General features: G+C 42.3%; 3 non-coding genes across 3 annotated transcripts; 2 read left to right on the top strand and 1 right to left on the bottom strand.

Annotated features, from left to right (window-relative positions):
* Positions 1-18,441: 18,441 nt before the first annotated feature.
* LOC119944873 lies at positions 18,442-18,579 on the top strand. Its single transcript, XR_005456017.1, has one exon. It is a non-coding gene; the product is annotated as a small nucleolar RNA SNORA7 (small nucleolar RNA).
* Positions 18,580-56,616: 38,037 nt separating this feature from the next.
* Positions 56,617-56,754, bottom strand: LOC119944909. Its single transcript, XR_005456050.1, has one exon. It is a non-coding gene; the product is annotated as a small nucleolar RNA SNORA7 (small nucleolar RNA).
* Positions 56,755-68,887: 12,133 nt separating this feature from the next.
* Positions 68,888-69,025, top strand: LOC119944826. The gene has a single exon (XR_005455974.1). It is a non-coding gene; the product is annotated as a small nucleolar RNA SNORA7 (small nucleolar RNA).
* The last annotated feature ends 3,064 nt before the right edge of the window (positions 69,026-72,089 follow it).

Genomic DNA, 72,089 nt, shown 5'->3' with positions numbered 1-72,089 from the left:
TGAAGTGGAGAGAGACAGGAGGTTGGGAGATCAGAAAGGAGGCTGGTGGATAAGATGAGAGATTGTACCAACAAGGTAGCGGTTCCCTCGTCTGTGAAATGGGATTAAATACCTATTTTTCCTCCCTCTTTGTGTCAGCCAATGATATTTATTGAGTGCTTACTGTGTGCAGAGCACTGTACTAAATCCTTGGGAGAGTGCAATACAACAATACACTGGCACATTACCTGCCCATAATGAGTAAGTTCTCATAGAGAACAGGAAATGTGTCCAATCTGGTTGTAGTGTATTTACTCCAGCACCTAGCATAGTGCTTGGCACATAGCAAACACTGCCCTGGTTATGATTATGAGGAATTGCCCAATCCTCGCTTTGTTAGATTGGGCGGGGTCATATCGCATTCTTCTTCTGGATGTTCCCCCAGTGACTTCTACAGAGTTCTGCAACAATAGGAGTGCGGTGAATGTTGTTAATACTCTAATATAGAGACTTTCTGCCACCTTTTTAATGCAATTACCATAAAAATCCCCCAAAATTCAATTATTCATTTAGCAAGTAGTATTAGAGAATCAGAGGCAACAGAGAATTGCCCATTGTTGGGTAGGGATTGTCTCTATTTGTGGCCAAATTGTACTTTCCAAGTGCTTAGTACAGAGCTCTGCAAACAGTAAGCGCTCAATAAATATGACTGAATGAATGCACCAATTGTTGTATGGAGAAGCAGCATGGCCTAGTGGATAGAGCCCAGGCTTGGGAGTCGGAAGGACCTGGGTTCTAGTCCCGGTTCCTCTGCTTGCCTGCTGTGTGACCATGGACAAGTCACTTCACTTCTCTGTGCCTCAGTTTCCTCATGCTCAATACCTTTTTGTTCTTCCTCTTAGCCTATGACCTCCATATAGGCAGCCTACCCTCGTGGAAAGAGCACAGGCGTGGGAGTCAGAAGGAACTGGATTCTAGTCCAGGCAATGCCATTTTTCTGCTGTGTGACCTTGGGAAGTCACTTCACTTCTGTTCCTCAGTTATGTAATCTGGAAAATAGGGATTAGCCCCTTGTGGGACAGGGATTGTGTCCAACTTGAATACCTTGTACTTTCTCCAGGGCTTCGAACGGTGCCTGCCACATCTAATGATAATAATAATAATAATGATAATGGCATTTATTAAGCACTTACTATGTGCAAAGCACTGTTCTAAGCGCTGGACATAGTAAGCACTTAACAAATACCATAAAAAACCCAACTATAGCCTTGTTCCTTTGACTGTATGTTTTCGAAAGGTGGCCTAGTGGAAAGAATCTGGACCCGGGAGTCGAAAGACCTGGGTTCTAATTCTGGCTCTGCTCCTAGTCTGCCATATGACCTTGGGCAAATCACTTTACTTTCAGTTCCCTCACCTGCAAAATGAGCGTTCAGCACCTGTTTTCCCTTCTACTTGGACTGTGAGCCCCATGATTAACTTGTATCTACCCCAGCACTGAGGAGAGTGCTTGGTACACAGTAAGCACTTAACAAATACAATAATAATAATGATAATTATAGTGCTTATTATTATCATCATTATTGTCATTATTCCTTATTCAATAGTACTCTAATCCACAGGCAGGGGAAATTCTCCAGTCAGCGACAATCCAGCATTTCTATTTCAGTGAATTTTAGCTGCAGGACTCAGGTTAATTGTTGATTTAGTATGTTGTACACGCAGCAACCTGTCCCCGAGGATAATAAGCCATTTTAAATTAATCAAGCAAATAAATGGTTTGGAAACATGTCATCACAAAAATGCTGAATATATTTAAAAATAGATTTAGGCTCTTTTTTATCTGCTCTGTAGCCATATGAAACAGTACTATTTTCTTTTTGTCACATCAAAATCGTACCAGTTTTCATCAAAAATGTTGTAAATTGGTAAATTGGTCCTAAAAACTGTGGGTTAGGGGAGGTGGAGTTCTTTTATAAGGCTCTGGATCTTTGGGCTTCAAAAGGAGTGAAAGAACATCGAATAATTTTTTTATGCTAGTTGTTAAGAGTTTATTATGTGCCCGACACTGAACTAAGCACTTGGATAGATATGAGATAGTCAGGCTAGTTACAGTACATGTCCCACATGGAGCTCGTAGTTTTCATCTCCATTTTACTGACGTGGTAACTGAGGCACAGAGAAGTGAAGTGACTTGCCGAGGGTCACACAGAAGACTAGTGGCAGAGACAAGATTAGAACATTTTGGGGGCTGGGATCAAATAAAATGATTCTGTCATACTCTCCCAAGCGTCACGTTCACCGCTCTGACCACAATACGCACACCATCGATGAATCAATGACAAGAAGCAGTGTGCTTAGTAGATGGAGCGCGGTCTTGGGAGTCAGAGGTCATGGGTTCAAATCCCGGCCCTGCCAACTGTCAGCTGTGTGACTTTGGGCAAGTCACCTCACTTCTCTGGGCCTCAGTAACCTCTTCTGTAAAATGGGGATTAAGACTCTGAGCCCCAGGGGACCGCCTGATCACCTTGTAACCTCCCCAGCGCTTAGTACAGTGCTCTGCACACAGTAAGCGCTCAATAAATACAATTGATGATGAGAACCCAGGTCCTTCTGACTCCCAAGCCCGTGCTCTATCTACTAAGCACACTGCTTCTTGTCTTTGATTCATCGATGGTGTGCGTATTGTGGTCAGAGCGGCGAACGTGACGCTTGGGAGAGTATGACAGAATCATTTTATTTGATCCCAGCCCCCAAAATGCTAATTAAAGCTCCCATTCCTAAATACAATCGAAAATTGTGAAAAAAACTTGATTGTGAAAAAGGATTTTACCTTAAATGTTCGATCGTTTTGTCAAAACAAGGCTTACACTCTCTTGAAAGCGGCATTCTGTTCATTTCATTTTTCTCGTGTTTCCAGTTTCAAGCCTGGAGCCCCTTCCTCCCAGGACCTGAAATTCTTGTCTGACAGTTAGGTTCGCACTCTGAGAAAACATGAATGCTTTCTGACTCCTTGGAGACCATTTAGTGCTCTGCAGCCTCATATGTGCGATCTCTTCTTTAGACTTATTGTCAGCTCAGAGCATAGTTGCTGACTCCACTAAGCGATTTGTAATCATCCGCTGGTCTTCTTCTATATTTGCCTCAGGGCACCTTCAACTGATCAGTGTCTCAAAGACTTTTGATGATGCTTGTAACCTTTCGAGTTGGGAAAACTTCCCGGTAGTAATATTCAGCTGCGGTGTTTGTACTATGTGCCGAACAATGGGGTGGCTAATCAGATTGGACACAGACCCTGTCTTACACAGGACTTACTATCTAAAAGGGAGGGAGGGCAGGTATTTCATGCCCATTTTACAGCTGAGGAAAGTGAGGTACAGAAGAGATAAGCGACTTGCCTCAGGTCACATGAGACTAAGCCCCACTCTTCCTCATCTCCCACTCCCTTCTTCATCACCCTGACTTCCTCCCTTTGCTGTTCCCCCCTGCCAGCCCCACGACACTTATGTACATATCTGTCACTTTATTTATTTGTATTGATGTCTGTTTCCCCTTCTCTAGGCTATAAGCTCACTGTGGGCAGGGAATGTCACTGTTGTCTTTTTTGAAGGCATTTATTATGTGCAAAGCACTCTTCTAAATGCTGGAGGGGGATGCGAGGTGATCAGGTTGTCCCACGTGGGGCTCACAGTCTTAATCCCCATTTTACAGATGAGGTAACTGAGAATCAGAGAAGTGAAGTGACTTGCCCAAGGTCACACAGCTGACCATTGGCAGAGCTGGGATTTGAACCCATGACCTCTGACTCCTAATCCTGGGCTTTTTCCACTGAGCCATGATGCTTCTCTTTTTTGTTGTAATGTACTTTCCCAGGTGCTCTTCACACAGTAAGTGCTCAATAAATACAACTGATCAAATGAATAACTGAAATGGGGGACCTGGGATTAGAATCCAAGCCTCCTGCCTGTCAGGTACTGTGTTCTTTCTACTAGGTCACGTGTTCTTCCACACTGGTAGCATAGACACTTGATCGCCAGTCTCTTCATAATAATAATAATTATTATTTGTAATAGTAGTTAAGCGCTTACTGTGTGCCAGGTACTGTACTAAATGCTGGGGTGGATACAAGCAAATCAATTTGGATGCAGTCCCTGTCCCACATGGTGCTCACAGTCTTAATCCCCATTTTCTAGATGAGATTACTGAGGCACAGAGAAGTGAACTGACTTGTTCAAGGTCACACAGCAGACAGTTGGTAGACCTGGGATTAGATCTCAGGACCTTCTTACTCCTGGGCCTCTGCTCTATCCACTAGGCCATGCTACTTCATGACACTCTACAACTACACTCTACACTCTACAACTACTACAACAGAGAAGTAGCGTGGCTCAGTGGAAAGAGCACGGGCTTTGGAGTCAGAGGTCATGGGTTCAAATTCCGGCTCCGCCGTTTGTCAGCTGTGTGACTTTGGGCAAGTCACTTAACTTCTCTGGGCCTCAGTTCCCTCATCTGTAAATGGGGATTAAGACTGTGAGCCCCCCGTGGGACAACCTGATCACCTTGTATCCTCCCCAGAGCTTAGAACTGTGCTTTGCACATAGTAAGTGCTTAATAATGCCATCATTATTATTATCATTAACTAGGACCTTCAATTCCCTTCACCTTGCCACCTTAGATGTTTGGATTTACACAAAGCTTTCATGCATTTCTTTAATATCAAGACCGAATATAGGCTGATATGCTAAGGATAACAGATTTCAGCTTCGAGAGGCCAAATTCCTAAATCCTGAAAGTCCATCTGAGTTGCCTGGGGCTTCTCCTCTGGCTGATCCTCAGCCCAGATGGTGATCGTAAATTCTGCATCAAAAACCCAATTATATTCCTAACTGACTCACCCTGAAGATTTCAGCGGGATCAGATGAAAGGTGTTGATAAGAAAAAACCGGGGAATAGTTCCTTTTCTGGCAGTGTAATAACAGGGCTGGGACATTCAGGGGAAGAAGGGATCACATAATATAGCATCAAACACAGCAGGAAGTGGAGAACCACAGTTTAGACTAGACATCAAAAGTGGTCCGGATCACAACCGTTTATGTCAAGATACTTAAAAAATAAATTTATGGGCATTTGTTGCAATTTAAATAAAATAACATTTACACAAATGGTGGAAGGATCAAAGGTCACGTCGTTATTTAAAGAGCTGAAGCGAACCAGTGAAACAGTAATCATCATCAAGCTAAACTGGGCAAAATGCCATTTATTTGCCAGGGGAGATGGAGCAGAGGCAGAAATCAATATACCAGCCTACATCTTCTCCCCCTCTATACTGTGTCACTGTGGGCAGGGAATTGCTGTTCTATTGTTACTCTCCCAAGCACTTAGTACAGTGCTTTGCACACAGTAAACATTCAATAAATGCGATTGACTGACCCTCTGACCTTCTCTGTTCCCATCCAGGATGCAGAATGCCCACGAGGAGAAGTTGGTAGCCAACCTTGCTTTATCGTAGACACCGAGAGCGGGTGTTTCTGGCTAGGCCTGCCTAGCCAGATAGCCGAGGGTTCTGTCTCTAGATTGGTCCTGGACTTCCGTTCATAAAATCACAGACAGGAAAAACTGGTAATGTCCATAGACCTCTCAAACAAATTACCAGGTTGGGAAATATAAGGATAGTTGTGGAAATTGTTAAGTGTTTATTCTGTGGTAAGCTCTGGGATTGAAATAAAATAAATAATAATAATAATAATGGCATTTATTAAGCACTTACTATGTGCAAAACACTGTTCTAAGCACTGGGAAGGTTACAAGGTGATCAGGTTGTCCCACGAGGGGCTCACAGTCAACCCCCATTTTACAGATGAGGGAACTGAGGCACAGAGAAGTTAAGTGACTTGCCCAAAGTCACACAGCTGACTGGTGGTGGAGCTGGGATTTGAACCCATGACCTCTGACTCCAAAGCCCAGGCTCTTTCCACTGAGCCACGGTGCTTCTCATGAGATGATCACATTAGACACTGTTCCTGTTCCACAAGATTATAAGCACCCTGAGGGCAGGTATTGTGTCTATCTGCTGTTTTGTACTATGTGCTAAGCGCTGGGGTGGAAACAAGGTAATCGGGTAAGACATAGTTCCTGTTCCACAAGACTGAATGCTGCTTGAGGGCAGGGAGTCCCATTGCCCATGAATTGATGGGGTTGTATCAAGCAGCACGATTTAGTGGAAAGAGCACAGGCTTGGGAGTTAGAGGTCATAGGTTCTAATTCCGGCTCCACCACTTGTCAGCTGTGTGACTTTGGGCAAGTCACTTAACTTCTCTGTGCCTCAGTTACCTCATCTGTAAAATGGGATTAAGACTGTGTGACCCACGTGGGACAACCTGATCACCTTGTATCTACCCCAGTGCTTAGAACAGTGTCTTCTAGACTGTGAGCCCACTCTTCTAGACTGTGAGCCCACTGTTGGGTAGGGACTGTCTCTATATGTTGCCAAATTGTACTTCCCAAGCACTTAGTACAGTGCTTTGCACACAGTAGGCACTCAATAAATACGATTGATTGATTGCTGGGCACATAGCAAGCACTTAAGAAATACCATCATTATTATTATTAATCAATCAATCAATCATATTTATTGAGTGCTTACTGTGTGCAGAGCACTATACTAAGCGCTTGGGAAGTACAAGTTGGCAACATATAGAGATGGTCCCTACCCAACAGTGGGCTCACGTCTAGAAGGGGGAGACAGAGAACAAAACATATTAACAAAATAAAATAAATAGAATAAATATGTACAAATAAAATAGAGAGTAAATAAATAAATAGATAAATAAATATTATAATAATCATTATTAAAGGAGAGAGAGAACAGGTTTTTTAGCCTCACTTTACAGATGAGGAAACTGAGGCACAGAGGAGTTAAGATCACAGAGCAGGCAAGTGACCGAACTGGCACTAGAATAATGATTATAATGGCAGTATTCGTTAAGCATTTACTATGTTCCAGGCACTGTGCTAAGCACTGGAGAGGGATACAAGCTAATTCATTCGTTCATTCAATCGTATTTATTGAGCTCTTACTGTGCGCCGAGAACTGTACTAAGCGCTTGGGAAGTACAAGTCGGCAACATACAAAGTCCCTACTCAAGCTGGACACAGTCCATGTCTGAAATAGGGCTCATAGTCTTAATCATCATTTTACAGATGAGGTAACTGAGGCCCACAGAAGTCTAAGACCACATAGCCGACAAGCGGCAGAGCTGGGTTTAGAACCCAGGTCCTCCTGACTCCGGCCTGAGCTCTATCCACTAGGCCATGCTGCTTCACGCTGCTCTCTAAAAGGCTAGAGGGTGTCCCGGAGGGAGTCAAGTCAATCAAGTATTAATTGAGCACTTACTGTGTCCAGAGCACAAGTATAGAAACATTGTAACATAGCAGAGTTAATAGGCACGTTCCCTGTCCACAATGACCTTACAATCTAGTGGGGGACGGAGACATTAATATAAATAAATAAATTATGAATATGGACATAAGTGCTCTGGGGCTGGGGAACAGGTGAATAAAGGGTCTAAATCCAAGTGCAAAGATGATACCGACTGGAGTGGAAGATGAGAAAATGAGGATTTAGTCAGGGGAGGCTTCTTGGAGGAGCCAAAGCCAAAGGAGCCAAAGTTTATGCCAAAGTTCATAATATGAGGAAATGTTATCTTTAGGATATTGCAGCGTGGCTCAGTGGAAAGAGCACGGGCTTAGGAATCAGGGGTCACGGATTCAAATCCTGGCTCTGCCACTTGTCAGCTGTGTGTCTTTCAAGTCACAACTTCTCTGTGCCTCAGTTACCTCGTCTGTAAAATGGGGATTAAGATTGTGAGCCTCACATGGGACAACCTGATCACCTTGTTTCCTCCCCAGCGCTTAGAACAGTGCTTTGCACATAGTAAGCGCTTAACAAATACCAAAATTATTATTATTATTATTATTATTACAGATGTGTTTTTAACAAGATGGGGAAAGTGATTGCCATGTTCCCAGGTTTGGAGAAAAAGAGGGAAGACAAAAACCTCTCTTCATTTTTCATTCAGTCGATCGTATTTATTGAGCGCTTACCGTGTGCAGAGCACTGTACTAAGCTCTTGGAAAGTACAATTCAGCAACAGAGACAATCCCTGCCCACAGTGGGCTCACAATTTAGAAGTGGGGAGACCGACATCAAAACAAGTAAACAGGCATTTCTGGTTTTGGACCAGTGAATTTGGCTTTCTCCAGTTCATAGAAGCAGGCTCCACATGAGAAGGCATACCTTCACAACCAGTTGGACTGACTGAGGTATTTGTTTAGCACTTACTATATGCCAAAACCCCTACTAAGCACTGAGGTAGAAGCAAGATAACCAAGTCGTACGTAGTGTGGGTGGGAAGGTAGAAAAGACAATTTTATCAATTCTGAGATGGCACCTACTTGTACTACAGACTGGAAATCCTTTTTTTGGAAGGCAGCCCCACCAGAAATGCCTTGTTTTGATGTCGGTCTCCCCACTTCTAAACTGTGAGCCCGTTGTGGGCAGGGATTGTCTCTGTTGCTGAATTGTACTTTCCAAGAGCTTAGTACAGTGCTTTGCACACAATAAGTGCTCAATAAATACAACTGACTGAATGAAAAATGAAGAGAGGTTTTCGTCTTCCCTCTTTTTCTCCAAATCTGGGAACATGGCAATCACTTTCCCCACCTTCTTAAAACCACATCTCCTCCAAGAAGCCTTCCCTGACTAAATCCTCATTTTCTCTTCTTCCACTCTAGTCGGTATCATTGTCAAATGAAGGAAGATATGATTAAAGTGAAGTTGTCCCGTGCTACACGGGACAGCCTTCAGAGAATTCATGGTCACACCTCTCACCACCATGCAATCCGAATCGAGAATGAAGGCTCCTCTCGTCAGCATTAGCCCTTTTAATGAATCAAGTCAATCAGTGGTATTTACTGAATGCTTACTGTGTGCAGAGCACTGTACTAAATGCTTAGGAGAGAAAATTACAACAGAGTTTGTAGGCATGTTCCCTGTCCACAAGGAGTTTACAGTCTAGAGGGGAAGACAGACATTCAAAGAAACAGATTTTTATATAAGTGCTGTGTGGATGGGGATAGGATGAATATCAAAGGATTGAAGGGTACGGATTCAAAGTGCACAGGAGTTGCAGAAAGGAGAGAGGAAGTAGGAGAAATGAGGTCTTTTGGGGGGAAGGCCTCTTAGAGATGTGTTAGTGTGCCAATACCTTTTGAAGAAAGACACTCAATGAGACAGCCAGATTTCATCCAAGTTTAAGAAGCGCTAAAACACATGAGATGTCGATGTGGCTGATTTTATGCCCAGCTTGTCAACTTGAGAAGAAATTAATATTAATTAGTGTGGTATTAATTAAACACTTAATATGTGCCAAGCACCCTACTTAGAAGTGGGGCGGATGCAAGAAAATCAGAAGAAAATCAGGTCTGCCATAGGCTCACAGTCTAAGTTAGGAGGGAGAACAGGTATTCATTCATTCATTCATTCATTCAGTCGTATTTATTGAGCGCATACTGTGTGCAGAGCACTGGACTAAGCGTTTGGGAAGTACAAGTTGGCAACATATAGAGACGGTCCCTACCCAACAGCAGGCTCACAGTCTAGAAGGGGGGAGACAGACAACAAAACAAAACACATTAACAAAATAAAATAAATAGAATAAATATGTACAAGTAAAATAAATAGAGTAATAAATACGTACAAACATATATACATATATACAGGTAAGAGAGAGTCAAGAAGAGGTCCACCCATTCCATTCCTAGCTTGGCCAGTGGCTAGCGAGTGGAAGGAAATCTGCCACAAGTCAAAATCCACCCATGCATGCTGGGCAACAGCAGCATGGGAGAGAGTTGAGGGTGGAGATTTGAGTTTATGGCAAAGAAAGCAGCAATGGTAAAACACTTTCAGATTTTTACCAAGAAAACTCTCTATCTAGATCCACTACCAGACCGGTTGTAGATGAAGAGCATGGTGTTCTGGGAGAGATGTGTCCGTGGGGTCGGAAAAGACTCGTTGGCCTAAGACCAGACAACTCCTTAATCTTGGACCAGATGTCCTGTGGTTTCTCCTTTCTCTCTCCTGCGGTTTCTCTTTTCTTCTTTATTCATGACACAGTCCTATTTATCTTTGGCATAAGGTCATTTTCTTAGAGGACGTATTGGCCCTGTATTCTCTCTGCAAGTTTTATCATCAGCATCCCTTTCTGCAATCTTTGGCACATCACTAAAAAGAACTCTCTTCCCTGACTCATCTCTATTAGCATCTATTTTAAGAAGCCAGTTCTAATTGGGAAAAGAGATTTTCTTTATGGGGAATTAAAAAGAAATATCAGACTGCATTCCCAGACTACACCATCTAGTTTCCTGCAAAGGATAACTCTTTTCGGAAGGCAGATCTTTTTTCCTTCCAGACCAATTTCACTGGAATTATTTTGTAGTAGTAAGGAAATGAAGGACCCGGGGATACTTTAGGTAGAAAAAATCAACAGGCTATAATGTCATTTTGTCACAATTATTCACGGGCTATACAGCACAAGGCCACAAGCAATGCTATCTGTGTCAGACCAACCATGCTGCTAGCTCGGGATTCTTTTCTTCTACAGTGGCAAAATGGCACTTAGTATAGTGCCTTGCACATATTTCTCCTGGAAAAGCAGTTTGATAATAATAATAATAATAATAATAATAATAATGGCATTTATTAAGCACTTACTATGTGCAAAGCACTGTTCTAAGCCCTGGGGACGTAACAAGGTGATCAGGGTGTCCCACAGGGGGCTTACAGTCTTCATCCCCCTTTCACAGATGAGGTAACTGAGGCATAGAGAAGTGAAGTGACTTGCCCAAAGCCACACAGATGACAACTGGCAGAGCAGGGATTAGAACCCACAACCTCTGACTCCCAAGCACGTGTTCTTTCCACTAAACCATGCATTGTACTAAGCACTTGGGAGAGTACATGACAACAGAATTGGCTGGCACGCTCCCTGCCCGCAAAGAGTTTCCACTCTAGAGACAGCTGCTCTCCAAGAGTTCTTCTCTTCATAACAGCCTACGTTTTTTCTACAAAACTCTAGCTGCTTAAAAGTCCTAAATTTCTGTTGGTCATCCTGGGTAGCTGTAAAAAAAAACCGAACAAATATCCTGACTGTTAGCTCGTTGTGGGCAGGGAATGTGTGTCTACTAACTCTATTACGTTGTAATCTCCCAAACACTTAGTACAGTAAGTGTTCAATGAATGCGACTGACTGATTGACTGGCTAAACTAGTCAAACTACTTTGTGCTGGCCCTTGTCACTCCTAATCATTCTAGATGCTTGGATTTCCATCTTTAGGCTGGAGCATGCCTAAACCCCAGAGCATTCTGGAAAACTCAGTATGGATGCTCCAGATTGCTTGGGAAGGTTAAGGGGGAGTTTACTCTTCATGTTTCCCTGACCTTCTCCTCCCCAATTACTTCACATATAATGAGAGAAAGGAGGAAAAGGCTGGCTCCATGTCAAAATGAATAGTCTCTTGGCAAAAGACATTTGAAAGCCCCTCACATCAAATAAAAAGTCCCTGTCCTAATTGGGTACTTTTATAAAACTGGGTTGAGTCTCCTGAAATCATTACTTTGCCCATCAATTAACAAACACGAGCTTGGTAAAAATTCATCTGAGACACTACTGACTTCTAAACACTCCTCAACTGAAAGACAGTGAACATTTCCAGACAGGCTAAAAGGTTAATGCAAAGTTTTCTGCCCACAGAAGTCAGTCAGTAAATACCACTGTTGATTGATTCTTTTTAGCAGACATTAAGAGTATTAGTTCTCTGTATAAAAATGAAAATATATTCGGGCAGATTTTCTTTTTCTATAGACTTTGGAACTGACAGAGTATTATGCTGCATAGGTCTCAAAGAATGAAAAGGTATTGTTAGAAATTAATATTTCTACTGGAAGACTCCTATTGGACATAAAACAATTGAAACATTACCTAAACCTCTTCCCCAAGCTGATATTGTGAGGACATGGCCTGGACATTAAGGATAATGGTTTTGGACTCTTGTACCACAATCTTCCCCTTTAAGTAAATCCTCTCTGGAAATCTCTGACCAATCCCTGCCTCCCCAATCAGTCATTCTTAGCATCCACTGGAAGATCGGCCCATTTACTCCACTTATTTATTCACTGTTTGCATACTTTGAGGTTACCAGTTTGAGTTTTTGTTTATTCCCATTGCATATTTGTATCTGTGCCTACCATTCATTCCTTCAATCATATTTATTATTTACTGTATGCAAAACACTGTACTAAGCTCGTGGGAGAGTACAATATAATAATAATAATAATAATAATAATGGCATTTGTTAAGTGCTCACTACGTGCAAAGCACTGTTTTAAGCGCTGGGGAGGATACAAGGTGATCAGGTTGTCCCATGTGGGGCTCACAGTCTTAATCTCCAAACAGACACATATAACAACAAACAGACACATTCATTCATTCATTCATTCAATCGTATTTATTGAGCGCTTACTGTGTGCAGAGCACTGTACTAAGCGCTTGGGAAGTACAAGTTGGCAACATAGAGAGATGGTCCCTACCCAACAGTGAGCTCACAGTCTAGAGGTTGAAACAGACATTAATATAAAGACATAATAATAATGGTGGGATTTGTTATGCACTATGTGCCAAGTACTGTACTACTACTAATAATAATAATGATGGCATTTATTAAGCGCTTACTATGTGCAAAGCACTGTACTAAGCACTGGGGAGGTTACAAGGTGATCAGGTTGTCCCATGGGGGGCTCTCAGTCAATCCCCATTTTACAGATAAGGGAACTGAGGCACAGAGAAGTTGAGTGACTTGCCCAAAGTCACACAGCTGACAAGTGGCGGAGCTAGGATTTGAACCCATCACCTGTGACTCCAAAGCCAAGGCTCTTTCCACTGAGCCACACTGCTTCTCTGCTAAAAATAATAATAACAGTTGTGGTATGTGTTAAGAGCTTACTATGTCTCAGGCACTGTTCTAAGTGATGGGGCCAATGTAAGGTAATTGGGTTGGACACGGTCTCTGTTCCACATAGTTCACAGTCTTTCTGAATATCCATTTTACAGATGAGGGAACTGAGGCACAGAGAAGTTGAGTGACTTGCCCAAAGTCACACAGCTGACAAGTGGCGGAGCTAGGATTTGAACCCATGACCTGTGACTCCAAAGCTCATGCTCTTTCCATTGAGCCACGCTGTTTCTCTGCTAAAAATAATAATAACAATTGTGGTATTTGTTAAGAGCTTACTATGTCTCAGGCACTGTTCTATGTGATGGGGCCAATGTAAGATAATTGGGTTGGACACGGTCTCTGTTCCACATAGTTCACAGTCTTTCTGAATATCCATTTTACAGATGAGGAAACTGAGACACAGAGAAGTGAAATGACTTGTCCAAGTTCACACAGCTGGCGAGGGGCAGAGGCAGGATTAGAACCCATGATGTTCTAAGACTCTGGAGGCCTTCAGTAACTAATACACTTTAGAGTCAAAGTCCTTGTTAAAAGCCAGTATGCCTGCACAGCTGCTGTGATTGATTTTTCTAGTAATCAGCAAAATTCCATTCTGGTGGATGACATTTTTTAGTCTATTTAAAGAACCCCCAAATCATCTTGTTTCCTCTGAGCTTCACCGAAGGGATCCAATATGTGGGATTCCGATTTGACCTTGGGCGAGTCACTGCACTTCTCCGTGCCTCAGTTGCTTCATTATAAAATGGTGATTAACTATTTGTTTTCCCATTCATTCATTCATTCATTCAATTGTATTTATTGAACCCTTACTCTGTGCAGGGCACGGTACTAAATGCTTGGGAGAGTACAATGTAGCAATAAACAGAAACACCCCCAGCCCACAATGAGCTCATAGTATAAAGCCCCTGTGGGATAGGGACTGTGTCCAACCTGATTAACTTGTAATTACCCCAGTGTTTTGAAAAGTGCCTGACACCTAGAAAACACTTAAGAAATGCCATCATCATGACTATTATGCCTATTATCATTATTATTATTATTTCCATTCATTCATTCATTCATTTAATTGTATTTCTCGAGTGCTTACTGTGTGCAGAGCACTGCACTAAGCGATTGGGAGGTACAAGTTGGCAACATGTAGAGATGGTCCCTACCCAACAGTGGGCTCACAGTCTATTAGATCAGATATCTGGTTTTATTAAGAGTTATCCATCAGCTCTAAGAAATGGAATTTACTAGCCTGCTAAAGTCTTCTCTCTTTCCATATCTCTTGGCTTCCCCTCTAGACTGTAAGTTCCTTGTGAGCAGGGAATGCTATAGTATACTCTCCTAGGGCTTAGTACACTGCTCTGCCCATAGTAAGCATTTAATAAATACAGTTGTATTTATTGATTTACAAAGGAACCGAAATCAACTGCCTTCAGTTTCCACTTTCTGAGCGTCCTTGGAATTTCCAGGCGATGACTGAGAAGAGTTCAGACTTCTCTGCTTTGTGTAAATTGCCGTCGTCTATCTCCCAGCAATGTCAGAGCTATCCGTGAGCAAAAAAGGAGAACCTGTGTCCTAAGATCTACTTCCAGCCTCTTGAAAGGCAAGAGGACATACAGAACATTCAACTCACTCGAAGTTTAACGGGCTGACAATTACCTATACCCTTTTTCATGACGACCAGTACTAAGAAATTTCAGAATAATGAATGAATTTGGCTGGTTCCCTGGAGATTATAAATGATTTCTCAGAAACGGCTCATACGTATTTTTTTATAGGTTGTTCTCTGGAATTAATCTAAAGACACAGTACTTTCTGCCCTGCTGTACTATCTCTAGCTCTTTTTAGGGGCTACGTGACATTTCGGCAGAATAATTCAGCGCAATCTGAGGGGTTTATGTATCTGTTTCATCTCATAGGTTCAGTCTCGCTTCATGCTGCTGTCAGAATTCAATATTCATCTTCATCATCAGGCCAGGAATGACCTTCCGTTTGAAGTCAACACTGCTGATATTCATTCATGCAATCGTATTTATTGAGCGCTTACTGTGTGCAGAGCGCTTAGGAAGTACAAATCGGCAACATATAGAGATGGTCCCCACCCAACAATGGGCTTACAGTCTGGAAGGGGGGAGACAGGCAAAAAAAAAAGCAAGTAGATAGGTGTCAATACCATCAGAATAGAATTATAGCTCTATACACATCATTAATTAAGTAAATATAGTAAATATGTACAAATAAAATAGAGTAATAAATATGTACAAATATATACAAGTGTTGTGGCGAGGGGGCAGAGGGATGGAGGGGGGCGACGGGGAGGAGAAGGAGAGGAAAATAGGGGGGCTCAGTCAGGGAAGGCTTCCTGGAGGAGGTGAGTTCTCAGAAGGGCTTTGAAGGGAGGAAGAGAGCTAGTTTGGAGGATAATAATAATAATGATGGTACTTGTTAAGCGCTTACTATGTGCACAGCACTGTTCTAAGCACTGGGGAGGTTACAAGGTGATCAGGTCGTCCCATAGGGGACTTACAGTTTTAATCCCCATTTTACAGATGAGGTAACTGAGGCCCAGAGAAGTTAAGTGACTTGCCCAAAGTCACATAACTGACAATTGGTGGAGCCGGGATTTGAACCCATGACCTCTGACTCCAAAGCCCAAGCTCTTTCCACTGAGCCATGGCGGATGTGTGGAGGGAGGGCATTCCAGGCCAGAGGAAGGACGATAGGTTTTATCCATGAGTTCATTGGTCATTTGGAGTGAACATCTGGTAAACTTGCATTCTGTGCCCATGGAAACATATTTGGGCACATTTGCACAAAGCACATAAGCAGCATGGCTTAGTGGATAGAGCACTGGCTTGGGAGTCAAAGGTCATGGGTTCTAATCCCGACTCCTCCACTTATCAGCCTTGTGACTTCGGGCAACTCACAACTTCTCTGTGCTTCAGTTCCCTCATCTGTAAAATGGGGATTAAGATTGTGAGCCCCACATGAGACAACCTGATTACCTTATTTCTACTCTAGCACTTACAACAGTGCTTGGCACATAGTAAACACTTAAAAAATGCCATCATTTATTTATTTATTTTACTTGTACATAATTATTCTACTTATTTTACTCTGTTAATATGTTTTGTTTTGTTCTTTGTCTCCCGCTTCGAGACTGTGAGCCCACTGTCGGGTAGGGACCGTCTCTATATGTTGCCAACTTGTACTTCCCAAGCACTTAGTATAGTGCTCTGAACACAATAAGCACTCAACAAATATGATTGAATGAATGAATTGCTATATTCTGGCACCTTGAGCTTTGGGTGAGAATTCCCCAAACGGAAATGATTAAAAGGGAAATGCATTTCTTGGTGAAGATGACAATTTTTTTATAATGGCATCTGTTGAGTACTGACTAGGTATCACATACTATTCTAAGCTCTGAGATAGATACAAGTTTATCAGATTGGACACAGTCCATGTCCCACATTGGGCTCACAGTCTTAATTTCCATTTTACAGATGAGGTAACTGAGGGACAGAGAATAATAGTGATAGTGGTATTTGTTAAGCACTTACTATGTGCCAGGCACTATACTAAGCGCTGAGGGGGAATACAAGCAAATTGGGTTGGGAACAGTTCCAGTCCCTCATGGGGCTCACAGTCTTAATCCCCATTTTACTGGGGAAGCAGCATGGCTCAATGGAAGGAGCCCAGGATTGGGAGTCAGAGGTCATGGGTTCAAATCCTGGTTCCGCCAATTGTCAGCTGTGTGATTTTGGGCAAGTCACTTCACTTCTCTGGGCCTCAGTTCCCTCATCTGTAAAATGGGGATTAAGACTGTGAGCCCCCTATGGGACAACCTGATCACCTTGTAACCTCCCCAGCACTTAGAACAGTGCTTTGCACATAGTAAGTGCTTAATAAATGCCATTATTATTATTGTTATTATTATTGTTACTTTGCCACACTGCTTCCCACCTACTCTCCCAAGGAAACCAAGTGAACAAATACAACCAGGCTTAACTACCAACGTAACAAGCAAAGTGTTTAGGACCAAGTCATCAGTCAGTGGTATTTACTGAGAAGTGCAGAGCACTGTACTAAGCACTTGGGACAGTATAGTATAGGGGATTAAGACTGTGAGCCCCCTATGGGACAACCTGATCACCTTGTAACCTCCCCAGTGCTTAGAACAGTGCTTTGCACATAGTAAGCACTTAATAAATGCCATTATTATCATTGTTATATTATTATTTTATAGATGAGGCAACCAAGGCCCAAAAAGTGAAGTGATCGCCCAAAGTCACACAGCAGAGAAGTGGTGGAGCCAGGATTAGAACACATGACCTTCCACTCCCAGGTCCATAATCCATCCACTAGGCCATAAGCAACTTGAACGTCAATAAATGGCAGAGCCAGGGTTAGAAACAATATCTTCCATCTCCCAGGCCCGTGCTCTTTCCCAGTTGTAGTATTTGTAAAGAGTCCGGGTTTGGGATTCAGAGCTCATAGGTTCTAATCCCGGCTCCGCCACTTTGGGCAAGTCACTTCACTTCTCTGGGCCTCAGTTCCCTCACCTGGAAAATGGGGATGAAGTCTGTGAGCCCCACACGGGGCAACCTGATCACCTTGTATCCCTCCCCAGTGCTTAGAACAGTGCTCGACACATAGTAAGCGCTTAACAAATACCATTCTTCTTCTTCTTCTTCTTCTTCTTCTTCTTCTTCTTATTTGTTAAGTGCTCTCTATGTGCCAAAGACTGTACTTCATATTGGGGTAGATACAAGATAATTAAGTCAGACACAGTTCTTGTCCCGCATGGACAGAGAGCAGTGTGGGCTAGTGGGAAAAGCGTGGACCGACATTTTTGCCGTGGGCTCTGTGTGGCTCAGGAGACGTTAAGAGTACCTTTGGTCTCCCAAGCCCAGTGTTCTTCATCTAATGTTCCTCAAACCACATTCTCAGCCGGAGGGTACAATTTTTTCAAAAGGCCCAAATTTGAGCAAACCGCCGAGGTTTCCCGAAAATGAAATCAGCGGGCTTTGGAAAAGGTACGTTTTCTCTCTTGTCTTGATTTATTTTCTCCTTTCAAGTTATAAACCCATTCCAGTAAAGGGAGTTTTCAAGGTCTCTACTCGGGCAAGAGTTTTGTCTTTGGTCTGCTCCTGTGTGGTAATGGTGGAGTCCAATTTCAAAAATAAAGGAGCAGCCTTGCTTCTGAGCCTCGAGGAAGATTTGATTATAGAGCTAGCAGCTTTCTCTATGCCACTCACAGTCTTCCAGTCACCCCCCGAGCAGTGATAATTTTTTTTTATGATTTTTGTTAAGCTCTTATTATGCGCCAGGCATTGTGCTATGCGCTGGGGTAGATAATATTATTAATAATAATGATTATTATTATTATTGTAGTTGTGAAGTCCCCTCCCACGATGGCGCCTGGAGAGTTTCCAGTCCTCTACCAGTCTCGACTACAGGAGGGAGAGTGAAGAAGAGGCCTACCCATTCCATTTCTAGCTTGGGCAGTGGCTAGTGAGTGGAAGACAATTTGCTACAAGTCAAAACTCCCCTGTGCTGGACAGCAGGGGTACGGAAGAGAGTCGAGGGGGGAGACTCAGGTTTATTGTGTGGGAGATGACAATGGTAAACCAGTTTTCACCAAGAAAACTCTGTGGATCCACTACCAGAACAATTGCAGATAGAGGAGGGGTGTTCTGGGAGAGATGTGTCCATGGCGTTGCTATGGGTCAGAGACGACTCGATGGCATAAGACAAGACAAGACTTTTTAAGTGCTTACTATGTGTCAAGCACTGTTCTAAGCTCTGGGGTAGAGAAAAGTTCATTCGTTCATTCATTCGATCATATTTATTGAGCGCTTACCGTATGCAGAACACTGTACTAAGCACTAGGGAAACTACAATACAAAAATAAACAGGTTGGACCCAGTCCCTGTCCCACATCGGGCTCACAATCTTAATCCTCATTTTACACATGCGGTAACTGAGGCCCTGAGAAGTGAAGTGACTTGCCCAAGGTCACACAGCAGATGTGTGGCGGAGCCGGGATTAGAACCCAGATCCTTCTGACTCTCAGGCCCTTACTCTATCCACTAAGCCAAATTGCTTCTCTAATATGAGATCGTCAGGTTGGACATAATTCATGTCCCACATGGGGCTCACAGTCTTAATCCTCATTTTACAGATGAGGTAACTGAGGCCCAGAGAAGTGATTTACCCAAGGTCACACAGTAAGCAATTAGCAGAATGGGGATTCGAACCCACATCCCATGCTCTTTCCACTAGGCCATGGTTTTTCCCACGTGTGTGTAATATCCTTCACTTGAAGTGTCATCTCGTGGCTCAGTGGAAAGACCCCGGGCTTTGGAGTCAGATGTCAGGGGTTCAAATCCCAGCTCCGCCACTTGTCAGCTGTGTGACTTTGGGCAAGTCACTTAACTTCTCTGGGCCTCAGTGACCTCATCTGAAAAATGGGGATTAAGACTGTGAGCCCCCCGTGGGACAACCTGATCACCTTGTAACCTCCCCAGCGCTTAGAACAGTGCTTTGCACATAGTAAGCACTTAACAAATGCCATTATCATTATTATTATTATCTCTGAACACAAAGGACAGCTCTATGCATGGCCAGAGATAAAAGGCAAATGTTTTCAGGCTCAGTGGACACCCAAGGAAAAGGGAAAGACAAAGGGTAACAAACAGAAATTCCAACTTTGATCTGTGTGCCTGTCGGTTTTAATTCAGCTGATTCTCTCTAAACTTCACGGGTGAAAAGTAGGAGTTAATGAGGTGACCCTGGTGGAAGCCCTGGGTGGCCTGGATGGCTTTAAAATAGCCCAAAGTGGATTTCTGGGTTCACTGCTTCGGTGAAATGAACATTCCTTCAGCCCTGGCTCTCGGGTCGGGGTGACCTTGCTTGTCACCCCTAAGGAAATGCTGGGTGGTGGTTGCCGATTTGTACTTCCCAAGCGCTTAGTACAGTGCTCTGCACACAGTAAACGCTCAATAAATATGATTGAATGAATGGCTGCATGTCTAGTGGTTCAGGAGGAGGCTTCATGCCAGTGTTCTTTTCAGAGCTTCAGCAGCCTGGTTTAGCGGAAAGAGAAAAATTCCTGGCAGTTCGAAGAACCTAATTCTAATCCCAGCTCCGCCACTTGTCTCCTGTGTGACCTTGGGTAAGTCACATAACTTCTCTGTACCTCAATTACCTCATCTGGAAAATGGGGATTAAGACCTGGAGCCCCATGTGAGGCATGGACTGTATCCAAACTGATTAGCTTGTATTTATCTATTAGTACAGTTCTCGGCACATAGTAAATGCTTGACAGATTCCATAAAAAAGTAATGTCTAAGCGAGAGTTTATCTGTTAGTTCAAATGAGCTGTATCAGGCTGAGGAAAATGTGATCTCATCAATCACGAGAAGCAGCGTGGCCGAGTGGATAGAGCACGGGCCTGGGAATCAGAAGGACCTGGGTTCTAATCCTGACTCTGCCACTTGTCTGTTGTGTGACCATGGAGAAGTCACTTCACTTTGTTCCTCAGTTCCCTCATCCGTAAAATGAGGATTAAAACTGAGAGTCCTATGTAGTACAGGGAATCAATCGAATTTATTGAGCGCTTACTGTGTGCAGAGCACTGTACTAAGCGCTTGGGAAGTACAAGTTGGCAACATATAGAGACGGTCCCTACCCAACAGTGGGCTCACAGTCTAGAAATGTGTCCAAACCTATTAACTTGAATCTACCCCGTGTTTAGTACAGTTCCCGGCACATAGTAAGCACTTAATGAGCTTTCCTAGGCTCTGCACACAGTAAGCACTTAATAAATATGATTGAATGAATGGAAATCTACAATTTGTGGTAACTAAGTCCTATCTCAGCCTCTAGCAGGGAGGACTCTTGAAAGAAATGTTTGATAGTATGTTCTCAATTTTTTTTTATGTCATTTTGTAATAATAATAATAATAATGGTGGCATTTGTTAAGCGCTTACGACGTGCCGAGCACTGTTCTAAGTTCTGGGGGCGTACAAGGTAATCAGGTTGTCCCACGGGGGGCTCACAGTCTTAATCCCCATTTTACAGTTGAGGGAACTGAGGCCCAGAGAAGTGAAGTGACTTGCTCAAGGTCACACAGCAGACAAGTGGTTCAGCAGGAATTAGAACCCAGGTCATTCTGAGATCCTGGTCCCGGTTCTACCCACTAGGCCATGCTGGTTCTCTCCCCATCCAGAAGTAAGCATCGCATTCATTTCCAAGACCTGATTAGGAATGGACATTGTTATGGTCGGGTCGAAAATAATCTGCAAATTACTGTGCTTTCTCTAATATGTATTTTTTTGTGCAAGAATGATACAAAAAACAGCTGCAGTTAGGGGGCAGAGGAAATGTTTGTTGCAGAAGAATACATTTTAACGTGTAATCACAAATTACTAGGATATTATAATAATCATAATAATAATACTTTCTTCTAAGGTAACCCCTCTCCTCTTTAGTATTCAAATATCCGCTCTGTGAAAACCTGCTAAATAGATAATTGTACCTTTGAACAGTATTTAAAAGGCATGCGTTTGATTTCCTCTTAGTATCCTAATATAGGCAGTTGAATTGGAGAGAGTTGAGGTGTTTTCATTTTACACTGTCACTGTAGTGGGTCATTTTCTGTTTGGCCTTTATTGCTGCTGAAGTGTATTATTGGATGAATTTGGTTTCCACATAAAGGTAGAGGGAACTGAAGTCCTGGTGGAAAGAACACTTGGATCAGAAAATTGGAGTTGTCTGACAGGTTTACCTGAACTGTCACAGGTGGGGAAATTTTCAATCATTCTGGACCTCATTTTCTAGGTCTCCAAAGTTACTTTCCAAGTACCTAGTACGGTGCTTTGCCCAGGGTAAGCGCTCAATAAGTATAATTGATTGAATGAATGAATGGAAATTCTGCATCTATTCCTCTCCCATCTCCACTTCCTTGTGATACAATCCTGGGCATGGAGGAGTCTACTCCAGAGCATTATCGGAGATACGAAACCTCCTAATCACGTAGGGGTCCCATTAAGAAGCAGCGTGGCTCGGTGGAAAGAGCCCGGACTTGGGAGTCAGAGGTTGTGGGTTCTAATCCCAGCTCCGCCAATTGTCAGCTGTGTGACTTTGGGCAAGTCACTTAACTTCTCTGGGCCTCAGTTACCCCATCTGTAAAATGGGGATTAAGACTGTGAGCCCCCCGTGGGACAACCTGATCACCTTGTAACCTCCCCAGCACTTAGAACAGTGCTTTGCACAGAGTAAGCGCTTAATAAATGCTAACATTATTATTATTAAGGAAATTCTGGAGTGGCTGGCTAAGGACGGAGAAGGTCTGAAGTCAAAGACCTTCAATGGAAGGATGGATTCATTCATTCAGTAGTATTTATTGAGCGCTTACTGTGTGCAAAAAACTGTACTAAGCGCTTGGGAAAGTAGAATACAACAACAAACAGACCTATTCCCCTCCCACAACGAGCTGGCAGCCCAGAGGGTGGGGTGCTTAGTCTCCAGAACAGGAGTCGGTTACGTTTTTGTACAGGAGAGCAGAACAAAATGGAACCTTTGTGTAGTTTGGTGCTCAAAGTGTCTCTCATACATTTAAATACTCATCCATGGAGCTCATCCATACTCATTCATTGTGAATCAAGTGGCTTTAAACACCTCACACATGTCACTAGTCTGCTGTGGGACCTTGGGCAAGTCACTTTGCTACTTGGGTGCCTCAGTTAACTCTCTATAAAATGGGGATTAAGACTGTGAGCCCCACTTGGAACAGAAAATTTGCACTTTCCAAGCGTTTAGTACAGTGCTCTGCACACATTAAGAGCTCAATAAATATAACTGACTGAATGAATGAATGTCCAACCTGATTAACTCGTATCTACCCCAGTGCTTAGAACAGTGCCTGGCACATAGTAAGTGCTTAACAAACACTATAAAATACAAAAAAAAAAAAAAACCCTTATCTACACACACGCACACACCAGTTTCTTAATATTAACAAATATTTACAAATAACAAATGCCAAAATATTATTATCAGCTTGAGATATACATGTGATTCCAAGAAGAACTTGATCAGTCAGTGGTATTTTCTGTAGTTCAGTGCTACATACAGAGCACTGTATTAAGAGCTTGGGAGAGGACAATACAACAGAATTAGTGGTCATGTTCCCTGACCATAACGAACAGATATGGCTATTTTAAGCCACAAACGTAAACCTAAGTCTGGAAAACAGGGAGGAAGAAGGGAAAAATATACAGCTGTCAATTCAGTGAGTCTTAAAGCAGTAGGGACTGGCTCCAGGGCTCTATATTTTGGAAATACGACTGATGCAGCATAAGAGTTAGTAAACAAGCTCATTCACAGAAAGTGTGGTGAGGGGGACAGAGACTCTTGTAAAGAAGAAGTGGAAAAACTGGGGGCAGTCAATATGTATTAAAGTTATCCAAAAAGGAATTTTTCTAAAATACCATGTACACCTGCTTTAATGTGTCTGATGCGCCTCGGATATTTTTCTTGAAAACCTACGAAAACATCTAGCATTATTTCCCTAGGCTTTCTTTTATTTATTTATTTTTTATTTTGAGCCTTTATATCACTCAAAGAGCTGTCCATTTACCATGCAGATGGACCCCACTGCCTGAGGGATTCATTGACTTTTCCTTGGCCCCTTCAGAGAGCCCAAAATAGGAGACATCAGACAGAAGTTTTGTTATTTGCAAAGAAAGCATAATGACCCAGAACCATTATATCTGCCCTAAGCAATCAGAAAATGATATGCGGTTTCAATTTGAGATTCTCCTTCTCCGTTTCCCCCTGTTTCCCTTCACTTTCCCAGATAGACTCCTAGAGTCTTTCCTGGGTTAAAATCTAGTGTGGGGGGGGGGGGAAAGGAGGGCTGCAAATGGAAAGCATATCAGCCTGGGAGTCGGAGGAGATGGGTTCTAATCCTGACTCAGCCACTTGTTGGCCGTATGACCTTGGGTAAGTCACTTCACTTTTCTGGGCCTCAGTTACCTCATCTGTAAAATGGTGATTGTGTGAGTCCCACAGGGAACATGGACTGTGCCCAGCACTTGTAACTACCCCAGTGCTTAACACTGGGGTAAGCACTTAACAAGTACCATAAGAAAAAACAGAAAAAGACACAAGATGTAGCAGCCCTAGATCCAGACTCACTATCCTAACAAAGGAAGAAAATGAGGATTTCCTGGATGAGGGGCCAGGGTGGGGACATGATGGCTCTCAATCACAATCAATCAATCAATCAATCAATCATATTTATTGAGCACTTACTGTGTGCAGAGCTCTGTACTAAGCGCTTGGGAAGTACAAGTTGGCAACATATAGAGACAGTCCCTACCCAACAGTGGGCTCACAGTCTAGAAGGGGGAATCAGCTAGACTTACTGAGAGTTTACTGGATACAGAGCACGGTACTAATGATGATGATGATGATGATGGTATTTGTTAAGTGCTTACTATGTGCAAAGCACTGTTCTAAGCGCTGGGGGGATACAAGGTGATCAGGTTGTCCCACGTGGGGCTCACAGTCTTAATCCCCATTTTCCAGATGAGGCTCAGAGAAGTTAAGTGACTTGCCCAAAGTCACACGGCAGACATGTGGCGGAGTCAGGATTCAAACCCATGACCTCAGACTCCAAAGCCCATGCTCTTTCCACTGAGCCACGCTGCTTCCAAATAATAATAACAATGATGGCATTTGTTAAGCGCTTACTATGTGCAAAGCACTGTTCTAAGCGCTGGGGGGATACAAGGTGATCAGGTTGTCCCACGTGGGGCTCACAGTCTTAATCCCCATTTTCCAGATGAGGTAACTGAGGCTCAGAGAAGTTAAGTGACTTGCCCAAAGTCACACAGCAGACATGTGGCGGAGTTGGGATTCAAACCCATGACCTCTGACTCCAAAGCCCATGCTCTTTCCACTGAGCCACGCTGCTTCCAAATCCTACCAGGCATTTGGTAGAGTACACAATCAAAAAGTTAATAGGAAAGTTCCCTGCTTTCCTAATCATGTCTGAGTTCTGTTGACATTGCCATTGACCTGGAACTCTCTTTTTGGTTAGGCTTGTCAAAACAAAAAATTAAAATAAATTCAGCGCCTTGAAACGCCATTTTCCATTGGGAAAATGTAAATTTGAAATGATTTATTACATATTTGTCTTCCCAAAAGGGAAAAATAGATCTGCTAGAATATTTCTTGTGGTGGGGGCTAGAAACATGCCACGTCCAAGTGTTTATAGAGCTGGAACACTTGTTCCTTGGGACATAAAAATCAGGAATTGAGTGGAGTTTCACCATAAATTGACGATGCAAATTTCTAATCTGCAGGCAATCTTCTATCCCTCTGATACCCTATGGATATTTTCTTTCATTTTCCACTAGAAACATCATTATTTCTATTAACTGAGGTAGTTGAGTATAAAATTCATTTCTGTTGCTTTTACAGGAAGACTGTGAAAAAGGAAAATCTTTACTTTGCAAGGAGAGAGGAGGCATGGATGGAGGAAACTGATCAACAGGGAAGAGGAAATCCGTTTTCCTTTGTTTGTTTCAATCCATTTCTTCCACACCAAACATGCCAAAGGACTTTGGAAAATACTTAGGTAGCAGAGCTGTGTCAACTTTATAGAGTAACAAAGTGATCCCGTACTGGGATGACCTCAAAAGAGCGCTCCTTTGGCTTTAAAATCAGTCCATAGAAGATATTTATTGAGCACTTACTATGAGCAGAGTACTGTACTAAGCACTTTGGAGATTTCTAAACAACAGAATTAGCAGACAGGTTCCCAAAAAGAGCTTATGGTTGGTGGTGGGGTGGGTGGGTGGGGGAACAGACATCAATATGAATGAATAAGTAATTTATAATATAGAATTTAAAGAATGTAATAATAATAATAATAATAATAATAATAATAATAATAGCATTTGTTAAGTGCTTACTATGTGCAGAGCACTGTTCTAAGCACTGGATGTAGACAAAAGGGCTGCCCTAGAATTACACACACACCCTTCCCCGCCCCCCAAAATTTGTAGATGCCCTGGGTATTGAACAGCTAGCCACCAACCCACCCCTGCTACAACTTCAGTGCCAGTTTCATTCTTAGCCACCTCTGCCACTATTGCCACGTCCGTGTTCGGAGAAACAGCATGGCCAAGTGGCAAGAGCCTAGGCCTGGGTGTGAGAAAGTCACGGATTCTAATCCCGGCTCTGCCACTTGTCTGCTGTGCGAACTTGGACAAGTTATTTCACTTCTCTGTGCCTCGGTTCCCTCATCTGTAAAATGGGGATTGAGACTGTGAGCCCCACGTGGGACAGGGATTGGGTCCAGCCCGAATATCTTGTTTCCACCCCAGAGCTTAGCACAGTGCCTAGCACACAGTAAGTGCTTAATAAATACCATTATTCATTCATTCATTCAATCATATTTATTGAAAGCTTACTTTGTGCAGAGCACTGTACTAAGCGATTGGGAACTACACGTTGGCAACGTATAGAGACAGTCCCTACCCAACAACGGGCTCACAGTCTAGAAGCGGGAGACAGACAACAAAACATGTGGTCAGGTGTCAGGTCATAAGAATAAATAAAAATAAAGCTAGATGAACATTATTATTCATTAATAATGATAATAATAACAATAAATCACCTTGTAATCTCCCCAGTGCTTAGAACACTGCTTTGCAAAGAGTAAGCACTTAACAAATACCATCATCATCATTATTATTATTATTATTAAATTGGGGTTTAATTCTACTCCCTTTTATTTTATTTTATTTTGTTAACATGTTTTGTTTTGTTCTCTGTCTCCCACTTCTAGACTCTGAGCCCACTGTTGGTAGGGACCGTCTCTATATGTTGCCAACTTGTACTTCCCAAGCGCTTAGTACAGTGCTCTGCACACAGTAAGTACTCAATAAATGCGATTGAATGAATGAATGAATGAATGGATGAATACTTAAACTGTGAGCCCCGTGTGGGACAGGGTCTGTGTCTGACTTGATAAACTCATATCGACTCCAGCACTTAGGACAGTGCTTGGCACATAGTAAGTGCTTAAGAAGTACCAAAATTATAATTATCATTCATTCATTCATTCAATCGTATTTATTGAGCGCTGACTATGTGCAGAACACCGTACTAAGCGCTTGGGAAGTACAAGTTGGCAACAAATAGAGACGGTCCCTACCCACCAGTGGGCTCACAGTCTAGAAGGGGGAGACAAAGAACAAAACCAAACATATTAACAAAATAAAATAAACAGAATAGATATGTACAAGTAAAATAAATAAATTTTGGGCTTCTGTTCCCTCCTTTATGAAATGTACTCTCTCTAAGTTGTGAGCCCCATGTGGGACAGGGGCTTTGCAGCTATTCTAGTGCTTAGCAGAGTGGTTGGCACATAGGAAGCTTTGAATGAAGCAGCTTGGCCCAGTGGATAGAGTACGGGCTTGGCAGTCAGAAGGAGCTAGGTTCTAATCCTGGCTCTGCCACTAATCTGCTGTGTGACCTTGAGGAAGTCACTTCATTTCATTGTGCCTCAGTTGTCTCATCAGTAAAATGGAGATTAAAACCGTGAGCCCTCCATGGGACAGGGACTGCACTCAACCTGATAGCTCGTATCTATCCCAAGGCTTAGTAGCACAGAGCGTTCAACAAATATCATTACAAAATACTATTCCTGTGCCTTCGGATTGGCCCCACAAGTCACTGAATTTCAGATGTCTCCCCTGCTACCTTCTGGTGAGGAAAGTCTGGGAACCAGGCTGATGTTGCTGGGGTTTTTTGGTGTTTGTTGAATGATAATAGTGAGTCCATTTCCCCAGTGACCCTGGACTTTTTACAGCAGCTGTCTTTAACAGTACAGCCTTGATTCCTTTATTTACTTTTGAACAGAAAGGCACATAGATGTCTTATTAGAATCAGAGTTGGATGCATATTGACTAATTAGACTGTGAGCAGCATACCCTTAGATTAGTGAGCCACATATGAGACGGGGACTATGTCCAACTTAATTATCTTTTATCATCCACAGTGCTTAGAAAAGAGTAAGTACTTAAATACCACAGAGAAAATGATTCTAAGTCCAGGCATTTATACCAGAGGCACAATATGTCTTACTCTGATTGAAGAATGTCAAGATTCTTTTTGCCCTACCCTTTCTCCCTTCTGCATCTCCTATGCACTTTAACCGAACCCATATTTATCCATACCCTTCAAACTCTTGATATACTTCATATATCCCACCCTCACCCCCACAGCACTTATGTACATATCCAAAATTTATTTCTTTATATTAATGTCTCTCTTCCTCTTCAGACTGTAAGCTCCTTGTGGGCAGGGAATGAGTCTACCAACTCTGTTAATTGTACCTTCCACCAACTCTGTTTTACTATACTGACCCAAGTGCTTAGTACAGTGCTCTGCACTGCTCAGTAAACACCGCTGACTGATGACTTGGTCCTAAAAACTTTGGTTGTTACGTTGGTAGTTAAGCCTGGTTGTATTTGTTCACTTGGTTTCCCTGGGAGAGTAGGTGGGAAGCAGTGTGGCAAAGTAATAATAATAATAATGGCATTTATTAAGCACTTACTATGTGCAAAGCACTGTTTGAAACTCTGGGGAGGTTACAAGGTGATCAGGTTGTCCCACAAGGGGCTCACAGTCTTAATTCCCATTTTACAGATGAGGTAACTGAGGCACAGAGAAGTGAAGTGACTTGCCCAAAGTCACACAGCTAATAAGTGGCAGAGCCGGGATTTGAACCCATGACCTCTGATTCCAAATCCCGGGCTCTTTCCACTGAGTCACACTGCTTCTCTTGGATCTGGTAGTCAGAGGACATTGGGTCCTGTCTCTGTCGTGTGTCTGCTGTATGACCTTGGTTAAGTCATTTCTCTGCGCCTCGGTTACCTCATCTGTAAAATGGGGATTAAGACTGTGAGCCCCACCTGGGACAGGGACTGTGTCCAACCTGATTATCCTATATCTATCCCAGGGCTTAGAACAGAGCTTGTCACATAGTAAGCATTTAACAAATACCACTGTTCTTATCGTTATTATTATTATTATGAGAAAAATGCAATTTGAGCTTAGAAATGAATACTCAGTTTTACAAAGTTGCTAGACTGGATCATTTACATTGCCAAGGAGGTCTGTTCAGGTCACGCTGGAAATAAATTGAGGCGATGAGAGGTAGGCTGATGGCATTTGTGTGGATCAATAAAATAATCATTTTCTGAGCAAGAGTCAAGAGGAAAATGATCTTTTTTGGCTCAGTCTCCTTTCGGGGCATTTGATCCCCTTCATCCTAGAACAAGGCTGTGCCAAGAAAGACCTCTGAGTCTCTTTACAGCTCTCTGTCAATTATTAGAAACTCCATCGATTGATTGATTTATTGATTAGAAACCCACCTACCTCTTCAGATCAGCATGGAGTTTTTTGTTTCTTTTTTTAATGGTATTATTTAAGCACTTACTATGTGCCTGGCACTGTACTAAGCTGTGGGGCTTACAGTCCTTAATTGGTTGTTGGTTAGAGTCTACGTGGTCTGGGTCTTGAGGAATGGTAACATGCAAAGTTCTTCATTCCCACAAATCCCTTTCAACAACCACAGCTGTGTGACTTTGGGCAAGTCACGTAACCGCTCTGGGCCTCAGTTACCTCATCTGTTAACCGCTCTGGGCCTCAGTTACCTCATCTGTAAAATGGGGATTAAGCCTGTGAACCCCACATGGGACAACCTGATCACCTTGTATCCGCCCCAGTGCTTAGAACAGTGCTTCGTATATACTAAGTGCTTAACAAATGTCATTATTATTATTATTATTATCATCATTATTATTTATCAAGCACTGGGGTAGATAAGAGTTTATCAGGTTGGACACAGTCTCTCTTCCACATGAGGCTCCATAAGAGGGAGAAGTGAGATTGAATCACCATTCTAAAGTTGAGGAAACTGAGACCCAGAGAAGTTAAGTGAATTGCCCAAGGTCACACAGCTGGCAAATGATGAAGCCAAGATTAGAACCCAGGTCCTCTGACTCCCAAACCCCTGTTCTTTCCATTATAAATGCATATTAATCAATCAATCAATCAATCGTATTTATTGAGCGCTTACTGTGTGCAGAACACTACATGCTAAGCCTGGGGTAGACGAAGGATAATTAAGTCAAACACAATTGTTGTTCTTTTGGGGGCTCACAGTCTAAGAGTCAGGAAGATAGTCTGACTTTGAGAGGGAATTTAGGGAAGCAGCATGGGCTATTGATTAGAACACAGGCCTGGGTGTTAGAAGAAACTGGGTTCTAAGCCCTGCTCCACCACTTGTCTGCTTGTGTGACCTTGGGCCAGTCACTTCACTTCTTTGTGCCTCAGTTACCCCCATCTGAAAAATGGGGATTAAGACTGTGAGTCCCAAGTGGGACAGGGATTTTGTCTAGTCTGATAAAGTTACATCTATCCCAGTGCTCAGGGAAGAGCTTGGAGCATAGTAAGTGTTTAACAAATTCCATTAAAAAAAAAGAGAAAAAGCCAAATCTCACTTTCTCTCCAGACATCTCTGGGGTTACTTTGTCTAAAGTGATTCCCCGATCAGTGTTCTCAGTAGGTTCTCAGATAATCATAAAGTGCACATGGGAAAAAATAAAATGCATTACTACATTTCCCAGATGCTTAACATTGACAAAAGCATATAGGCATGCTTAAAACAGTGATAAAGAAATTCACTAAAGGTAGTTTACAGGATCAAAACGTGGTAAATATGTAGCAATATCAAATATTTTGAATTAGGTGCTTTTCGGTGAACATTTAGAAATATGTAATTTTCATCCAAGTCAGGAAAATGACACCTTCAACTAACATGCTAATAATCTACCATTAACTTATTGCTCAGCAGAGAACAAGGACCTATGGAGGAGGGTTATTCATCTCCTTATCCATGTTAAAGTACATTAAAAGTTGAGGAGGTGGGGAAAGATGTAGAGTATGTCGAGAGGGATGGAATTATGAGTTTGACAGATAGGAGCAGGTGCATAATTTTGTAATTCTTTAGGCTGTCAGTCCAAAGCACTTCATTCCTTTAAAAAAATTTAAAATGCGGACAGCAAAAGCAAGGAAAAATTGCTCTGGCATCTATGGGAAAATATATTTAGGTTTCACAATGCTTCTTATTTGCCCAGACTTGAGATGCATTGTTTTCAAAGCTTGTTGGGGGTCGGGGGGTTATTCCATTTTAAGGAAATATCCACTGGTTGTTGATCTATCTCACTACATCTGGAGTCTGGAGTTGCTTCCTTCAAATCCAGTAAAAATGGCAAGCAGGAGAAGAAAATATGAATGACCTGCAGAAGCTGAGGGTAGCCAGGTTACAAATGGCCAGGTCAGTTTTCCATCTTAAGCAGAATTATTTACCTTAATTAATTTGGAAAATTATTAATAGGGCTGAAATGAAGTATTGATTAGTACAGTGAGAAAAAATTCCTGGAAAATGTCCCTAAATCTAAAAGGAAATTAATAGGGATTTGTAGAGGAGGGAGGCTTGGCTTGACTTGAGGGATTCACTATCATTCAAAAACAAATAGTTCTCAAAAATGACTTTGGAACTCCATTTGTGCCCCAGGTGCTTGCATGTCATCTGGATGCCCGAAGAACATTTTGAAATTCCTGCTTTAAAATGAGAAAAGTGGAAAGGGTCCACTGTTTTTAATGAAAACTTGGTCCCATTGAAAGGGATTTGAGGGTTTTTTTTCCCAAGCTCTCCTTAGAATAATAATAATAATAATGATGGTATTTGTTAAGTGCTTACTATGTGCCAAGCACTGTTCTAAGCGCTGGGGTAGATACAAGGTAATCAGGCTGTACCATGTGGAACTCACACTCACAGTCTTAATCTCCATTTTACAGATGAGGTAACTGAGGCAAAGAGAAGTTAAGTGAATTGTCCAAGTTCACACTGCTAATAAGTGAAGGAATCAGGATTAGAACTCATGACCACTGACTCCCAAGCCAGGGCTCTTTCCACTAGGCCACATTGCTTCTCACAAATGTGGCATTTCCTCTGAAATATCCAGGAAATGTTAATTTGATTATGGTTAGAAATAGCTTGGTTTAAGAGAACTCTCCTTTTATTTTATATGTGCCCTAGGACTTAAAAATTAAACTTGACGGAATTCCGAGTAGAACTTGCCAGACAGCAAAATTCCTGATTGGCCTCAAGGAAAATCTTCAGTTAAGTGATTTTAGTCTGATAGTTTTCCCACAGGCTCATGAGCCAGAGCTGCACTTGGGTCACTTAAATGTTAAAGTCTCCCTTGCTCTGCGGTTTTGCTTTATTTGATAAACTCTGTGCTTAAAGCTGTGACAGGCACGCCATTACAAAACACCTATTCTCTGGAATACCCTGTGCCTTATACGGTTCCCGACCCATTTACTTGTTTTGTTTTGTTGTCTGTCTCCCCCTTCTAGACTTTAAGCCCGTTATTGGGTAGGGACCATCTTTATATGTTTCCGATTAGTGCTTCCCAAGCGCTTAGTACAGTGCTCTGCACACAGGCAGTGCTCAATAAATACGATTGAATGAATGAAATGAGAAAATCTTTCTTGCAGAAAGAAATGGCACTGAAATGGAATAAATGGGGAAAGAAAAGCAAATGGAATCGGAGGACAAATGTGACAAACAAGCCAGCAGAAGATACGTTACATTTCTACCATTATAGTTGGCTGTCAGGGAACGTGTAGGTTGGTTTTTTTATTCTTCCTAAGGGCTTAGCACAGTCCACTGTACCCAACGTCCTCAAAAATACTATTGTTACTACAAGTACTTAAACGTTATGCTTTTGTGAGTCATAAGTCATCTATTTGATTGGGTAGCAGAGAAATCCCCCAGGGTGTTGACGCTAAATTTGGATGGAGGCTACATAAATTCCACTGATCAATTCTGGCCTCTCTAACAGTAATTATTTCTGGAGGACTTAGAACCATGTTGGCAAAATGTTTTTCAATTACTGTTAACCACTCTCTCCAAGCCACCTGTGTGAGAAATGATGATGGAGACTACCCGTCGAAAGCCATGGATTAGCCTGGCTCCCAGAAGAGAAGCAGCAAGGCCTAGTGGAAAAAGCACGGGCCTGAAAGTAAGAAGGTCTTGGGTTCTAATCCTGACTCCTCTACTTGTCTGCTGTGTGACCTTGGGCAAATCACAACCTCTGTTTGTCTCAGTTCCCTAATCTGTAAAATGGAGATTAAAACTGTGAGCACTGCGGGGACAAGGACTATGTCCAGCCTGATTATCTTGTATCTACTCCAGAATTTAGAACGGTGTCTGGCACTTGGTAAGCACTTAACAAATACCATAATTATTAAGGGGATTAAGACTGTGAGCCCCATGTGGGACATGGACTATGTCCGAAGTGATTAGCTTGGATCTAGCGCTCAATAAATAAGATTAGACTGTGAGCCCACTGTTGGGTAGGGACTGTCTCTATATGTTGCCAACTTGTACTTCCCAAGCGCCTAGTACAGTGCTCTGCACACAGTAAGCGCTCAATAAATATGATTGATTGATTGATTGATTGAATAAATGAATGAATACCAGCACTTAGAACAATACTGGCACAGTGTAAGCACTTATCAAATCCAAAAAAAAAACCCCAAAACACAGCAGGCAAGCCTGTGCCCTCTCCATTAGGTCACACTGCTTCTCTTCCTCCACTCCTCTCCACCCTAAACTCACTGTGGGCATGGAATGTATCTGTTTATTGTTGTACTGTACTCTCCCTAGTGCTTAGCACAGTGCTCTATACAGAGCAAGCATTCAATAAATGCCATTGAACGAGTGAACAAATTCTCCTGAAGGGAGCAGAGAAGCTTCAGGCTCCTTTCCCGAATCAACAGGGCCACCTTGATTCCATTTAGTCACAGGTGAGTCTTTTTTTGTTGTTTCTTTGGCTAATTTTTCTTTCAGGAATTTGTTACATGCTTATTATGTGCCAGGCACTGTACTAAGAAGCACTGGGGTAGACACAAGCTAATCAGATTGGGCACAAACTCTGGACATAGTCAAGACTCTGGATTAAGGAATTTAGATTTTATTTCCACTTATCTCAGTCTGGTGATCTGTCCTTATTAATGGTTCATTAGGCCAAAAGCAAAAAAACCAACAAAACTCTAGAAGACACTTATACAGTACAGTTAAATACTCATATTCTGTCAGGGCAAGGGAAATTATCATTCCCTGCAAATTTACCGTCAGACCACACAGTTTTTTTGAGGACATCTGAGATTTCAAATTGGTGTGCTGGAGCCAATCAAAATCCCAGTCAATCAACAGATCAAGAAGCAGTGTGGCTTAGTGAAAAGAGCATGGGCTTGGGAGTCAGAGGTCATGGGTTCTAATCTCACCTTCGCCCCTTGTCAGCTGTGCAGCTTTGGGCAAGTCACTTCGCTTCTCTGTGCCTCAGTTGCCTCATCTGTGAAATGGGGGTTAATTAAGACTGTGAGCCCCACGTGGGACAACCTGATAACCTTGTACCTATCCCAGCGCTTAGAACAGGGCTGGGCACATAGAAAGCACTTAACAAATACCATCATTATTATTTACTGAGAGCATACAGCATTCAGAGCACTGTACCCAGCACTGGGGAGAGGACACTATAACAGAGTTGGTTGTCATGTTCCCTGTCCATGAATCATGCCACTAGTCTCTTATAAAAGGGCATCGGAGCTTTAAAGCAGCGTAAGAACGTGATCACCTTATAACCTCCCCAGCGCTTAGTACAGTGCTTTGCACATAGTAAGCACTTAATAAATGCCATTATCATTATTATTTAAAGCACTCAGAGAAGTAATGTGGCTTGGGGATGGAGCATGGGACTGGGATTCAGAAGGACCTGGATTCGAAACCCAGATCCATCACTTGTCTGCTGTGTGACCTTGGACAAATCACTTTACTTCTCTGGGCCTCAGTTACCTCATCTGTAAAATGCAGGTTAAGACTGTGAGCCCCACGTAGGACGGGGACTGTGTCTGACCCTGATAATCTGGTGTCTACTCCCGCACCTAGTACAGCACCTGGCACTCAGTAAATGCTTCACAAGTGCTTAAAAACAAAAGAACAGAGGCACAGACACTCTGGAGGGAAAAAACCCCAGGATCATTTAAGATATTTTACATCCTGGTTGCCTTACTTAGGTACTGTATATGAGAGGAGAGAAGGTCAGCGACTGAGTAAGGAAAATCCACGAGGAGGTCGATACAACACTAGCTGAATTAAAGAGTCAAGGTGAGGATAGCACTGTGAATACAGAACAGCACAAATCAGACGGAAAATCATGAAAAAGCTCAGAGATGATTTATGAGAATCAAGATGAAATTGGTAAACTCTTTCAGGTTGTATTGGACTAGCTGCCACTAGAGCTGGAGAAAAAAAAATGGCATTTGTTAAGTGCTTACTACATGAAAAGCACTGTTCTAAGTGCTGGGGAGGATACAAGGTGATTAGGTTTTCCCATGTGGGGCTCAAAGTCTTAATCCCCATTTTAAAGATGAGGTAACTGAGGCACAGAGAAGTGAAGTGACTTGCCCAAACTCACACAGCTGACAACTGGCGGAGCCGGGATTTGAACCCATGACCTCTGACTCCAAAGCCCGGGCTCTTTCCACTGAACCACGCTGCTTCTAAGGCTTTGAAGATGGTAGAGAGAGTGATGGTCTGTCAGATATGAAGAAGCAGGGCGGTTTGAAGAAATTACTCTCAATTTGATGTTGGAGAGGTATTTAATCCTCATTTTATAGATGAGGAAACTGAAGCACAAAGAAGTTAAATGACTTGCCCAAGGTCATACAGCAAGCAATTAGCATAGCTGGAACAGCATGGTATAGCAGATGCAACACAGGCCTAGGAGTCAGAAGGTCATGGGTTCTAATCCTGACCACCAACTGTCTGCTGTGTGACCTTGGGGAAGTCACTTCACTTCTCTGGGCCTCAGTTGCCTCATCTGGAAAATGGGGATTGAGATTGTGAACCCCAAGTGTGACAGGGATTGCGTCCAACCTGATTTGCTGATATCCACCCCAGCGCTTAGTACAGTGCCTGGCACATAGTAAGTGCTTAATAAATACCACCATTATTATTACTATTACTATAGGCGGAATTAGATCCCAGGCCTGAGCTCTTTCTATTAGGCCATGCTGTTTTTCAATTGATTGACTAATTTATTAAGAAGGAATAGACAAGGGACAAGGTGGATTTAACCCGCATCACCACATTTTATTTATCTGTATTGATATCTGTCTCCCCCACTCTAGACTGTGAGCTCATTGTGGGCAGGGAACGTCGCTGTTTATTGTCATATCGTACTTTCCCAAGCACTTAGTACAGTGCTCTGCACACAGTAAGCGCTCAATAAATACGATTGCATGAATGGATGAATGAATGAATGCATTTAGGACTCATCACCAATTTCTTGGCTTGGATTTAAGTCTGGAATGACCAATGGTCAGTTCCACATTCTGTACAAGAATAGACGATCCTTCCTGCTCGGATGCATTGATCCGTTCAGATCTGTCTCTAAGGCCGACTTTCTGCCCCCCAGATCTTCCTGAGGTCTCCACTCGAGAGTAGCTGCTATATTCATTCATTCACTCAGTCATATTTATTGAGCTCTTACTGTGTGCAGAGCACTGTACTAAGCACTTGGGAAGTCCAAGTTGGCAACATCTAGAGACGGTCCCTACCCAACAACGGGCTCAGAGTCTAGAAGGGGGAGACAGACAGCAAAAAAAAAAACATGGGGCCAGGTGTCAAGTCATCAGAATAAATAGACCTTGGCCACCTAACAAGCCTCATCACATCATATCAGTTGATTGTATTCACCGAGCTCTTACCGTGTGCCGAGAACTGTACTGAGCGACTGGGAGATTACAAGCACTGAGTACTCTAACTACAACCCAGCCCACAAACATCGCTCTTATAATAATAATAATAATAATAATGACATTTATTAAGCACTTACTATGTGCAAAGCACTGTTCTAAGCGCTGGAGAGGTAACAAGGTGATCAGGTTGTCCCACGGGGGGTTCCCAGCCAATCACCATTTTACAGATGAGGTAACTGAGGCACAGAGAAGTTAAGTGACTTGCTCAAACTCACCATGCCTCGATCTCCTCTGTCTCACCGCCAACCTCTTGCCCACATCGTGCCTCCACCCTGGAACTCCCTCCCTCCTCACATAATAATAATAATAATAATAATAATAATAATGATATCCGTTAAGCACTTACTATGAACAAAGCACTGTTCTAAGCGCTGAGGAGGTTGCAAGGTGATCAGGTTGTCCCCGGGGAGCTTGCAGTCTTAATCCCCATTTTACAGATGAGGTAACTGAGTCAACATGATCCATACCAGCCCCCTCAGACTTTGAGGAATATTTTAAACAATTGAAACCATCTCCAGCAACAAATTTTCAGGTGAGGAACTGTTAGCATTTAGCTGAAGCCTTAAGACGAATGACATGATCCTTGTCGCATTTAAATAGAAAGCTGAATGACGTTTAATAATCATTGCGGTGTTTGATAAGTGCTTACTGGGTGTCAAGCACTGGGGAAGATAAAGGATGATTTGGTAAGACAGGGCCCCTGATCGCACAATCTGAGTAAGAAGGAGACCAGGTATTGATTCCCCATTTTACGGATGAGGTAACTGAGGCACGCAGAAGTGACGTGACTTGACCAAATTTGAGACTTTCAGGAATGCGGCGGAGCGGGGATGAGAACACAGTTCCTCTGATTCCCAGCTCTATCAACTAGACCACGCTGGTTCTTAGGTAATTTGTCGGGAAGTCTCGTTAATCACCCTTTTCCTTCCATTGTTGTAGTTCCTGAGAGCCCTCACGCCTCCCTGACAGGCAGCTTTTATAATAATGAATTTGTCATTTGTCAAATCTTCCAGAGCTATAAATTCAACCTTATTGATATCCCCATTGGCACAGTGACACTTTAGAGCTATAAATATTATCCACCACTTATCCACAAGAGTATAGTTTATCTCAGTGGAGAAATTAATCATCGTTGGCATGGATTTACTCTTGCATTTGAAGGACTTAACAGATGCTGATTACCTGCTAATTACTATGAACCATCTCTTTCTGTCGTACGAACAGTTCTGTTTCGATTTTAAATTCATGGAAGCTTACAGGAGGCTCAGTCAGTCAACTGTATTTTCTGAGAGCGTACTGTGTGCATAGCACTGTACTAAGCGCTGGGGAGGGGACATTACAACAATATAACAGACATGTTCCGTAGGCAAAACTAGTTTAGTGTCTAGAGGGAAACCATCTAAAGCTAGGGGTTTCAATAAGACAAAGGTTTTGGGTTTTTTTCCTATTTTAGGATTCTCCCTGCCTTTCCTTTGGATCACTTTTTTAGGGGGTTGGAGGGAGGTCACTGAGATCATAACGTCTTTGATTTAAAACAGAAAGCAGCATGGCCTAGTGATTAGACCACGGGCCTGGGAGTATATGTATATATGTTTGTACGTATTTATTACTCTATTTATTTATTTTATTTGTACATGTTTATTCTATTTCTTTTATTTTGTTAATATGTTTTGTTTTGTTGTCTGTCTCCCCCTTCTAGACTGTAAGCCCGCTGTTGGGTAGGGACCATCTCTATATGTTGCCAACTTGTACTTCCCAAGCGCTTAGTCCAGTGCTCTGCATACGGTAAGCGCTCAATAAATATGACTGAATGAATGGGAGTCAGAAGGACCTGGGTTCTAATCCCGGCTCTGCCACGTGTCTGCTGTGCGACCTTGAGCAAGTCGCTTCACTTCTCTGTGCCTCAGTTACTTCATCTGTAAAATGGGGATTAAGGATGCGAGCCCACATGGGACAGGGAATGTGTCCGACCTTATTAGCTTGTATCTACACCAGTGCTTAGTTCAGTGCCTGGCACTTAGTAAACGCTTAACAAATACCACACACACACACGTACACATACAGACATACACACACACAAAAGGAGCCAATGCCCAAATTGGCAAAATGCAAAACCTAAGCCTGTTCGAAAAAAAAAAAAAATCCTGAACCTAATTATGTTTGAACGATCCAAAAGGGACCAAACTCCTCTGCACGAACCTGAAAGGCGAATTGGAAACCAGGTTTATTTTGAGGCAAGATTTCTGCTTTAACCAAAATCCATATCCATGATGATGATTCATTCAATCGTATTTACTGAGCGCTTACTGTGTGCAGAGCACTGTACTAAGCGCTTGGGAAGTCCAAGTTGGCAACATATAGAGGCGGTCCCTACCCAACAGCGGGCTCACAGTCGATGATGGCATTTGTTAAGCATTTATTATGTGTAAAGCACTGTTCTAAGTGCTGGGGAGGATACAAGGTCATCAGGTTGTCCCACTTGGGGCTCACAGTCTTAATCCCCATTTTACAGATGAGGTAACTGAGGTGCAGAGAAGTTAAGTGACTTGCCCAAAGTCACACAGCCAACAATTGGAGGAGCCAAGATTTGAACCCATGACCTCTGACTCCCAAGCCCGGGCTCTTTCCACTGAGACATACCCATGAATCTGTACAGCTGTAGACGTGTGGCCAGATTTCTGCATTTTGCATACACGAGCACGATATTTGTCTGGCTAGTGTAGACATTCTTTCTCTCTTTCTATTCCCTTTTCTCTCCTTAGAAGGAAAGTGATGGATGCTTAGTACAGTGCCTGGCATATAGTAAGTACTTAACAAATACCATAATTAATCAATCAGTGGTATCTATTGAGCATTTACTGGGTGCAGAACACTTTACTAAGTGCTTGGGAAAGAGCCCATCAATCATATTTACTGATTGGTATTTATGAAACAGAAAATAAGTCTATTTTTTTCTTTCTCCATTACTTGTAACTATTTTGTGGCTGAAAATCTAGAGCCAAAAAAAAAAAAAATCACATTTTGGGGCTGGATTTACTGCTGGATTTAACTGTTTTGTTTTGTTTTGTGGTACTTAGGAAGTGCTTACTATACACCAGGCATTCATTCATTCATTCAATCGTATTTATTGAGCATTTATTGTGTGCAGAGCACTGTACTAATGTACGTACTAAGGCATGTACATACATTAGTATGTACATGCTTTAGACTGTGAGCCAACTGTTTTTAGACTGTGAGCCCACTGTTGGGTAGGGACTGTCTCTATATGTTGCCAATTTGTACTTCCCAAGCGCTTAGTACAGTGCTCTGCACATAGTAAGCGCTCAATAAATACGATTGATGATGATGATGATGTACTAAGCACTGGGGTGGATTTTGTTAATATGTTTTGTTTTGTTCTCTGTCTCCCCCTTCTAGACTGTGAGCCCACTGTTGGATAGGGAACGTCTCTATATGTTGCCAACTTGTACTTCCCAAGCGCTTAGTACAGTGCTCTGCACACAGTAAGTGCTCAATAAATACGATTGAATGAAAGAATGAATAAAAGTTTATCAGGTTGGACACAGTCCCTGTCCCACATTTGTTCATTCATTTGTATTCACTGAGTGTTTACTATGTACAGAGCACTGTACTAAGCTCTTGGAAAGTACAATTCAGGAATAAAGAGAGACAACCCCTGCCCACAACGGGCTTACAGTCTAGAAGGGGGGAGACAGACATCAAAACAAGTAAACAGGCATCAACAGCAACAATATAAATAGGTAAAATTCTAGACAGTGAGCCCACTGTTGGGTAGGGACCATCTCTATATGTTGCCAACTTGTACTTCCCAGGCGCTTGGTACAGTGCTCTGCACAAAGTAAGTGCTCAATAAATACGATTGAATGAATGAATGAATAAAATTATAGATATATACTCAGCAAAACAAGTAAATGGCACTATTACAAATAAATAGAATTATATATAGGTACATATACAAACAAGCGTTATGGGGTGTCCCACTGTTGGGTAGGGACTGTCTCTATATGTTGCCAACTTGTATTTCCCAAGCGCTTAGTACAGTGCTCTGCACACAGTAAGTGCTTAATAAATATGATTGATTGATTGATTGATTGGGGGGCAGAGCAAAGAGAGTGATTTGGGGAAATGGGGAGGGGAGGGAGAGCTGAGGAAAAGGATGGCTTAGTTTGGGAAGGCCTTTTGGGGGAGGTGAGACTTCAGCAGGGCTTTGAAGGGGGGGAAGTGTCATTGGCAGATATGAGGAGGGAGGCCATTCCAGGCCAGACGAAGGACTTGGGCCAGGGGTAGATGATGGAACAGGGGAGAACAAGGCACAGAGTGGAGGTTAGTGGCAGAGGAACGGAGAGGTGAGGTGAGAGGGGGCCAAGGTGATGGAGAGCTTTGAAGCCAATAGTGAGGAGTTTTTTCCTTGATATGAAGGTCGATTCACTCATTTATTCATTCAATCGTATTTATTGCGCGCTTACTGTGTGCAGAGCAATCAATCAATCAATCATATTTATTGAGCGCTTACTGTGTGCAGAGCACTGTACTAAGCGCTTGGGAATTTCAAGTTGACAACATATAGAGAGGGTCCCTACCCAACAGTGGACTCACAGTCTAGAAGGGGGAGACAGAGAACAAAACAAAACATATTAACTAAATAAAATAAATAGAATAGATATGTACAAGTAAAATAAATAGAGTAATAAATACATACATATATACATATATACAGGTGCTGTGGGGAAGGGAAGGAGGTAAGGTAGGGGATGGAGAGGGGGAGGAGGGGGAGAGGAAGGAGGGGGCTCAGTCTGGGAAGGCCTAAGCGCTTGGGAAGTACAAGTTGGCAATATATAGTACAAGCTGGCAATCACTGGAGATTTTTGAGGAGGGGGGCAACAAGCCCAGAGCATTTCTGGAGAAAGATAATCCGGGCAGCAGAGTGAATTCCTCCTCCCCATCCCCCTCACCCTACTTCCTTTCCCTCCCCACAGCACTTGTAGATATATTTGTACAGATTTATTACTCTATTTATTTAACTTGTACATATTTGCTATTCTACTTATTTTGTTAATGACGTGCGTATAGCTTTAATTCTATTTGTTCTGATGATTTTGACACCTGTCTACATGTTTTGTTTCGTTGTCTGTCTCCTCCTTCTAGACTGTGAGCCCGTTGTTGGGTAGGAACCATCTCTAAATGTTGCCGACTTGTACTTCCCAAGCGCCTACTACAGTGCTCTGTACACAGTAAGCCCTCAATAAATAGGATTGAATGAAATGAATGAATGAAACATAGACTGAAGCGGGGAGGGACAGGAGGTTGGGAGGTCAGAAAGGATGCTGATGCAGTAATCCAGCTGGGATAGGATGAATGATTGTACTAACATGGAAGAGGTTTGGATGGAGAGGAAAGGGCAGATTTTGGCAATGCTGTGAAGGTGAGACCACAGTCTTATTCCTCATTTTATGGATGATATGACTGAGGCGCAGAGAAGTGAAGTGACTTGCTGGAGGTCACACAAAAGACAAGTGGCAGAGCCGGGATTAGAATCTAGGTCCTTCTGACAACCAGGCCTGTGGTTGTCACGCCAGCCTGTTTCTTACTGGGCCATGCTACCTCTGGCCTGGAAAGCCCTGCCTCTTCAAATCCACCCAACAATCACACTTCCCCCCTTCAAAGCCCTACTGAAGGCTCACCTCCTCCAAGAGGCCTTCCCAGATTAAGTCCCCCTTTTCCTCAGCTCCCGGCCATCGCCCCGAGTCCCTTCCTTTGCTAGCCTCTCACCACACCACAGCACTTGTGTATACATGTGCATATCTACAATTCTATTTATTTATATGAATGCATGTTTATTTATTTTGATGTGCCTATATCTATAATTCTGTGGTTTCGTATTGATGCTAGTTTACTTGTTTTGATGTCTGTCTGCCCCATTCTAGATTGTAAGCCCGTTGTGGACAGGGATTGCCTCTATTGCTGAACTGTACTTTCCAATCATTCATTCGTTCATTCATTCAATCGTATTTATTGAGCGCTTACTGTGCGCAGACCACTGTACTTGGGAAGTACAAGTTGGTGACATATAGAGATGGTCCCTACCCAACAGTGGGCTCACGGTCTAGAAGGGGGAGACAGACAACAAAACAAAACATGTAGACAGGTGTCAAGTCATCAGAATAAATAGAAATAAAGCTAGATGCACATCATTAACAAAATAAATAGAATGGTAAATACGTACAAGTAAAACAGAGTAATAAATCTGTACAAGCATATATACAAGTGTTGTGGGGAGGGGAAGGAGGTAGGGTGGGGGGGGTTGGGGAGGGGGAGAGGAAAAAGGGGCTCAGTCTGGGAAGGCCTCCTGGAGGAGGTGAGCTCTCAGTAGGGCTTTGAAGGGAGGAAGAGAGCTAGCTTGGCTTGGATGTGCGGAGGGAGGGCATTCCAGGCCAGGGGGAGGACGTGGGCTTGGGGTCGACGGTGGGACAGGCGAGAACGAGGTACAGTGAGGAGGTTAGCGGTGGCAGAGGAGTGGAGGGTGCGGGCTGGGCTGGAGAAGGAGAGAAGGGAGGTGATGTAGGAGGGGGGCGAGGTGATGGACAGCCTTGAAGCCGGGAGTGAGGAGTTTTTGCTTGAAGCGTAGATTGACAGGCAGCCACTGGAGATTTTTGAGGAGGGGAGTAACATGCCCTGAGTGTTTCTGCACAAAGATGATCCGGGCAGCAGCATGAAGTATAGGCTGAAGTGGGGAGAGACAGGAGGACGGGAGATCAGAGAGGAGGCTGATGCAGTAATCCAGTCGGAATAGGATGAGAGACTGTGAACCAGCAAGGTAGCGGTTTGGATGGAGAGGAAATCACTTAGTGCAGTGCTCTGCACACAGTAAATGCTCGATAACTGCGATTGAATGAATGGAGATAGAAGGAAATGATAGCATGTAAAAACATATGGGCTGGGAACAAATCTACCAACTCTGTTATATTGTACTCTCCCACGTGTTTAGTAGAGTTCTCTGCCCACGGTAACTTCCCCTCCCTCTAGACTCTAAGCTCGTTGTAGGCAGGGATTGTCACTGTTTATTGTTGTGTTGTGCTTTCCCAAGCGCTTAGTACACTGATCTGCACACAGTAAGCGCTCAATAAATAGGATTAAAGGAATGATTGAAAATGCTCAATAAATACAAATGATTGATGTCCAAAAGTGCTATAACGGGGTGTGTGTGTGGGGGGGGGGGGGGGGGGGGGGGGAGTTCTGCAGTGTGAAAAAGTGGCCAGGAAGCTCCCTATGAGCAGATAATGTGTCTACCAACTCTGTTATATTGCACTCTCCCAAGAGCTTGGGAACCTTTAAAAAAACAGATAAGAAGGAGCATTTCTAGTCTGTTACAAAAACAACTTTCATTGCAAGCAACAAAGACATTTAATTGGGAAAATGCAAATTGGAAGATGTCACATTCTCATTTGGGTATTCTGCTAACACAACCAACCCCAAGCTTAATAAAGTAGTTCACTTCTGAGACTCTGAGAAGATAAGGTTCAAAATAAGTTGGAATAATTACTGAATTTGAATCTGGTATTTCAGAAGACAACATAGCAAACCTTTTCGCGTGAAGCTGTGTGGCTCAGTGGCCAGGGCAAGGGATTGGGAGTCAGGGGTTGTGGGTTCTAATCTTGGCTCCTCCACTTGTCAGCTGTGTGACTTTGGGCAAGTCACTTCACTTCTCTGGGCCTCAGTTACCTCATTTGTAAAGTGGGGATTAAGACTGTGAGCCCCACGTGGGACAACCCGATAACTTTGTATCTATTCCTGTGCTTAGATAAGTGATTGGCACATAGTAAGTGCTTAACAGATAGCATCATTATTATTACTCTGACACTAAACAACCCTGCAGTTAATCAATCAATGCTTTGGAGAAGCAGTGTGGCCTAGAAGAAAGAGTCCAGAACTAGAAATCAGAATGATCTCGGTTCTAATCATGGCTGCACTACCTATCTGCTGTGTGACTTTGGGCAAGTCATTTAATTATTCTATACTCTAGTTCCTTCACCTGTATCTAGACTGTGAGCCCATTGTTGGGTAGGGACCATCTCTATATGTTTCCGACTTGTACTTCTCAAGCACTTAGTACAGTGCTCTGCATACAGTAAGCGCTCAATAAATACAACTGAATGAAAAGCAGCGTAGCTCAGTGGAAAGAGCACGGGCTTTGGAGTCAGAGGCCATGGGTTCAAATCCCGGCTCCGCTAATTGTCAGCTGTGTGACTTTGGGCAAGCCACTTAACTTCTCTGTGCCTCAGTTACCTCATCTGTCAAACGAGGATTAAGACTGTGACCCCCCCCCCCCCCCGTGGGACAACCTGATCACCTTCCCCAGTGCTTAGAATAGTGCTTTGCACATAGTAAGTGCTTAATAAATGCCATTATTATTATTATTATGAATGAATGTAAACTGGAAATTATGACCATGAGCCCTATGTGGGACCGGAACTGTGTCCAACATTTCTCTTTCTACCCCAGAACTTGGAATAGTGCCTGACACATAGTAAGTGCCTAACAAATTCCATAAAAATATGAAAACAAAAACAAAACCCAAAAAGTGTTGGAAGAAGAAATATTTAAAGAAGAGCAGAGAGAGTGATGTGATTAAGGTAGATGTGAATAACAAAAAAGTCTAGAGGGACTATCGAATGCTTGAGGTTATACTTGCAGAGCCCACTGTTGGGTAGGGACCATCTCTATATGTTGCCAACTTGTACTTCCCAAGTGCTTAGTACAGTGCTCTGCACACAGTAAGCACTCAATAAATACGATTGAATGAATGAATGAATGAATGAAATAGCCATTTAATTTTCCTGCTAGACTGTAAACTGTTTGTGGGTAGGAAACGTGTACCAAGTCTACTGTTCTCTCCCAGGTGCTTAGTACAGTACTCTGCATACAATAAGAACTCACAAAATCCTGCTGATGATGATGAGGAGGAGGATGGTAATAATAATAATAATAATAATGACATTTATTAAGCTATGTGCCAAGCACTGTTCTAAGCATTGATGGTGAAGTGCTTGGGAAAGTACAATACAATGAAGTTGGTAGACATGGTCTCTGCCCTCAAGGAGCTTGCAGTCTATGGCCTAGTGGAAAGAGCCCGGTCCTGGGAGGACCTGAGTTCTAATCCTGGCCCTACCAACTGCTTGCTGTGTGATCTTGGGCAAATCACTTACCTCCTCTGTGCCTCAGGTCCCTCGACTGTAAAATGGGGATTAAATACCTGGTCTCCTTCTTAGGCTGTGAGCCTCAATTGAGTCGGAGACTGCCGTACCTACTCCAGTGCTTAGAACAGCTTGGCTCAGTGGAAAGAGCACGGCCTTTGGAGTCAGAGGTCATGGGTTCAAACCCGAGCTCCACCAATTGTCAGCTGTGTGACTTTGGGCAAGTCACTTAACTTCTCTGGGCCTCAGTTATCTCATCTGTAAAATGGAGATTAAGACTGTGAGCCCCCGATGGACAACTTGATCACCTTGTAACCTCGCCAGCGCTTAGAACAGTGCTTTGCACACAGTAAGCACTTAATAAATGCCATCATTAAATTAAATTAAATTAAACAGCAATTCATTCATTCATTCAATCGTATTTATTGAGCACTTACTGTGGCAGAGTACTGTACTAAGCGTTTGGGAAGTACAAGTTGGCAACATATAGAGACGGTCCCTACCCAACAACGGGCTCACAGTCTTGACCCATAGTAAGCGATTAACAGATACCATTAAAAAAGTAGAATTTACAATCAGCCCTACCATCTGGGAGGGCACCTGCTAAACCTGATAACGCTTTCGGTATTAACAGGAAAATGAGTTTTCGAATTTCTTGGAGATTATTCCAGCAACCTCTATCACCTTTTCTGCCTCAGAAGCAGAATGATAAATATCTCCAAATGACAGAAATGATCTACCAAGGAAGAGAACGATTTTGCCTCTGCCCCTTTCTGGCTCTCTGTTTCTTCTTTCAAACGGCACTAAGAAAAAACAGAAAAAACCACTTTCATCTTTTATCTGGCTCTTCATTAGGCTAGTCATTATAGTTGCTCCCCAGAAATCTCTCCATGCATTGTGGCTGGGATGACATTGGGTTGTCTCTGATGAGTGAGTCTGTAAAGATTACTTCCCAGTTCACAGCACACCAAGAGAGCGGACATGTCTATCTAAGTGAATTCTCTAGTGAGCCACGCTTTGAAGTTTCTATTTAACAGTCTGTGCTAATGATCTGGTAATTGTTTTTTATGGTTCTCCAACGAAGTATGGAGTGCTCTGATAGAATGTCAACAACCTTCAAGTAGTGAGTGAGAGCTACTGGGAGGGTGACTTGTAACTATCTGCTTGGAAATTTGGCCTGCCTCTCCAACTTTTCTTTTTCTGGGTAATTTCCATTTGGAATGCAGAAAACCCCATCTTCACCAACCTCATTAGTGTTTATTGAGCGCCTTCTGTGTGCAGAAGGATATATGAGGCACTTGAGAGCATCAAATAAAGAAAACCCTATCTTAACACTAGGGATGTGTGTAGCAAATAAGCCCATATCTTTGAGTCCTGTTTCTTCCTGATCTGTAATTTATTTTAGTGTTTGTCTCCCCAACTAGATTGTAAAATCCTTGAGGTCCGGAACCCTCTTTACTCTTCAGTCGTTCATTCAATTGTATTTATTGAGCGCTTACTCTGTGCAGAGCACTGTACTAAGTGCTTGGAAAGTACAATTCAGCAACAAAGAGAGACAGTCCCTAACCAACAACGGGCTCACAGTCTAGAAATGTGCGTCAGATATTTTAGACTGTGAGCCCACTGTTGGGTAGGGACTGTCTCTATATGTTGCCAACTTGTACTTCCCAAGCGCTTAGTACAGTGCTCTGCACACAGTAAGCGCTCAATAAATATGATTGATGATGATGATGATGATGGTGAATACACCCTATTGACCCCAGGGCTTAGAATGACTTGACATAAATGCCTAGTACAGTAGTCTGCACTCAATAAGTGCTCGATAAATACGACTGAACATAGTTGTATTTAACTTAACAAATGTAACAGTTACTACTACTAATGATAATGATGGCATTTGTTAAGCACTTACTATGTGAGAAGTACTGTCCTAAGCGCTGCGGGGGATACAAGGTGATCAGGTTGTCCCACAGGGGGCTCACAGTTTTAATCCCCATTTTACAGATGATGTCACTGAGGCACAGAGAAGTGAAGTGACTTGCCCAAAGTCACACAGCTGACAAGTGGTGGAGCCGGGATTAGAACTCATGACCCCTAGCTCCCAAACCTGGGATCTTGCCACTGAGCCACGCTGCTTCTAGTTACTTCTGCTTACTATTCATTCATTCATTCATTCATTCAATCGTATTTATTGAGCGCTTACTGTGTGCAGAGCACTGTACTGTGCTTGGGAAGTACAAGTTGGCAACATATAGAGACGGTCCCTACCCAACAGTGGGCTCACAGTCTAGAAGGGTAGTAAAATTTCTGTCATATTCTTCCAAGTGTTTAGTACAGTGCTCTGCACAGACTAAATGCTCAGTAAATACTGTGAGCCCACTCTTTTAGACTGTGAGCCCACTGTTGGGTAGGGACTGTCTCTATATGTAGCCAATTTGTACTTTCCAAGCGCTTAGTACAGTGCTCTGCACACAGTAAGCGCTCAATAAATACGATTGATGATAAATATACTTTATTGATTGATGCATTCATTCATTAGATTGTATTCAGAGACCAATGTTCGTAACTCATATTAGGGGAGTACAATGTATGAAAGGCTCATACAGATCTGTCTACTCCAAACACACAATTTCCCTCCACAGAGTCTGATTGTGTCTTCATCTTTGCAGCTTGGCATGGTCCCTATCCTCAGGAAGTTTACAGTCTGGTGGGGGAGACAGGCAGACATTAAAATAATAATAAAATAAATAAATAATGATGGCATTTATTAAGCACTTACTATGTGCAAAGCACTGTTCTAAGCACTGGGGAGGTTACAAGGTGATCAGGTTGTCCCACGTGGGGCTCACAGTCTTAATCCCCATTTTACAGATGAGGTAACTGAGGCACAGAGAAGTGAAGTGACTTGCCCAGAGTCACACAGCTGACAATTGGTGGAGCCGGGATTCGAATCCAGGCCCTCTGACTCCAAAGCCCAGGCTCTTTCCACTGAGCCACGCTGCTTCTCTACATTAACATTACATTAACAGATAGAGGAAAAGACAGGATAGAAGTCTGGCACATACTAAGTGGTTAACAAATATCATAAAAAACAACAGATCTGTGATCTTTCCCAATAGTCTGGTCTAGGGAGAAGTAGAATACAGTCTATTCAATCAATCAGTCCAGTAATGGTATTTATTGAGCATTCACTGTGTACAGAGCACTGTAGTAAGCGCTTGAGACTACAGTACAGTTGGTAGAAAACAATCCCTGCCGGGTAACATAATAAATCTTTCATCTCCTCACCCTGTTGCAGCGTAGCTCATTGGATAGAGCATGGGCATGACAGTCAGAAGGTCATGGGTTCTAAACCCAGCTCTGCCACAAGTCCGTTGGGTGACCTTGGGCAAGTCACTTAACTTCTCTGTGCCTCAGTTACCTCATCTGTAAAATGGGGATTGAGACTGTGAGCCCTGTGTGCATTTACCCCAGCACTTAAGAACAGTGCAAGGCACATAGTAAGCAGTTAACTAGTACCATAATTATTATTATCATTGGCATTTTCTTCTACATTGCCTATGCACTTGAAATGATAATAATAGTAATAATAATAATGGTATTTGCTAAATGCTTACCATGTGCCAAACATGGTTTTTCTTATCCCCTAAGCATTCTGATACTCCTCCAACCCCCAGCCCCACAGCACTTATATACACACCCTTAAATATGTATAATAATAATAATAATAATAATGGCATTTATTAAGCACTTACTATGTGCAAAGCACTGTTCTAAGCAATGGGGAGGCTACAAGGCGATCAGGTTGTCCCACAGGGAGGTCACAGTCAATCCTCATTTTACAGATGAGGTAACTGAGGCCCAGAGAAGTTAAGTGACTTGCCCAAAGTCACACAGCTGACAAGTGGTGGAGTCGGGATTTGAACCCATGACCACCGACTCCAAAGCCCGGGATCTTTCCACTGAGCCACGCTGCTTCTTAATATATATGTAATATTATTACAATAGAGTTAGAAGACCTGAGTAAGAAGGATTGGGATGGATTCATTCAACCCAGGCCTGAACCACATTCTCTTTTTTAGTTCAGAAAGGAAGAAAAAAATCAAGATAAGACAGCCAGAGCCATAAAAAGATAGCAATTAAGATCCCATGAGTTAAAGATAGACTGAATTACAGAAAGACAGGGGAAAAAAAATTGGCAATGCTTAGAAATAAAAATCTCTCCTTTATCTGACCTTTATGCATGTGGACTTGGGAGAAAATTCCACTACCCAAAGAGAAAAAAAATATATAATATGGAAATATCATGTACGATGTAATGGATAAGAGAAGTTAAATCCTGCTTCCTAAATTTTTGGTTCCTTTGGCTGGAAAGATTAGCCTTGAGGAGTTCTTGCTGAAGTTTGGACCATTTTCTTTTATCGTTTGAGAACTTCAACGCTAACCCAATTTAGTCTTGGATTTCTACGACCACCATTTTGCTCCATAATGTAACTGAAGCATGATCATAAAACGAGTAGGGACTAAAACTTAACATTCAATTTCATCTGTTTTAAACTCTTCATTCAATCTCACCCTCAAATAAATATATTAAAGTAGCAGGTCATGTTTCAGTAATAATACCAGGAAACTTGAAAAACTCAAAGTAGGCAAAACTGTGTCATCTGTCCCTTTTACTACATAAAAAAGCTCTAGAAACTGGTGTTTCTGAAATATCCACATCAGTGACATTTGATCAATCGTATTTATTGAGCGCTTACTGTGTGCAGAGCACTGCACTAAGAGCTTGACATCACCAGACTTGATCCACTGAGAGTCTATGGAGATGGCTTTTTTATGGTATCTGTTAAGCGCTTACTATGTTCATTCATTCAATTGTATTTATTGAATGCTTACTGTGTGCAGAGCACTGTTCTAAGTGTTGGGGTAAATGATGATAATTAACAATGGTGGTATTTGTGAAGCATTTACAATGTACCAGGCACTGTACTAAGCGCTGGGGTAGTTACAAGCAAATTGAGTTGATCACAGCCACTGTCCCAAATGGGGCTCAAAATCTTCATCCCCATTTTACAGCTAAGGTAAGGTAACTGAGGCACAGAGGAGTGAGGTGTCTTGCCCCAAATCCCACAGCAAGTAATTGGCAGAGCTAAGATTAGAACCCTGGCTCTGACATTTGTTTATTAATAATAATAATAATAATGGTATTTGTTAAGCATTTACTATGTCCAAAGCACTGTTCTAAGTGCTGGGGAGGTTACCAGGTGATCAGGTTGTCCCACGGGAGGGATCACAATTTTAATCCCCATTTTACAGATGAGGTAATTGAGGCAAAGAGAAGTGAAGGGACTTGCCCAAAGCCACACAGCAGACAGTTGGCAGAGCCGGGATTTGAACCCACAACCTCTGACTCCAAAGCCCGGGCTCTTTCCACTGAGCAACACTGCTTCTCCTCCCAGGTCCCTTGCCCTCATTCACTTTGGGCTAGTCTCTATGCCTCAGTTACCTCATCTGCAAAATGGGGACTTTACAGAGTCCCACGTGGGACATGGGCTGTGTACAACTTGATTAGCTTGTATCTACCCAACTCTTAGTCCAGTACCTGAAAAGCAATAAGCTCTTATCAAATGCCATAAAAAATAGTAACCAGTTAGGGCTTAAACAACAACAACAACAACAAAGAACTTACACATGAGAAATGGATGAAAATTTTGTCATTCCAAAGCATCGCAGAATGACAAGCACCCAAACTGGAACAGCAGAACCTAAAGCTGAGACGGTGGTTCTAACAATCTAGAAACTCATCTTCAAGAGGCCCATACAGAAAATGACAACGTTTCACCGCTGTATCGTGACACTTCATGATATATGCTGCGATGCCTTATAATAACTTCATTTTCCACCCAGGAAAAAGTGGAGCTAGTGAACTGTGGGGATTAGCAATAAATCTCCCCAGAATTCAGAGGCCTGGCATTTATAGCCCAGTCCATCCTTTTGATTTAGCTGGCTCACCCTTCAGTATTTCTCTCCTCCAAATTCTTGCCCAGGTCTCCCTTTAAAAGAATCTATACTAGTGGCACTTTTTATTGACTTTGACAGTGGGCATATGTTACGGTGTCAGAGTAACCCCGAGGCAATATATCGAGAGATGCTTCTGGACACCTTTGGTAAAACTCAATTATTCCTAAGGTTTCTGTCTCCGGGAAGGCAGTGCAAAAGAGAGGTTTAGCCCAAATTGCTGGTGTATATTTAAGGGTCTATTCTGAGGTAGGGGTGGAATACAGTTGGGTACTTAACTGGAATTTGAAGCACTTTTGGTTTCAGTTTATAGGGAGTTTGACTCCATGGCTATTCTGTGCTTTCAAGTTGTCTGCCAGTTAACCCTTATCCTTTACTGTCTTGTCTTGTCTTATGCTGTTGAGTCGCCTCTGACCCATAGCGATGCCATGGGCATACCTCTCTTTGTACTCACGGATATATCTGTAATTTATTTTACTGTCTGTCTCGCATTCATTCATTCATTCAATCATATTTATTGAGCGCTTACTGTGTGCAGAGCACTGTACTAAGCGCTTGGGAAGCACAAGTTGGCAACATATAAAGACGGTCCCTACCCAACAGTGGGCTCACAGTCTAAAAGGGGGAGACAGACAAAAAAACAAAACATAATAACAAAATAAAATAAATAGAATGAACATGTACAAGTAAAATAGAGTAATAAATATGTACAAACATATAGAAATATATACATATGTATATGTATCAAAACAAACAGGCATCAATATAAATAAGTAGAATTATATATGAATAAGTAATAATAATAATAATGGCATTTATTAAGCACTTACTATGTGCAAAGCACTGTTCTAAGCGCTGGAGAGGTGACAAGGTGATCGGGTTGTCTGACGGGGAGCTCACAGTCTTCATCCCCATTTTACAGGTGAAGTAACTGAGGCCCAGAGAAGTTAAGTGACTTGCCCAAAGTCACACAGCTGACAACTGGTGGAGCCAGGATTTGAACCCATGACCTCTGACTCCAAAATCTGTGCTCTTTCCACTGAGCTATGCTGCTTCTCTTAGACTCAAAGCTCCCTGTGGGCAGGGAACATGTCTCCTAACTCTCCCAAGCGCTCAGTACAGTGGAGAAGCAGCATGGCTCAGTAGAAAGAACACGGGCCTCGGTGTTGGAGGATCTGGATTCTAATCCTGACTCCACCACTACTTGTCTGCTATGTGACCTCCAGCAATGTCTTCGGTGCCTCAATTACCTCATCTGTAAAATGGGAATTAAAATTGTGTGCCCCACATGGGCTGGGTCCAACCTGTGTCTAATTAAGCATGGTAAAAGGAGTTGCCCATATAAACAAATGTGGCATCAGTTGAATAACTGATGCTTTAGTTACCCTGGTGAACAAAGTAGCCATAAAGGACCTTATTCATAGCCACGGTAACGACTGGGTGAGAAAATCCGCTCAGTTCCTGCAGAGCAGGGGTGAATTTGGCAAGGAGTGTTCCATGTAGTCTGGAATTAGGCCTTGACTACTGAGCAATTAATCAATCAGTCAATCACACTATGGTATCTATTGAGCTCTTACTCTGTGCAGAACAGTGCCCTAAATGCAACACCTACGAATTGGAATAATAATAATAATTAACCATAATGATTATGGCATTTGCTAAGCGCTTACGATGTGCCAGGCATTGCACTAAGCACTAGGGTAGATCCAAGCTTCACCAAGGCCAGGGTTCTCTCAGCAATGGCCAACTCAAAAAAAGTGGCCGTCCTGCCTGGTTCAGTGAAATACAGTTTCTGAGACTATACCCATGTTAGCGTAACGATATGGGATTGATTTGTTGGCTTTCTGTTGTCAAGAATTAATGTACAATGGTGTTGTGAAAAAACCCAATAATGTACCACCAACTAAACATTTGCTCTGGTCCACAAAATTAACTATTGTACCCATCCCACAAGGCTTTTGTTTAAATGACAAAATAATTGATTTTGCCATTTTCTTCAATTATTCGATGTAGGTATAAGCCTCCTGCTTCTGGAAGGAATTTTTATTTTATTTTTTTTGGCTTGATATACTGCGGGAGGTGAGCACCTCACCCCACCCTCCCATTGATCCTGGGGCTCAGAACCATGGCAGAGCATGTAGATATTATAGCCTTAAACTGCAATGTAAAGAGTTAGGCTTTACAAAATCAATCCAGAAAGCAGTCCACCTCCTCCATTGGCTTTCTTCTTTTATGAGAAAGTAGTGAGGCATAGTGGAAAGGGCACAGACCTGGACGTTTGAGGTTCTGGGTTCTAATCCCAGCTCCACCGCTTTCCTGCTGCGTCACCTAACTTCTCTGAGCCTCAGTTTCCTCATCTGTAAAATGGGGATTCAATGCATGGTGTCCCTTCTCCTTAGACTGTGAGTCCCATGTGGAATGGGGACTGAATGAATGAATGAATGAATGAATATGACTATCCCAGTACTAGGCATGTGAAACACTTAACAGATATCACTCAGTCCTATTTACCGAGTGCTTACTTTTTTATGGTATTTGTTAAGCAAATACTTAAAAGCTTAAATACTTAAAATACTCCAAAGCCCGTGCTCTTTCGACTGAGCCATACTGCTTCTCTCTTATCTGAATCTTGCTTGGAGGAGAATAAAGTCCTTAGGTTTTGGGTTGTGTAGATAAGGCTTCAGAGTGATCGATTCTCTTGATGCTACCCAGCTTCACCTTATAGCCTATATTATCATTCATTCATTCAATCGTATTTATTGCACACTTACTGTGTGCAGAGCACTGTACTAAGCGCTTGGGAAGTACAAGTTGGCAACATATAGAGATGGTCCCTACCCAACAACAGGCTCACAGTCTAGAAGGGGGAGACAGACAACAAAACAAAGCAATACAACAATACGATGCAGTACAATACAATACAACAGTAGTAGCATGGCTTAGTGGAAAGAACCCGGGCTTGGGAGTCAAGAGGTCATAGGTTCTAATACTGGCTCTGCCACTTATCAGCTGTGTGACTTTGAGCAAATCACTTAACTTCTCTGTGCCTCAGTTATCTCATCTGTAAAATGGGAATTAAGATTGTGAGTCCCACATGGGACAACCTGATTACCTTGTATCTACCCCAGCACCTAGAACAGTCGTCTGCACATAGTAAGCACTTAACAAATAATAATAATAATGGCATTTATTAAGCACTTACTATGTGCAAAGCACTGTTCTAAGCGCTGAAAACCATCATCATTATTCCTAGCCTGCATTGAGCTTACAGTCCTATGCTCTTCCCTAAGACAGACTTTTTCTCTTTCATAAAAGGCAGAAAAGGTGATGTCTCCAAGAACGGCAGAGAAACGAACATCCCACAGTTTTAAAATTCATACTTGATTCAGGTCAGTGACCAAAGAAAATACATTCTCCCAGCAGGGCTAAATCTAACAAGCCTTAGCAGGGATTTAGCGTATTTAATCACGGTGTAAAACAGACGTTTCTAAAGAAAATATGCCCAGCTTTTCATTGATAGGTGTACATTCCGACTCGGATTGAAAATGTTTGATAAAAAATAAGTTGCTCTGAAGATCAAACAGTTAATTACAGGAAGGTGGAACAAGGAGTTAACTCAAGAACTGGGTCTTGTAATTGCATTTGGAATTTGCTGATGAAACTGAAGCAATAGACCAATGTGTAAAGGAAATGAATCCATGTGAATCAGATTTCTACGAGTTATTATGCCACCACCTCATTGATTTTCTCCAACACTTTCATTTCATGCATGCCATTACATGGATTAGGCAGCAATATCTGAGTGTGCTGAAATTGATCAGCCTAATGACTATATCGGTCTGAATTATGAAAAAAAAACACTCATTAGGTTTTCCATTTCACTCAGTAAATGATAGCACTGACTTAATCCAAGAAAATAGAGTATCAGCGCTTATCCATTTGGAATCAGTAAAGAATTGTGCACGCTGTACATTTTAGACCCAAGGATATTGATGATAATGGTCACCAGGATAATAATCACAATAATAATAATAGTAATAATGGCTGTTGTTAAGGGCTTACTATGTACCAGGCCCTGTACTAAATGCTGGGGCGGATAGAAGCAAATCGGGTTGGAAACAGTCTGTGTCCCCAAGGGGCTCACAGTCTTATCTTGCCGTCGAGTTGTTTCCGAATCCATAGTGACTCCATGGACACAGCTCTCCCAGAACGTCCCGCTCTCCATCTGCAATCGTTCTGGTAGTGGATCCATAGAGTTTTCTTGGTAAAAATCTGGAAGTGGTTTATCATTGCCTCCTTCTGTGCAGTCAACTTGAGTCTCCACCCTCAATTCTCTTCCCTGTTGCCCAGCACGGGTGAGTTTTGACTTGTAGCAGATTGCCTTCTACTCGCTAGCCACTGCCCAGGCTAAGAATGGGATGCATTTTCCTCTGCTTGACTCTCCCTCCTGTAGCCGAGACTGGTAGAGTACTGGAAACTCTCCAGGTGAGACCCTGAGAGGAGAGCTCACCGTCTTAATCCCCATTTTACAGATGAGAGAACTGAGGTCCAGAGAAATGAAGTAACTTGCCAAAGCCTCCCAGCAGACAAGTGGTGGAGCCAAAATTAGAACCCAGATCCTTCTGATTCCCAGGCCCAAACTTTATCCAATAAGCCAGGTTGCTGCATTTCCTGAACTTAACTGGCTTCTTCAGGTTTTCTACATGTCTAGTTTCTAATAATGGAGGGGTCGTAGTAATAGTAGAAGCAGTATTAATGGTAGTAGCGGTAGTAGCAGTAATAGTAATAGCAGAAGTAGAAATAGTAGTAGCCATAGAAGAAGTAGTAATTTTTTAAAAAAAACACGATGGCATTTATTAAACGCTTACTATGTGCAAAGCACTGTACTAAGCGCTGGGGAGGTTACAAGGTGATCAGGTTGTCCCATTGGGGGGGGCTCACAGTCTTAATCCCCATTTTACAGATGCGGTAACTGAAGCCCAGAGAAGTGAAGTGACTTGCCCAAAGTCACACAGCTGACAATTGGTGGAGCCGGGATAGTATTAGTAATAGGGAGAGGAGGAAGAGAAGGAGGAGTGGCATTTATTAAGCACCTACTTGGTGTGATGCACTGTATTGGGTGCTTGGAAAATACTGAATAGCAAAGTGATGCATTCTCTGCCCACAAGGAGTTTACTCACTAAAGAGGAAGATATGCATCAAGCAATCAATGGCATTTATGAGCATTTTCTGTGTTGAGCTCTGTACTAAGTGCTTGGGTTAGTCTAATATAACAGAATTAGCAGACACTTTCCCTGCCCATAATGAATTTACAGTCTCAAGTGTATAGTCTACTGTAAAAATATTCACAGTTTTGCCAAAAAATAGCGACCCTACATATATTTGAGGGCTAAGGAGGGCATAGAATGGGAATTTTCAGCTCCCTTCATTATGGGAGGATGTTAATAAAGGGGTGTTGATTCCCCTTCATTTTCAGGAAATGTCTGGGAAGTTGGGTTGATGTAAGAGGGAATTAGGTTCCCCAAACCTTGAGCTCATAATAATAATGGTGGTATTTGTTAAGTGCTTACTATGTGCAAAGCACTGTTCTAAGCGCTGAGGGGGGATACAAGGTGATCAGCTTGTCCCACTTGGGGCTCACAGTCTTAATCCTCATTTTGCAGATGAGGTAACTGAGGTTCAGAGAAATTAAATGACTTGCCCAAGGTCACACAGCTGACAACTGGCAGAGCTAGGATTAGAACCCATGACCTCTGACTCCCAAGACCGTGCTCCTTCCACTGAGCCATGCTGCTTCACATAGTTCTTCCATCCATTGCTGACCAAAAGGGCAATAATAATAATAATAATAATAATAATAATAATAATAATAATAATAATAATAATAATGGCATTTGTTAAGCATTTACAAAGTGCCATGCATTGTACTAAGCACTGGGGTGGGTTCTGAGAAGCAGCGTGGCTCAGTGGAAATAAGCACGGGCTTTGGAGTCAGAGGTCATGGGTTCAAATCCCGGCTCTGCCAGTTGTCAGCTGTATGACATTGGGCAAGTCGCTTAACATCTCTATGCCTCAGTTACCTCATCTGTAAAATGGGGATTAAGACTGTGAACCCCCCATGGGATGATCTGATCACCTTGTAACCTTCCCAGCTCTTAGAACAGTGCTTTGCACATAGTAAGCGCTTAATAAATGCCATCACCATCATCATTATTATTATTAGAAGTAAATCAGTTTGGATACAGTCGCTCACAATACCAATCCCCATTTCACAGATGAGGTAACTGAGGCCCAGAGAAGCTAAGTGACTTGTACAAGGTCACACAGCAAGCGATTGGCATAGCTAGGATTAGAACCCGTGACCTCCTGACTCCTGGGCCCACTGGGGAGTATCCAGGAGGCTACTTTCAATCAATCATATTTATTGAGTGCTTACTATGTGCAGAGCACTGTACTAAGCGCTTGGGAAGTACAAATTGGCAACACATAGAGACAGTCCCTACCCAACAGTGGGCTACTTGGTGGTGGTCGATTAGAGCTAGTTGTCCCTTACCAAAGGAATAAATGGAGGTTATGTGGAGATAATCTAAACAGTTTTGTCAAAACAGCCAGATAAGACTGTTTCATATATTACTTAGGGTCCCGGGTCCTATTGGATTTTAATTCCTTATTATGTCTTTAAACCTCAAAATATCTCATCCATATTTTGCATGACAATTTTGCAAATTAATCTTCATTTAAGATTTGGGGGTGGGGGGGGAATCATTCTCCAAATGTGTGCAAGGGTGATTATGTCTTTGAATGAAGTATCACTTTATATCTAAACAACGGTAACATCTTGAATACCCTTTTTTCATTGACCTACATGCTGTTCCACTTCACTTCTCTGTCTCATTTTCTTATCTGTAAAATGGGGACTCGATCCCTTTTCTCCCTCTCCCTTTGACTGTTAGCCAAGTGTGGAAGGGAATATCTCTGACGCGATTACCTTGTATCTACCCCAGCGCTTAGAACAGTGCTTGACCCATAGAAAGTGCTTAACAAATACTACAATTATCAAAATTATTAAATTCAAACCGCATGAGCCTGAATTATTTTTATGAGGACATGGACAAGTTTTCTGAGATCAATCTGAATCCAAATATATCCAGGAGGTTACTTGGTGGTGGTCGATTTGAGCTAGCTGTCCCTTACCAAAGGGACAAATGGAGGTTGTGTGGAGATAATCTAAACAATTTTGTCAAAACAGCCAGATAAGACTGTCTCATATATTACTTAGGGTCCCGGGTCCTATTGGATTTTAATTCCTTATTATGTCTTTAAACCTGAAAATATTCCATCCATATTTTGCATGACAATTTTGCAAATTAATCTTCATTTAAGATTTGGGGATGGGGGTGGAATCATTCTGCAAATGTGTGCAAGGGTGATTATGTCTTTGAAAGAAGTATCACTTTATATCTAAACAAGGTAACATCTTGAATACCCTTTTTTCATTGACCTACATGCTGTTCTAGATTAGCGAGTGTAATAGCAGCAAGGCAATCACATTTTATCCTTGATAAGGAGGTCTTATCTAATGTTTGCCTTGTGGATGTAATTTGTAAGGAAGAATTTCATTAACATTTAAGCTCAGTGAAGTCGTAAAGAAATGCAATGCGTTTTGATAAATATTCTAATTCCATAAATGTTTTATCATGTTGCCTTTGTAGATTTCTATCAATCAGAACATAAACTACAGCTCAAGTAATAAATTTAAACTGGGGTCCAACACATTCCATTTCAGACCATTGATATATAGTAAAGTAATATTCAAGGTCATATCTCTATAGCTTTTTAAAAACTTTTTAAAAAGCATATATGCTTATAAGTACCATTTACTCTTAGCTGTCCATTATTCTTCCATTCATTCAATACCATTTATTAAATAAACTCTGTGGAGACTACAATCCAGGGAAAAAATTCCTGTCTTCAAGGAGTTTACAGTCTAACTGGGAGATGGATGACTTAGAGGGGAAAGAATTCAGACACTGCTATGCCTGACTTACACTCTAATTTGGTTCCATAAAAACAGGGTGTTAAATGAAAGATAAAAGTAACAATTGTAGCTTCTCATAGGAAATAATGTAGATTTGCAATCATTTTTTTCCAGTTGAAATATTTTAGCTAGAGAGAAGGGAAAGTGCTTGAGACAAGGTAAATTTTGCAACATTTCCCTCACACCGAATAGTCAAGATATATCAACTCTATTTCTTCTTTCTTACTATCTCTGTAACAGTGCCAGTTCCTTGCGGATGGGAATATGTCACTTTGTTTTACACTTAGCTGTCCGAGGCTGAGGGCAGTCCACTGTATCTAGTGGGGCTCATTTTACAACAATTACTACTAATATTCATATTTATGATAAATTCACATTACTGAATTTAAAGAATCATTTTCATTCTAGAGGGAAAATAATCACCACTTTTCCAGGAAGCAGAAAACTGCTTCCCTTTAAGGAAGACCCTTGAGAAGAAATTTAAAATGTAGATGAAAAAAACAACAACAGAAAGCAACTTTAACTTTGGGGGAAAAATGAAAAGACACACTCCATTTCACCTCCTTCCCCACCACACATCCGTTCTACCAGGTAATAGTGAAAAGTAGACTGTAAGACTATAATAATGTAAGATCCACTCAAGACTCTAAGCTTGTTTTAGGCAGGGAACTTGTATACCAACTCTGTTATATTGTACTCTCCCAAGAGCTTAATGCAGTGTTCTGCACACAGAAAACACTCGATAAATATCACTGAGTGTAGGTAGTTGAAGGCAACAGGTAGCCCTTTCCTGGGTGACAATTTGTAGGGAAGCCCCCAGAACATAGTGTGAATTCTCTGAAATTGTAAAATAGTTTGATTCCAGCTTTTCTTCTGGGAGTGAAAAAGGACAAGAAATATGAGCACCAAAAGAAAAATGTTCAAGAAAGTACTTGATCTAACTTGATCCTGTCTCTCCCGCTTCAGTCTATACTTCACTCTGCTGCCCGGATTATCTTTGTACAGAAACACTCTGGGCATGTCACTCTCCTCCTCAAAAATCTCCAGTGGTTGCCTATCAACCTCCGAATCAAGCAAAAACTCCTCACTCTCGGCTTCAAAGCTCCCCATCACCTCGCCCCCTCCTACCTCACCTCCCTTCTCTCCTTCTCCAGCCCAGCCCGCACCGTCCGCTCTGTTGTCCACTAGCGGACTTGACATGACTGACTCCATTTTGTGCAGGCCGAGAGAACATCTCCTTTTTTTGTATTTTATGCAAGGCTCAGCAACAGAGGTCTTCAAGGCCAGTAACCAGTAACACCTATCTATGCAAGGTCATAGGGCAGATAACAACATCCTGCAGAAGACAGTGAAAACAGAGAATAATGAGAGTTTATAACACCCTGTCGATCCTAATTGGATTCCTGAAATTCCCAATTACTCCGCTCCCATTCATTCAATTGTATTTATTAAGCGCTTACTGTGTGCAGAGCACTGTACTAAGCACTTGGAAAGTACAATTCGGCAACAGAGACAATTTCTACCTAGCAACAGGCTTACAGTCTAGAACGGGGAGACAGACAACAAAACAAAACAAGTAGTCAGACATCAATAGCACCAAAACTCACCTGGTGTTAAAGCACTCTCGACTGGTTGAACTGGAGTCTCTACTGCTTAATCAATCATATCTACTGAGTACTTACTACATGCAGAGCACTGTGCTAAGCACTTAAAAGGAGAAAAGAAAAAGGAGAATGGCCTGCATGAATTCTCCATCAGTGTTCCTAAATTTACTTTAAGTTAAATGCAACATTTATTAAGTGCTACCTATGCAAAACACCTTGAATAGTGCTGTAACTCAATAAAAGTGAGAATGGGATCGGGGCTGCTTGTCACTTGTACCTCTCTCGGGCGGTGAAAGGGCAGGTAGCCACTTTCCTCCTTTACTGCTCTATCTGAACTCATGTCTCCGAATCATTTTTCCTATCTGCGTCACCACCTTGGGTTCTCGATCCCTGCCGCCAATTTACATCGGTGGTTTGGGGCGTTGCAGTCACTTGCACCCCATCGGGGTAAACGGGCTGCTCGCCACTTTCCTACTGCTCTGATCTATGACTTGTTCTCTCAGAGTCACTCGTCTCTTCATCGACTAAACGAACCCATATGATAACCCTGTTTGTCGACAACAGTTCCACGAAGGGACCCCGTCATGTTTTTTGATAACAGCTCCTCTGCCACCGCTAACCTCCTCACTGCACCTCGTTCTGGCCTGTCCCGCCGTCGACCCCCGGCCCACGTCCTTTCCCTGGCCTGGAATGTCCTCCCTCCACACTTTCACCAAACTAGCTCTCTTCCTCCCTTCAAAGCCCTACTGAGAGCTCACCTCCTCCAGGAGGCCTTCCCACACTGAGCCCCCCTCCTTTTCTCTGCTCCTCTTCCCCTCTCCATCATCCCCCTCCTCCTCCCCACAGCACTTGTGTATATTTGTATATATGTATTACTCTATTTTATTAATGATGTGTATCTAGCTATAATTCTACTTATTCTGATGGTATTGGTACCTACCTGGTTTTTTTTTGTTGTCTGTCTCTCCCTTCTAGACAGTGAACTAATTGTTGGGTAGGGACTGTCTCTATATGTTGCCGATTTGTACTTCCCAAGTGCTTTGTACAGTGCTCTGCACACAGTAAACGTGCAATAAATACAATTGAATGAATGAATCTAACAACCCCAAATAAGCCTTCCAAACCATTTTAGCACTTGAAAAATCAGATTCATTATTTTGTGTTTCACTAAAAAGAGGACACATTCAGTCTATTGAGCTCGTTGTGGGCAGGGAATGTGTCTGACATATCATACTCAAGCACTTAGTACAGTGCTTTGCACAGAGTAAGTGCTCAATAAATATGATTGAATTAAGCCCAGCTTGACATCAACAGTAAGAAGTAAGTTGCTCAGCTCTGTTCAATCACAAATCTGCTCTTCATCACCAACTCCATTTTAAGTGAAATTATTCCAGAAGATTTGACATGTGTTACGTCCATCAGAGTACTGATTTCTCTTTCACAATATGTTACGGTAAATTCTTTTTTTAAAATTTTTCCTCTAAAACTAGCATAGTTTTATGTTAGTATTCAGTATTTGCTGCTCAGTATTTTCTTTTTAGCACTGAGACATTACCTTAGTCAATAATTTTCCGATTAAAGTAGAGCTTCTTCACATGACATGAATACATACCTTTAAATTATACATTATAAATAATTATTTATTCATTCCTTCATTCATTCGATTGTATTTATTGAGCACTTACTGTGTGCAGAGCACTGTACTAAGTACTTGGAAAGTACAGTTCAGCAACAGAGACAATCTCTGCCGACAGCAGACTCATGTTCATATTAATGTCTGTCTCCCCCTCTAAACTGTAAGCTCATTGTGAACAGGGAATGTGTCCACTAATTCTGTTGTTTTGTACTCTTCTGAGCACTTCGTACAGTGCTCTGCATATAGTAAGCATTCAAAAAATACCATCGGTTGATTGATTGCTGACCCGATAACTTAAATTTGAACATGGCTTGCTCATATTTTCACATTAAAGTACAATTCTTCCAAAATGTTATAATCTTTATTATCACCCTCATCATAAGATTCATCATCATCCATGATCGTCATCACCAAGAACATAATGATTATAGTAGCAGAAGTTGCGTTTATTGAATGCCAAATTAAAAGCTTGGTGAGTTACAAAGGAAGAAGATACAGTCCCTATCCTAGAGGGATATGAATACGAAAAAGAACGAGGATGATGGGCCCCGTAAATTCCACGACATCAGCCATGCACAAGACAACCGGCAAGTTACACATCAACACTAACTCTGGAATAAAGAATAATAATGATGTGTGCTATTTGTTGAGCTCCAAATTTGTGCCAAACACCGTACTAAGCGCTGAGGTAAATACAAGAAGATCATGTTCCACATAGGGATCACAGTTTTAATCTCCATTTTATAGACGAGGTCACAGGCACGGAGAAGTTAAAGGATATCATCATCTTCATCATCATGTATATATGTATATATATATATATATATATATATGCATATATGTTTGTTTGTATTTATTACTCTATTTATTTATTCTACTTGTACATATCTATTCTATTTATTTTATTTTGTTAATATGTTTTGTTTTGTTCTCTATCTCCCCCTTCTAGACTGTGAGCCCACTGTTGGGTAGGGATTGTCTCTATATGTTGCCAACTTGTACTTCCCAAGCGCTTAGTACAGTGCTCTGCACACAGTAAGCACTCAATAAATACTATTGATTGATTGATTGATTGATAGAAGAGATTGCAATCTAGAATTAGCTCCAATGTGAAAACTAGACCCCCGGCTTTATGGACATTAAGACTGGAGGGGGTTCTCCAATGGACATCCTGTATATTACTCTGTTCCAAAGAATGGCAGAACTGCTTCATCTATAGACTTTAGATCTGTTCATCTTTTATCGGCACCCATTGTTTCCTAAAGAATTTTTACTGCAGCCAGTCTAAATACTCTCAGCTACAGTTCAAACAGAGAAGGGAGGGAGGGGGGAAGAGAAGGAGGTGGAGTGGGTAGGGGGAAAGAGAGAGAAAGACAGACAGACAGAGCACTTAATCAGAAATTAAGATTAGAATCCCCTCTACTACCCGTTCATCCAGGGCCTCATATCACTCGGAGGGCAAGAAATTATTTTAGCACAACATTGCTGGTTTCTTTTCACCTTCTGGTCCACTATGGCCAAATGATTCTTTTCTTGCAAGGTGTGCAACAATCAGTCATTGTCCCTCTTGTACTACACTCATTCTCCCTCCCTGAAATGCCGATCCACATTAAGATTCCTTCCACCAGCATCTGACAATTTTTCTGAAGTCTTTTGGAATCCATCGATCAATCAATGGTTTTTATTGAGCATTTGTTCTATGCTGTGGATGCAATAAACCCTTGGGAGAGTACAGGACAATAGAGATGGGAGACGCATTCCCTGCTCACAGGGAGCTTACATCAGAGGAACATTTAAAAAGCATCAGATTTGTTTGAACCAACCTTTGTATGGAAAGCACTGTACACTGTGGTATGGTATTTCTTTTCCAATGCCTACCAGTGGTATTTGTGGAGCACTTTCTGTGTACGGAGCTTTCTGTGTACTTATCACCTGGGAAAGTTCAATGGCAACAGAGTTGATATGTGAGTTCCCTGCCCATAAGGAGCTTACAGCCTAGGGGGGGGGACGACAGACATTGAAATAAATTATGAATATAGATTTAACTGTTTGGGGGATGTGGGTGGTTGAATATCAAGTACCTATAGGGTACAAATAGAAGTGCTGGGGTGCTGCAGAAGAGTGATGTAGTAGGGGAAAATCAGGACTTTGTCAGAGAAGACCTCTTGGAGGGGATGTGATTTTAATAATATATAATGTTATTTGTTCATTCATTCATTCATTCATTCAATCATATTTATTGAGCGTTTACTGTGTGCATAGCACTGTACTAAGCGCTTGGGAAGTACAAGTCGGTAACATATAGAAACGGTCCCTACATTTGTTAAGCCTTTACTATGTGCTAAGCACTGTTCTAAACGCTGGGGTAGATGCAAGGTTATCAGGTTGTCTCCCCGTGGGGCTCACAGTTTTCATCCCGATTTTACAGATGAGGTCGAGACACAGAGAAATGAAGTGACTTGCCCAAAGGCACACAGCTGACCAGTGGTGGTGCCGAGATTAGAGCCCACGACCTCAGACTCCCAAACCCATGCTCTTCAATCAATCAATCAATCAACAATCAATCAATCAATCGTATTTATTGAGCGCTTACTGTGTGCAGAGCACTGTACTAAGCGCTTGGGAAGTACAGGTTGGCAACATATAAAGACAATCCCTACCCAACAGTGGGCTCCCACTAAGCCATGCTGTTTCTAAGGCTTTGAAGTTGGGGAGAGTGTTAGCCTGTCACATAAATCAATCGATCAATCGAGCATATTAGTTGTTTACTGTGTGCAGAATGCTGTACTTGGGAGAGGACAATATAGCAATACAACAGAGTTTGTAGACAATTGGTAGACATGTTCCCTGCCCACAACAAGCTTACAGTCTAGAGGTAGGGATGTGGTCTAGGGGTCAGTGATAAAGCAATGCACAGAGATTTTGTGAACATTCGATCGTAATGTTTTTATTGAGCACTTACTGTGTGCAGAGCACTGTACTAAGCGCTTGGGAAGTACAAGTCGGCAACATTTGGCTTCAGGGCTCAGCCAAGCTCAAAAGTCATGGTCCGGTCAGACATTTCAGAAGGCAATGTGTTATTGAATCTGTGTAACAGATTCTCATATATAATAATAGTAACATTTATTAAGCACTTACTATGTGTAAAGCACTATTCTAAGCGCTGGGGAGATTACAAGGTGATCAGATTGTCCCATGGGGGGCTCACAGTCTTAATCCCCATTTGACAGATGAGGTAACTGAAGCACAGAGGTGTTAAGTGACTTGCCCAGAGTAACACAGCTGACAATTGGTGGAGCTGGGATTTGAACCCATGACCTCCGACTCCAAAGCCCAGGCTGTTTCCACTGAGCCACGCTGCTTCTCATGTGGGACAGGAGCTATATAGTAATGATAATAATAATAATAATGGCATTTGTTAAGAGCTTACTACGTGCAAAGCACTGTTCTAAGTGCTGGGGAGGATACAAGCCGATCAGGTTGTCCCACGGGGGGCTCACAGTCCTAATCCCCATTTTACAGATGAGGTCACTGAGGCACAGAGAAGTTAAGTGACTTGCCCAAGGTCACACAGCTGACAATTGGCGAAGCCGAGATTTGGACCCATGACCTCTGACTCCCAAGCCCGTGCTCTTTCCACTGAGCCACGCTGCTTCTCTATAACTATATCTGATTGTCTTCTCCCAAGTGCTTGTACAGTGCTCAGCATACAGGAAATGCCCAATAAATATGACAGTCTGACTGACTATTATCATTTCTATAATTATTATCGATCATGGGGTCCTTTCCTTGGCAATTATACACTATGGGTGTATAATTATGGGTGTGTAAATATTGTCGCAATTGCCTGTGACAATTCACCGTCAATCGGAAATAATCTTGAATGGAAGAGAGATTTACCAAGGAGGACTGTTTGGTTTGAATTGTACAGGTTCTTTCATTCTAAATTAGGAAAGGGGTCCAGACCTACCAGCCATGAACTACCCAATGATGATGACAAGAGGATGTAAACCAGTAACAAAGCCTCTCTGCTCTAGAAATCCTTAGTTATTTCTTTATGACATAGTAGACAGAAAAAAATGTTGTCCCAATATCCAAGTACCTTGGGTCAAGATGGGTTACGTCTACATTAACGGTAATGCCGCTATGTCCACCGTGTTGCTGAATGGAATAATTGTGTTCTTTATCTCCTGTTTTTCCCCCAGACCAATCTGGAAATTATGCAATCAGACAATGTAAGTGTTGGACTGTATAATCAGAAATTTGGGGCATTTTTCAAAGTGGGATCTGAATCATAAAAGCCCAAATGGTGTGATTAATGCACAGGCCAATGCTTTGAATCCTCCCCCTCCCACCCCTTTCTCTCTCCAGCTGGCAAACAAAGCGTGGTGCTCATTTTTAATCCAGAGAAAAATCAGATACTTATTCATGAAATATCCCCATAAAACAAGCGGGATAAGTAAAAAACCCCAGTGAAGCCAATTCTTCATCAATCAGAACAGAAACAAAGTACACTAGAATCAAGTAGTAGTAGTTATTTCAAGCAAACCCTGATCAGTACAGCGTCTGAATTCTCCCTGTTGATTCCTTTTTTTTTTCTAGCACAAGCAACAGTGGAACAATAGTCACCAGGCAAATTTAGACAAAGCAAGCAAATAAGGTTTGTTTGACAATAGTGCTCAGAATAAAGAGAGGTAAACTGCTTTCCAGAGGCAATGTTTTCAATCAATCAATCAATCAATCGTATTTATTGAGCGCTTACTGTGTGAAGAGCACTGTACTAAGCACTTGGGAAGTACAAGTTGGCAACATATAGAGACAGTCCCTACCCAACAGTGGGCTCACAGTCTAAACGGGGGAGACAGAACAAAACCAAACATACTAACAAAATAAAGTAAATAGAATAGATATGTACAAGTAAAATAAATACATAAATAAATTGAGTAATAAATATGTACAAACATATATATACATATATACAGGTGCTGTGGGGAAGGGAAGGAGGTAAGATGGGGGGGAATGGAGAGGGGTACGAGGGGGAGAGGAAGTAAGGGGCTCAGTCTGGGAAGGCCTCCTGGAGGAGGTGAGCTCTCAGTAGGACCTTTCTCCCACGATTAAAATTTCTTTCAGAGTTCAGAGGAGGAAAAAAGAAGACATTCATTAGGACTCAAAAATATTCGTTAGTCTGCATGTCTTTCCATCTTCCCGGCAATCCCTACACCCAGCCCGAAGGCACTTAGGTAGATACTCTGCTGCTTCCCTAATTTATTTCAATGTCTATCTCCCCCTGGAGATTGTAAGCTCCTTGAGGGCAGGATTGTGTCTACCAACCCCACTTTACTCTCCTAGGCACTCAGTCCCCTCTCAGGATGGCACCTGGAGAGTTTCCAGTACCCTACCAGTCTTGGCTATGGGAGAGAGAGTCAAGCAGAGGCCTACCCATTCCATTTCTAGCTTGGCCAGTGGCTAGCGAGTGGAAGGCAATCTGCTACAAGTCAAAACTCATCTGTGACGGGCAGCAGCGATACGGGAGAGGGTCAAGGGTGGAGACTCAAGTTGATTTGGCGGAAGGAGGCAATAGTAAACCATTTCCACATTTTTACCCAGAAAATTCCAAGGATACAACACGAGAACGATTGCAGATGGAGAATGGGACATTCTGGGAGAGATGTGTCCGTGGAGTCGCTAAGGGTCGGAGAAGACTCAACAGCATCTGTTCTAATTTGGAAATGAGCATGAGGGACAGGATCCCAATCAGTCAATCAATGGCATTCATTGAGCACTTACTGTGGGGAGAGAACTGCACTAAGCATTTGAGAGAGTGCGATATAGCTGAAGTGGTGGACACGTTCCCCGTCCACAATGAACTGGAAAACTGATATCGATCAATCAAGTCAAATCCCTCTAACCAGGACAGCAATCATCAGTGGTATTCATTGAGCACTTACTCTGGGCAGAGCAATGTTCTAAGCTCTTGGAAGGCTACAAAAGAGTTAAAAGACACAATTCCTGCTCTTAATGAGTTTCCAACGTACGTCATTCATATAATAATCACGAAATGGATGGCATCAAGTTAGTTGCTTCATCTGTAATTTGGGGATTGAGACTGTGGGCCCCACGTGAGACAGGGACTGTGTCCAACCCAATTTGTTTGCATCCACCCCAGCATTTAATACGGTGCCCGGCACATAGTAAATGCATAACAAATACCATGATTATTATTATTGTCCCTAAATCAACAACCCGAAACCTGTATCCACATGGTCACTCAGAGTAAGATTTAAGCTTCACAAATTCTCCTCTTCCTCTCCCAAAGTATTCTTCAACATATATTCCAAGTATATATTTTAACAAATGATGTTTAAGCATCTTGACTATGCACCTTTCTGCTTTATCTGAATGAACCTGTAAAATCGAAAAGGGTAGTGTCTTTCCCAGACTATAGGCTTCATTTCACCTTTCCTAGTATGTTTCAATCACCCTGAAAATGCTCAATAAAAACTCACTGAACTGATAATAGTGATAATGATAATAATAATGGTATTTGTTAAGCACTTACTATGTGCCAGGCACTGTTCTGGGGTAGACACAAGGTAATCAGGTTGTCCCATGTGGGGCTCACAGTCTTAATCCCTATTGTACAGATGAAGTCACTGGGGCACAGAGAAGTTAAGTGACTTGCCCAAAGTCACACAGCTGGCAAGTGGCAGAGCTGGGCTTAGAACCTATGACTTTTGACTCCCAAGCTCGTGCTCTATCCACTAAGCCATGCTACTTCTTGCAAGATGAATCCAAAATTATAATGAAGGGAAACATACAGCTAAGAGAATCAGCATCAAACTTTTTTGGAGATTCCAAAAAAGCAGTTTCAGCAGCTGAAACTATTCTGTTGTCCTTGGTGGTTCCTTTTTCAGCTAATAATAATAATAGTAATAATGATGGTATTTGTTAAACGTTTACTATGTGCAAAGCACTGTTCTAAGCCCTGGAGAGGTTACAACATGATCAGGTTGTCCCACGGGGGGCTCACAGTTTTAATCCCCATTTTACAGATGAGGTAATTGAGGCACAGAGAAGTTAAGTGACTTGCCCAAGGTCACACAGCTGACAGTTGGCAGAGCCGCGATTTGAACCCATGACCTCCGACTCCCAAGCCTGGGCTCTTTCCACTGAGCCCCGCTGCTAACCCCACAAGATGATTGGGATTCTGGTTCAGCGGACAATAATCATACACCATACAAACTCCTTAATTAAGTACCAATTGTGGATAACTCAAGATGGTATAGACTTCCGCAGTGCATCATGTTAGCCAAAGAAAGAGATGTGTGGTTCTTGATTTAATGAGCTAATGAACTACATTAAATTCAGACCACCAGTTGACAAGTATTTATGGAATGCCCAAAGGGAGATTAGCGTGTGCAGTGTGCCAATTTACTTCCTTTAATAGAGCAATTATTTAAAGGAAGATATTATTTTTGTCTCGGGTAAGTCAAAGAAAAATAATTCCCCTCTCTAGGGTCTTGAACAATAAGGGACAATTATGAGGATTAGTACAGATGGAGTAATATCAATAAGCTCTTAGAGTGACTAAACATTCTAGATTAAGGATAGGCAAAATACAGTCCCGCTGATTGATTCTCTCCCAACACTTCTTCAGCAAAAGGGAAAAAAATCTACATAATCTCATCATGCCTCAAGGGAAAATCTGCAGCTAGTTTATTAACATGTTTTTAAGTGTTCTAAATTGGGGTTCTTTGGAGATGAAATGCCATTAATTTCATCTGCCAGAAGCAGCGTGGCTCAGTGGAAAGAGCCCGGGGTTTGAAGTCAGAGGTCATGGGTTCAAACCCCGGCTTCACCACTTGTCAGCCGTGTGACTTTGGGCAAGTCACTTAGCTTCTCTGGGCCTCAGTTACCTCATTTGTAAATTGGGGATTAAGATTGTGAGCCCCCCGAGGGACAACCTGATCACCTTGTAACCTCCCCAGCGCTTAGAATAGTGCTTTGCACATAGTAAGCGCTTAATAAATACCATTATTATTATTATTAATAATTCTGCCCTCTCTTCTCCACCCTTATTAACAAGCATGACCATCACCCTTGCCATTTTTTCCAGACATTTAACTCCCTCCTCAGGCCCCTTGTCCCCCCACTTTCCCCATCTCTTGCCCCCAGTGATCTGGCCATCTATTTTATTGAGAAAATTGACACCATCAGGTGTGAGCTGCCAAAAATCACCCCTGCCCCTCCTCAATTTCTCCTCCTTCCAGCCCCCACTTCAGCTTTCCCATCCTTCCCGGCAGTATTTCTAGAGGAGATATCCTGCCTCCTCTCAAAAGTCGGCCCCTCCACCTGCACATCTGACCCCTTTCCTTCGCACCTTATCAAAACTCTGGCCCCCTCTCTTCTTCCCTCCCTAACAGCCATCTTCAACCGTTCTCTCTCCAATGGCTTCTTCCCCACAGCTTTCAAACATGCCCATGTCTCCCCTATCCTTAAAAAACCCTCCTTTGATCCCGAGGCTCCCTCAAGTTCATTCACTCATTCATTCAGTTGTATT

The sequence above is a fragment of the Tachyglossus aculeatus genome, chromosome 23 (assembly GCF_015852505.1).
Source record: "Tachyglossus aculeatus isolate mTacAcu1 chromosome 23, mTacAcu1.pri, whole genome shotgun sequence".
In the NCBI taxonomy this organism is placed as follows: domain Eukaryota; kingdom Metazoa; phylum Chordata; class Mammalia; order Monotremata; family Tachyglossidae; genus Tachyglossus; species Tachyglossus aculeatus.
The sequence above is the reverse complement of the archived record's forward strand: the minus strand, read 5'-3'. Positions and strand labels throughout refer to the sequence as shown.